The sequence below is a fragment of the Lycorma delicatula genome, chromosome 13 (genome assembly GCF_047948215.1).
Source record: "Lycorma delicatula isolate Av1 chromosome 13, ASM4794821v1, whole genome shotgun sequence".
In the NCBI taxonomy this organism is placed as follows: domain Eukaryota; kingdom Metazoa; phylum Arthropoda; class Insecta; order Hemiptera; family Fulgoridae; genus Lycorma; species Lycorma delicatula.
Window position 1 is genome coordinate 52,143,661 of NC_134467.1, and position 53,700 is coordinate 52,197,360.

Sequence of the window (53,700 nt, forward strand, 5' to 3'; positions counted from 1 at the left end):
TTTCCTAGCGGACCTAACTCTTGTACGCAGCATGCTAAGGTCAGAGGACCATCACCTTTTCCCAGGATTCTGCCTGTGTTTAACAGACAACTCCCTGGAACCAGCGGTCATGACAGCTCCAGGTACTCCCCGATCAGTGGACTGGCCATTACCTAAGGGTCCGGCCGTGGCCACTGTAGGACCCTATCGCAGCCAGTCTTGATGGCCAACCCAGAAACATACAATGTTTTTTGATGAAACACCATTGTACTTTTTTACTTCAAACAGAAAAAGATAAAACAACTCCATTATGGGAAAAATAATAGTGGCACTTTTCTTAGATATACACAGCATCATTTTGACTAATTTCTTTGAACTGTTGCTACTTACAAAGCATTCTTCAGTGTTCACAGAGTGCAGGTGCTGAAGAAGCTTAACAAAGCTATAAAAAATAATACAAGTCCAATTGAGCATTCTGCTGTGCCATGAAAATGCCCAATCCCATCTTGACATTGACTAATGCCAAAATAGGGAGTGAACTGTGGTACCTCAACACCCTTACAGTCCTGATTTAAATTCCTCAGATTTTCTCCTTTTTGCCCCTTTGAAAATATCCTTGATTAGGAACATTTTGAAGAAGTAAAAGATGTTAAATCAGCTACCATTTCAGTAACAGATTCAAAAATGGCGTAAAAGGATATATTGCTGGACAATACTGGGTTTTGGATTAATCATTGCACTTCAAAGCTTAATTTCCAAAATACCCAAATAAAATATTTTTTCTTTAAAAAAATCATCCTTTATTGAAAAATATAAAATTATGAAAAAGAAAAGTATCTTACCGGTACAAGTGTAGAAATAAATATAAGATGATATATGAAAAATATATAATTTTACTTAAAAGATCACATTATTGATTATCACCAACAATACTGTTTTTCTAACAGTAAATTATTCATAGTTTGTCTTGTAATAAACCTTCAAACAAAAACCAAATGTAAATAATCACACATTAAAAATATAAATTAAATAATCAAATGTAAAACCATGTATGTTATATATTTATTAAAATTTTTACAAAGAGACTTCCCAATAAAATAGGAAAATCTAAAAGTGGAAAAATATTCTAAGGCACGATCAATTTATAATGCACAAAACATTTAATAATCTGGTAACCGTTGTAACACAGATGCAGAAAGCAGTTTCACTTGTGTACATCATTTTATAAAGCAGAAATAAAGATAAATATTTTATAGTAAAATTACAAAGGAAAATATATTTTATATCTACCGCAGATAACTATTTCCAAGCTTTGCTGAACACAATTTAACAATTCATTATATTTTTTCTAGTAATGTAGAATTCTAAAATAAATTTAATTTTATATAAAATGGCTATTCTTGACATTTAATCTGATACAGGAATCCTGCCCTGAAAGAATACAAAGAGGTGGAATTCTTTGCAAATAGGTAAAACTCATCATAAATTATACTACAGCTGTTAAAAAATGTTTGTCTTTTAACGTAAGTTTGTGTTGCTATATTCTACTGTAACTTGAGTACAAAAGAGGAGATTCTTGTTGCTCTACAGAGAGCAACAAGAATCAACTGGCAAAACATAAGTTCAGACATGTTTTGCCAGCAAAGCCTAAATATTTAAGATAAAAGAGAATTCTTTTAAATTTAACTCTCAATTGTACTTTGTTATAAATTAATGTAAAAACAATAAAATGTGTTATACGATGGCGAGGAGAGTGGGGATGCGATGAGAAATTTTTTACAGCAGTCTGTAGAGTAAAATACTACCTATTCCTCTCCGGGGAGAGAGCAGTAGGGAAAGGTGAGACCCAGTAACCTGGAGAAAATATGCGTTCATGTTTCAACAACAATTATAACTATAAATGGCACATAAAATACAAAGATTAAAATTCCTGAACGACATGTAATTAACCTTTTCCCATCACAATGATCTGCGGTTGATTAGCGCTCCGCGAAAATATGTTGGTATCTGATTGCCTCCCTTCATAGTCTTATGCTACCCTCTTGTGAAAAAAATTTCAACAAATTACAGTATATAAAGAGATTTAACAGATTCTGAAAAAAAAACCGTTACGATTGGATATTTTTTAACAATAAAAAAATTGAAACAGTAAAAAAATTATGATAATTTAATTGCAGAATTTTTTTTTAGGCATTTCTACCGCGTTTTTTATTAGCAAAATTTTTTTTTTGTTGTGTTTATGAAACATAGTTTGCTGATTTAAAAAAGAATACTTTCAAGCAAATCGGTTGAAAATTGGGCAAAATATGATGAAAACCCATGTCATAAATCACAGATTAGTAACATATGTTAGTATAAGTGAAAGTAGATTCAGAAAACTACGTTTTATAAAAAATTCCCACCACTCAAAACGCTATTCAGATTGAAAAAAACATTTTTACTATATTCTGTTATTCATTACGAATTGATATGTGTTACATGTTTACCGATATCATTTGTCAGAAAAGATATTTATACACCTCAAGTCATAGTGACGTATTTATGACCACAAATTCCTTTTTTTTTTGTGTGCCGTATATCATAATTTATTATGTGTTTCAATACATCAATACGTTGCTATTAAGATAAGCAATTTTTGTAAATAATAAATAAATCTGTAATCCTCATAGCAATTATAATACACAAGTCACACACACAAAAGCACATTTCTGAGAAAAAATGGTCACATTCTTTCTAGTCTAAATAAAACATTTTACATCATATAATAAACGTCGTTCAAATTGTGTAATAAAACTGATTCCTTTATGAATATTAAAAAAAAATAAGTGACTTAGATGCCACATAAAATGATTTTGTAACAGCGTTTTAAAACTGATGCCGTAGATAACCAGTTCCAAGGCTACATGATCTGAAAAGGTTAACAAACATACTAACTTTAACAAAAACAAGACTGAAATAAACAAAAAAAGAACTGACCTGATATACTGTTCAACATACAAAAGAGTTTACCTAAATACAAGCCCCTCCCCATTTACAACAGGACCACTGAAAACTACATGAAAGAAGCAGCCATACAATTAGTTCTGAAATGATCTTTTGGTATCACAATTTAAAAGATAATTGTTAAAAAATTAATTTTGTTATTTAATACACAACTATAATGAATTTACCTCATCGTATGAGTTGGAATCGATGATGAATATAAAACACATATTAAATTATCTTTAACATTTAAAGCATGCAGTTTATGATACTCAGAGCACCAGTATATCTCCAATCCTTTGATACAACCATCTGTAAAAATATTATAACAAATAATCAAATAAAATAAAATATACATTGATAATGGCTTGAATTTTAAAATCGTTCACTCGAATAATCAATAACTACATCACGGACAAAAAATTTTTTTCTGCCCCCCCCCCAGACAAGCACTAAGATCCCTACTGTTATGCATTATTCAAAAGACCTAAGCGAGAAGCCAGAGCCATATTTTTTACAAATAAAGAGAACTTTGTGAAAACATTCATTTTTTGTCACTAACATATTCAATGTATTACTTTTTATTAAAAAAAAAATCCATTGGTAACAATCAAAATTCTTCTTATATGTAGCTAACTTATTTCGAAGTTCCACATTTTTAAGTCAAAGTACTTCTAAAGCAGCAAGGATTTGAAAATAAAAAAATTATATAAATCAATTATTCCTTCAACAAAACAAGTTTTCCTTATAAAATTTTAAGCAATGAAGCAATATTGTTTTTTAAAAAAATAACTTGTTTTTTATTCTATAAGGATTTTATTTCAGTTCATATTCATTGCCTTTTATTTCTTTTTTGTATAGAAAAAAATAATTTGCGAAGAAAAAAAGAAGTTTTGAAAAGAAAACTTCAGAAAAATTGGATGAAAATTTTACAAAATATAACACCAGGGACTTTTACCAAACCTTTAAAAATAAAATAGAAAGATACCAACCTCAAACCTACACTTTAAAACAAAAATTGTTTAAATAACATGAATACTGTGAAATTCTAGCAAACTACTTTGAAAAATTTTTAAATTGTGAAAAACCAAAACAAAGATTAAAATTTAACTCTAAGAAGAAAAAATATCAAATTCTAATCAGACTTTTAAATGAGAAATTAGGCCAATCATAAAAACCTTAAATATAATGAAGCATTTGGAGAAGATTCCATAACGGCAGAATTTTTAAAAATAGGTAAAAAGACTTAATAAACAACCTATATAATATTTTCCACAATATTTGGCAAATGGAAAAAATTATGAAAAATTTGATTAATTCTCAAGAAAGCAAGTAAAACAAATACGAATAACCACTGAGGAATCTCAATCGGTAAAAATCAGGTCTTTTACCATGGTATAGATACCTATAGTATCCAAAGCTTTAAGCTTTACAGAGGAAAAAAATGTAAAATGACAACTTACGAGAATAACAGTGATTTCAGAAAATGAAGTTAATGTTCCAAACAAATTTTTAACTTAAAAACATATTTAAACATAGAAATGTACTCATATATGCCAAAATATATGTTTAAATTTTTAAGACTTCAAAAGGCACATGAATCTATAGATAGGAAAATCCTATTAAATAATTTACAGGAATTCAAAATAGATCATAAAACAAGAAAAACAATTAAAGAAGCTCAGTCTAAAATGAAATTTATGTGAAAAATCTCAGAACTGTTCCTATTAAGTAGAGGTTCTACCAAGGAGATGACCTCTCACAGAAACAATTCGATTGTATATTTGAAAAAACAACAGGAGGATATAAAAAAGAGACAATAAATATAATTTTAAGAAATCCATTTTATAAAAATAAATGTTAGAAATAGAATGCTTAGTTTATGTGAAGATTTACCTTCCCTAGCAGAAGATCTAGAATAAAAGCAAAAACAAATAGAAATCTTAAATAAAATGGATACCAAAACAGGTCGATACAAATTTCCAGCAAAATCAAATTATATGTGGCACATTAAAACTGCAACAAAACTGTTAAAAAGTAACAGAAAAAAAGTCAATCGATTCGATTCAAGTACCTTTTGGTGAATTAACAGAAAAAAACTAGAAAACAAACGTCAAGAAGAAAAATAATAAAACTAAACAAAACCTATTTATTAACTAAACATTTTTATAACAATAAATCCTCGCAAGAAATGCAAAATTAAAACACTATAACACATAGTTATAACAAGAAGTTTTTTGTGTTTCTGAATTCTTATCTCTCTATAATAAAGATTTAATAGAAAAGTAAGAAAGAAGAATTTTGCGGAAAACCTTCCTACTTATAAAAACTGAACAAGGCTGAAAAATAAAACCTGATGGAAAAAACTAAAATATTCTCTAACGCAATTAAAAGAAAAAGACTTCAGTTTTATAACCATCTTTATAGAATAAATAAGCAATACAAATATTTACTTTCTAAATAAAGAAGTAGAGATAAAATGGTATGCAGAAACTTCTAAATATTTAAAAGAAAAAAAATATCTGCAGAAGATATTAAAACAATAGAGAAAATTGATCAAAAACATGTTAAGGATTCAGCAACAAACTGCCTCTCAAAAAAGTTGGAGCAAAATGGACACAAGAAAGAAAAAAAGATTCAGAAAGAATGAAAAAAAAAGAAAGTGAAATTAAAGTTGGTATGCAATCCTGCAAACATGTTTTTATTATTTCTATAAATTACTTCTAATTATTTATAATTTTACAATTAATTATAGACTATTTCAAAGTTGTAATCGTTAAAAACAAACAACTGAAGCTGTGTTATGAAATCAGAAACCAAATGTTAACATAAGAAAATCCAATGTAAATGTAAAATTTTATAGATATATAACAAATGACATTAATAGGATGCATAAAGTAGAACAAAAGATGTTCTGAAGTAGAGAGAGATATGGCTATTGAAAGGTGGATGAAGCACAAACAAAAATAATTAAAGACTTTGGAGAAATAAGCCAAAATATTTCAGTCAGAGGTGCAATAAAAAACTGTTAGAGAAAAAAAGAAGTTTAACAGAGACAAGAGAAAAATATCCGGTGGAATGTGGAAGAATACGTAAAAAGAGAAGTTATCCAACAAATTACCATGAGGAGAAGAAAAGAGATTTTAAGGGAGACTTTATTTATAACACAATCTGAGTTTGACAGAACTGTAAATTTTAACATGAATAAAACTGATATGTATGAGGCCAGTTAGTTCTCTGCCTGGCACAAGATTTTTTAATAAATATTTATTTTTCAACTGTCACCTTGCAATTTGATACATTTGGACCAATGACTTTCCAACTTTTTATTACCCTCAGTATAATGTGCTTAGTCCAACACTGCAAAATAAATGGTTGAATCAGCTTCGACCTCATCATTAGAAGTGAATCTTCATCCAGCAAGCCATTTCTTCAGGTATAGGAAAAAGAAGTAATCGTCAGGAGTCAAATCTGGGGAATGTGGATGTACTTCAAAGCATAGATCATCGAATTTTGAAGCAAATACCTGAGAAATTTGTGCAGGTACACTATCATGGAGAAAGAGAACTTTCTGTTTGACAATAAGGACATTTAACCTGAATCTGTGGACATTTAGCACCCTTCAATGGATCCAGTAATAAAGCATCATCACTCCCCCAGTGATGATGCTGCTTTTTTACAGGTAATCTGAGGACCACATCACAAGAATCCCAAAACTGTAGCCATGACCTTTCCTGCACATAGAACCATTTTTGTTTCCTTTGGTGCACTTTCACCTGCTTCCACCTGGTGGTTGGACTCTTGTTGTCGAGCTCTGGTGTAACGGTCAGTCCATGTTTCATCTGCTATTATAAAACATCAAAGAAACTCAGCAGAATCACATTTAAATAGATCTACACACCCTTGAGAAGTGCGATTTTGTACATGATCTGTAAAAAATGTAAAAGTAGGTATAAGACTAGAATATGAACAAAGGCATGCTCTGATTCAGAAAGTAGTGAGACAAAGATAATGAAGGATGAGAAAAAGTTACATCCAGTTATGAGAATATTCAAAGATATGCTACAATTCTAATATTCATCTATTCCTGTTTTCTTCGGTATGATTGTTATAATAGTAAAACTTTATCATTTTGTTAGTGACAAAACTACATCAATATCTAGCCACGAGATATAGCAGAAATGTAATGGATTCTGGGACAATAAAACGTAACAGGAGAACAAAATGTTGCATAAATACAACAGGTTTTTTGTTACTATTATCCCGAAACTCACTGATTCTGCCCTTTCATTTTCTTGTCAGTCACTATAATTATGGAATCAGGTATACCAGCTATGTCAATGTGTAAAAAAACATATAGCAATTGAATTTTTAACACTGGAAAAAGTACAGTGCTAGTGACATTCATCATCTAAAATCAATTTAGACTTCCGATAACATCCGACTTCATCACACCAAGATGAACAGGGTTATGTTATACAATTATTATTGTTTTAATACATTATTCTGCAAAATATAAATTTTAATCTAAGTCGTGGCATGTAAATCAACTTTCTTGTTAATTATATTTTAAACATCAAAAATGTTTAATTTAAAATGACAATGTTTATGGTTTTCCCCAAGGATTGGTGGCAGGATGGGAAAGGAAGACAGAATGTAGAGAGGGCCTTTAGATAAGTTTCAATCTCCATCCCTTCTATAGCTAATTGTACTTTGTCATTGCACACAACCGATTTCCTTAAATTTGATCCTTTTTTCCACTTTTTGGATTCAGCGCATGTTGGCCGAAAAATGCAGATTTGTCCATTGAATTTGTCCATGCTGAGAATGCAGACATCCTGCCATGTACATCCTTCCTGTAATCTTTTGTTGAGAGTTCTGTCATCAAAACATATTTCTGGTTAATCGGTTGGCAATAAGCACCATAACTCAAGCGTCTAACAAGTAAAGCCAGACTTCTAATAAACTACAAAATAGAATACTGTATCGATAAGGTTAGTAAAAACAAAAAATTCACAGCAAGGTAAATTATACCGCTGAATCTTTACTGCTTTTCAAGAAAAAAATGGCAAATAATTTTATTAAACAAACTGCAAATCAGAGGCGAATGGAGACTTCAAATTTCTACGTTAAAACATAAACGTTTTTAGTGACAAAACTAAGAAAAAATAAAAAAGTATATAAAACTTTTTATCCCACAATATTTTCTTCCTTTTTGAAGAAGAACAATAACTAATCGATATCAAAATGTAAAGATATGTTTACCTTTTTTCAATATACTTGGTGCAGTCTGATAATAAAAAGTTCTCAGAACATCACCAGCTTCTTTTTTATTACCAAACAAATTTCTACTCAATAAATATTTACCATAAAGAAAATTCACCAACAGCAACCTGTAACAAAAAAAAAAAACTGAATAGCCAAATTTTTTTTATAAAGTACATGTGTAATACATATATATATATATATATATACACTATAATATATACATATATATATATATATGGTTTTTGTTTGTTTGAGATATACAAAAAAACTACTCTATCAATTGCAGCCACATTTTTACCCATGCATCTTGACATAACTGAGAAGGTTTTTAGATACATTTCATCTTGAAAAATATTGAAAAAAAAAATTATGTAGCAATGGAGATTTGCCGGTTGAAGCATAAAATTAATGAACTGAACTGTGAGTTTATATCACAGTGTGAGCTGGGTTGGAACTGAATGAATCAAATCAATCGAATGAATAATATTACAAAAGTAATAGAATTAATTTTACGTTAAATAAAATCTGTATCTATACTATTACATAAAGAAGAAGAGGGATTTGTTTGTTCAGAATAAACAAAAAAAAAACTACTGAATCCAAAACAAAAGATTTTTACATATATTTCATATCGAAGAACCAACTGATCTATTGCTTTCACATTTTCAGGATATTCATAATACCATGGAAGGTTTTAAGCCTCAGACCAAGGCCCTAGCTCCCTTAAAGGTAAAAATATTCATTATTTCTTCACCTCCAAGGATGGTGAAGTTGTAAATGAAAGGTATTCAATGAAGAAAAAAAAGATTAATCCTTTTACATCATTATTATATTTCAGCCTCAACGGCAAAGAAATAAATTATGAATTTTTCATCGTCAAAGGAGTATGTACTTTAGTTACCACAGCTACTATTATTCTTTATTTGTAATTTAGTTTCTTTTTCAGATTTCTATAAAGCCTGAATACTTCGTTATTTATCAATATTATTCTCACAATAATAAGGATAACAAACAGTGCAGGGGTCCATGGAGCAGAGCCCTCTGGGTAAACAGGAATGGAAACCGAAGCAAGCTTTGCGGGTATCCAAGGCACTGTTCTCCTGAAACATAGGAATGGCAAGTAAAGCAACTTCTGCAGCCCTGGGATAAGTCCCATGGCACCAGGAGGCCCCAAGGAGCCCCTGAGTTGGCTCTGGGGTTCAGCTGGGCCCCCTTAGGGTCCAGGTTCTAGCTAGATGGGCCAGCTAGTATATAAATATAAAATGCTGACACTCATTCACAGAATATATATTATTAATAACAGAGCCCACATAAATACCTTCTAATATTTATCTTTTTTCAATGATGTTCTTTACAGAACTTGAATAAGATTTCAAACCCTAAACTTATTAAAATAATCATTCATTTATTAGAATTTTTTCCCAAAAAGGGCTGCTTTAACACTGAAAATCTTAAAAAATTTATTACTCACGATTTAAATAAAATCATTAAGGCTATGGCTCTAAATACAATATTTTATTAGATTATTCTGCAAAAAAAAAAGCATTAAAAATATACCATAAATGACACATCCACGTGCTATGTAAATCGCACTCAAAAACGCAACAATGGCTTCATGATCAACATTTTGAACTGTTCAGTTCTACAGACAGTTAGTTGTCCTTTGACGTACACACTTTAATGACAAAAGTAGTATAATTGGTTTTCTTGGCATTTCGCTCACCACCACTATATTCAGTCACCCTAAAGCATATGACCGAATGTCTGTGCCACAAACGGCTACTGAGCCTCGAAACAGTTTAGCAACCAATACTGTAAATAGCTCCTAGAGCTAACCTAACAGTAAGAGAGAACTAAGTGCGGTGCCATAAACCAATGGCTTACGTGTCCCAACCGTTCACTTCATATATTTACTAAAATGGGTAGAAGCACCCCATCAACTACTAAAAATATATATGACATCCATAAATTGAAATTTACTTTGTCTAAACAGCAATTCGCTGCCACGCCTAAATCGCTGAATGCCAGAAAGTACCTGTCCACCATATTAATGCGCTTGGAGCCTTAACTGGCTGGTGGTCAGCTGTATGTCTCTACGTTAGCTTCCCACAGCAGTGTAGTAGGAGTCTTTCCCTTAAGTAAACTACTGATGTCGGTTGAAAAAAGCAACCGCATCAAGGAACTCCCACACAGTCAGACAATGTGACTCTCGCCACATTGACTTGCCACTTGTGAGTTGGCCAATTTTCCCCTTGACCTCTAAGGTCCAGGGTGGCCCGGTCTCTGTCCCCACAAGAGCAGCGCAATCAAACATCAGGTGTTCAATTGATTGGGCCTCCCACAGACACACAGCTCATCAGCTGTCAGGCAGAACTGAAACAGATATTGGTTCAAATTAACATGGTTGGTGAGCACCTGGGCACCCGTTGCACTTAAAAACAAACTCAAGGCATACCAACCCCCCAGATCCCGTATATACTTGACAGGTATCTTCCCTTAGTCGTAGTGTCCCATTCCAGCTGCCATGCTTCCATTGCAAGGCTCTGCAGCTTCTTCCACAGGCAGGAAATGGGCAGCTGAACAAAATTTAGATCCAGGGCATTGTGATCACAGTTCCGTTCCGGTACTGGCCCAGCCCGAAATCGCATCCCAAATACCTTGGCCCTCCAGGCTCATCACAATCTCCACATGGATGCTCGAACTTTCACCACTAAATCGACTGGGAGAGCCTTTCCTAATACAGTGGTAGCCGCATAGGAGGTTGTTTTAAAAACACGACTGCATACAATTAAGGGTCTGCGCTGGAAACTCCTTAAATTTTGAAGAAGTGCTCTATTCATATCCAACCTATGCGCCAAAACAGGTGTGGTGTAAGAGGTCATGCTTTTGAAGACACCTCGGTACACCATGTACATTTGATGGCCTGACAACCCATAGTCCTTCCAAGCAATCCTTCTAAGTTTGTGCATCACTGAAACGGTGTCTGCTGCAACTTACCTAATGTAGTTGCTAAACAGCAATTTTTCATCAAACAAAACACATAGGTACTTAAGAACTCTCACTCGGCTGATTACACAACCTTTCTACTTAATGGGGGGGGGGTTTCAACTGTACAATTTGTCTGCACCCATCAGAAGCATAAACTTCGTCTTGGGCACAGAAATCTTTTTTAATTTTGAATGTTCATTCAGCTCTCCATGGTTGACAAGGTTGCCTGTGCTTGATCTTCCAGACGCGGTTGCGAATTACCACAAACTAACAGCAGACAGTCATCAGCGAAAGCCTGGGTCGAGACCCCTTCTGGGAATCTCAATCCCAGAAACCCGTCAATTACCAGATTCCACAGCAAGGGACCAAGTATGTAACCCTGCAGGCTTCCCCTGGTGACTGATTTTTCCACAGCTAGGTGCGTATCTTTAAACAGAGCCTGTCTTTAAGAACAGCCTGTCAAGCGGTTCTCTTATGGCAGGTTGCAAATGGAATAATATATCCGGGAGAAGTTGGTCAATTGCTGGTGCCTTTTTCAGTGCCATTCAAGAAACCACTCCGTCTATAACTACAGGATCCACGTCCATACGCCAAGTAAAGGCATAGCCCTCGCCATAACATCGACCTCTGCTTCACCCTCCAGAGCATCTGGAAACAGTGTATCCAGGAACGTCTGGTAAGTCGCCACAGATATTAAAGTGTGGACACGGCCACCAAACCTGCATCGAACACTGGACAGCACGTGCAATGGCTTTGGCCGGTAATATGATTTTACGAGCTGCCAGGGGCTGCGCTGCAACTCGCACATGGAGTTTTGCCATAATTTGGGTCTGGCTACCTTGATGGCATGAACATACTCATTACGGGTGCGCCGGTGGATCCACAGACGCTCTGCGTGCACATCATCAACAATAATCCTGATTAGGGGGCGACGCTGGTATCTTCTAGCAGACCTAACCCTTGTGCGCAGCATACAAAGGTCAGAGGAACACCACTTTTTACCGAGTTTCCGGCTGTGTTTAACAGACGGCTCCCCGGAAGCAGCAGTCATGACGGCTCCAGGCACACCCTGATCAGTGGACTGGCCACTACCTAAGGGCTGATCCCACCCTACTGTGAATACCTCTGAAAACGAACGAATTTAAAGTTAAATCAGTGCTATACCCATACCAATCAAAATTATATTTTACGCAACAGAAATTCTGACCTATACCCAAATAAGTTGACCAATTTAGGTCACCTAACAAGGAGAACGTAGCCTCATTCCGGACTGCGCAGGAACAGGGACAAACCCCGTACCTTCACCCGGTCCCATCATGGTGTCTCGTGTGGCATTACCAAGTCATGATAAGGGACCGCCACTGGCGGAGGAAAGCTACAGCCCTGGTCGCACAGGTTACCATCCCCCGGCGGATCGGCCACCCCCACCACCGGGAGCCCCAAATTGAATCACAAACAATACCAATATAACCATGGCACGATGCCAGTGCACCTACCTCCAACCATTGCAATGCCTAAGCCAGAACCCTAACCACCCTGGATCCTACCACGATCGAGTACCTCGATTAAACTTCCTCTGCAGACCTATACATCGCAAGGGCGCGAAGAAAACCAGCCACTATAGTCCATACCTCGCAGATCATCCAGTTACTACAGAGATCCAGAAAGGAATGTATTCTCTCAAGTTTCCTAACAGTTCATGAACTTTCAACCTCGTATCAGAGAAAGAAGTAGAGGACGTGGTCCACTGTATCATCAGTCCTGCAATCCAGGCATTGACTCGAATCCACCAAACAAAACCTAGCCAAACTCGCCCGAAAGGCACCATGGCCGGAAACTATATGATACAGTGATTGGGGGAGACTGATCCAATCGCACCTAAATTAGACACTATAGGAAATATACCATGCATGTAGCAACATGTGGGGGATTCGTCCCGCCTGACCTGCCAAGATGCAAGGGCCTGTTCTTCAATCTCCTGCTTTCGTTCTGACGTCAATGTAGTGTTCCTTACGCTCGTTAGCCAAGATATCTATTGGTTTGACTCCGGCTATAACACAGACAGCCTCTCGCAAGACAGTTAGGTAACCGCCTATAACAACCAGCAAGAGGAGTCGCTGGGCTCACAGCAAAATGTCCACGCAATACCTAAAAGCCATGCAGTGAGCCCAGACAGGCGCAGCATACAGCATAATAGCTTCGCTGACACCTTTGTAAAGGATACGCATGGTATGGTAATTCAACCCCCAATCAGGATGAATGACTCAACGGATTCCATAAAAAGCATCAGCGGCCTTTTTTGCTACATACTGTAGATGTTCCTTGAACCGAAAATTCTCATCAGGGATAACACCCAGGTATTTTTAGTCTAACGTACCGAATGGGGAGACCAGCCATCTGAACCCGGATTAGTCGGGAAGCAGCCAATCGTCCCTTAAGCAACATCATTGTGGTTTCTCTGGGCTGAAAATCATCTTATGTTGGAGACTCTGCAGTGTCTCACAAGCACACGCAGCACAGAATTCTACCTCGTTACGCGAATCACCTTCAATCAGTAGCAGCACGTTGTCAGCATAAGCGATTGCACGATAGCCATATGGCAACCTTAAACGCAACATCGAATCGAATTCTATGATCCAAAGAAGGGGGCTCATAATAATGCCCTGAGACCATCCTTTAGTTAAGGTCTTATGAACCTCCAAGCCGCCATCATGCAAGGAAACAATCTAATGGCTGAAATAACTTGAGAACACTTCTAGTTATTTTCGTGTACTTACACTTCTAAATCTAAAGAAGGGCAGAGAGCCACCATAAGTTGTTAAATGCCCCAGATATGTTCAGAAAAATCCCTAATACATATTTATATGGACTACAGGAAGCTATATCTATCACCTTTAGTATGGCATCCCCAGTGCTCTTGCCCGGTCAGAAACAATACTGGTTGTACATTAGCAAATGATCAGTGGCCAATCTAACATTAATACGCAAATATAGGACCTTTTCAAAAACCTTGCCAATCACGGGCAAGAGCGTTAGTGAACGGTAAGAAGAACTTACAGTAAGATCTTTGTCACCACCTTTGAACAACAACACCAAGTCTCCATGCTTCCAACACGCCGGAAAGTAGCCGGCGAAGAGCAACCTATTATATATTCTAGTTAGAGAACTAAGGACCACTGAAAGCGCTCAGACAAGGAGCTCCACTATGATACAATCATATCTGGGGACCTTATGCCGTGCTACAGATCACCTGGCGCACTTCCGCCTCAGTGATCTCAGAAGATTGTATGTCGGTCTCGAAAATCGTATGAAACCTCACCCACCACAGTGTCCTACGGGAGCAAATTATTCCACAAAATACTAAAGGACACGGTCCTTATCAATTACCACACCCTTGCAGGTTGACAAAGCTGACAGGGGGATATCTTTCCTGTGCTTATGTCCAAGGACTCTATACACAATGCCCCAAGGGTCTCTATTCCCTTGCTCCTGAATGAAGGAGCGCCAGCAATTAGGCTTGGAGGACCTAATGCTACAAAAGTACCTAGCCCTTGCTCTGCGGTAATCTGCAGTTAGGGCCGCACGCCGATTGGGATCACCCTCTTGTTGCGTAGCCCTTCTGAGTCGGTTCACAGACTGCTTCATTGCTGTCAGATTCCGAGACCACCAACCAGATATACGTCCCCGTCCAGTTCTCTAGGGATGGACTCCAACAAAGAGAATTTTGGCCAGTCTGCCTTCCTATGCAGGAAGCGCCCCCGATGAACAAGAAAGTGTCCCTCATGACCATAACGCAGCTCATCCACTATTTCGAAGGTGTCAACCGATGATCGCTAGAACAGTTGTCAACCACAGACCAGTCAAGGACCCTGCCAGGGATATTCCTACCAATAGTGATGTCAATATTTGTACCTGAAAAGGCCCGTCGTCCATTAACCGTACCAACATAAGTGGCCAACTGGTCTGCAACATTAAAGACCTCAAAATTTTGCTGCGCAATGAAACTGTCAATTAGGCCACCATCATGATCAGAAATCCCATTGTGCTAGAAAAGCAACTTCGCATTAACATCGGCACCAATAAGGATTGGACTATTGCCCACAATACGAAGGATCCTATCCCATCTCACTAAGTGTTCCTCAGTGAGATCCCTGTATTGGAAATATGAACTAACAACTGTAAGGTTCTGTCTGCAAACGGCAAGTCTGACCAGAACATGATGCGAGTCAGAAACCTGCCATATAGACACTATCAAGCAACTTCCTGCACAGAAGAGCAGACATTCAGGTATACCCTATACAAAACTTTTTCCAGCTGTGAAAGCCTGGCAGATCACCCCCCTAATTGCATATGGGTGCTGCAGAAGGACAACGTCGAGCCTCTCTCTACAATCTCACCTAACTCAATCTGGACAACATAAGCACCCTGGGCATTTAGTTGACCGAACCTAACCATCTAAGGAATTAAAGTGCAGCACAATGGCCCTTTAATAGCCACACTCCTTACTAACAGCTGGGTGTTCATGATTTTTGTGCAACCTCTTACAGTTAGCACAGGCTGGAGCCTCGAACCTATGTGAACAATCGTCATGTCTGTGGCCTTCCTTGCCACAATGGGCACACACCAAGGCAAACTTACAAAATTTAGCCCTGTGACCATATCTGCAGCACTTGAAACATCTTTGGATATCCATGTACTCTTTTAGTCGGCAGGACCCTAAATCAATAAATAGTCTGCTGGCGGACGTAAATTTTTTAAAGAGACCAGAACTTACCTCAAAGACTGTTAGCTAAATAGGAAGACAAGCCACCCAGTTCCGCCAAAACATCACAGGCCAATGGAACAGAACTGCCAGGCCTGCTCCCAGCTTGCAAAAACCCTCCAATAAGTGGGTTAATACCCTCCCAGGGGGTCATTCCTATATCTACTTCTGAAGTATTGTTGTCAGAACCAGTGTTCGAGGAGGTCGAAGAAAAAAGCTCCGGCCCCCTCCTCCAGCTAGGCTTCTTACCTACCTGCCCTGACCTAACAGTATACGAACAAAATGCTCGCTGTATTCCTTCTATTACAGATACTGGGCACAAGCCCACAAGCGTGACGATTACCCACAGTGAGCCACGGGCAGCTGGAGACCTTCTGTATTCTCCTGTCACTCTTTACACCTCCTCGTCACTACTAGATCAAATATGTGAAATCAAAGATCAACACACAGTTACAGATTATGGCCCCCGCTCTAAAAGAGCATGAACAGGACTAAGGGTAAAGGCCACTTTGCTTGTAACAGGGACCAGGTGTCATTGCTACTTTTTTCGCCGCGATGAGGTGAATGCTAGAACAAATCCTGCGTGAAAATCTCTAAATCCCCATGAAAAGAGGTACGAATTGTCTACCAATAAAGGTGCAAAACCGTTGTAACAGTTCTCAAACAGCAAGATTGTGAAACTGGGGAAGGTACATACTTGACCACCAGCTCAAAAATAGTACTGAAAAAGACTTTATACAATGCAATCTCTGCTCATGAAAAGGACCACAGATTGGACCTAAGGGCCCATCCATTAACCGAAACTGCCGCAGAACCCTATGAGGGCCCTCAAGATTGGCTAGCCAGTTTTGATGGCCCAAATTGTTCAGCCATCAATTCCACCTCCTCTCTGGGCTCCATGAGCCATTCTAACCCCTGCATGGTAGCAGCGCACTCTCGCCACAGCCTGTGCTGATCCAGTCCCCTTAGATTATAACAACCCAAATCTGGAACTCTTAGACCGCCTCCATAAGTGATCTCATAGGTTATAAGCCTATGATCGCTCACAATGGCCTCGAGCCAGACTGTCCAACTACTTGTACTTCACAGCAAGTCGTCAGTCACCAAAGTGACATTGATGCTACTTTCTCCCAGTTCAGAAGAGAAAGTTGGGAGTTGTTCTGCATCATTAATCAACTACAGGTTCCTTCCTGGCTTCCACCAACTGTTCTAGACCAGCGCCTCTGGAGTCAGTGAGTGGTGATCCCCAGGTGGAAGACTTGGCGTTAGTGTCCACAGCAACCAGCACTCTGATGCCCGGGAGACTGTCCAGAATCCTGCCCAACTTTGCCAGCAAGTTATCGATACTCCATCCAAGCTGGATGTATCCCAACACTAGTACGAGATTGAGCGTACCCCTTGTGATTCGTACAACAGTGAATTGCTCATCCAACAATTGGGGCATCCTAAAGACACGCAATGAATTTGAGCCAACCACGACCGCGGAGAGCAACTGTCCCCCATGAGAATGAATAACATCTATCCCATGGAAGCCGACCACCCTGCCACCGACCGCGTATGACTTCTGAACCAAGCGGACCTCGAGGTTGTACTTTTCAAGGTGCCTCATGGATTCACTGGTGGCCGCACGGGCATGATACAACTGCCCCAGGCGCAAGCGTTCAACATGGTGGAGTTTGTCCACAAAGGCTTCTCCCAATTCAGGCGTCACCATAAGCTGTGTTTTTTTACAGCTGTTTACCGGCTTGAAGCCCCTGACTCGCTGCACAACCTGGTCCACCTTGCTAGATAGTTGTGAAATGACCAAGTCCAAGGCAAGGTTGGCATCTTGGAGTCCTTCAGAATTTAATGCCACATCCGAGACCAACAACGCATATTGATCTTCTTTGACTTGTTTGAACCATTCGGTAGTCAACTTTCTGTTGTTTCCACGGTCAAAGATTTCCTTGTTAGTCTCTGTTTTTGTCCATTCTCAACAAGTATCTCTAGATAGCAAGTCTACACTTTCTAATCATGTCCGACAACGTTCAAAGATTTTCACAGTTTCTGTCATATTCTGTTTTTACTTCTTTTTCTTTTTGCATTATATAAAGTAGATATTTCTGAAACAGTATTAAATTCCCCTTATAATAATTGTACAACAAGACAAAGCCTAAGAATGAGAATAGCACTGACCAGCTGTTGAAAATGTTTACAAAAAACATAATTAGAAACCTGTTAATTAACATTATTATTAAAAGATTATTATAAAGAGAAAAAAATTATATTTAAAAACAGAAAATCAATTCTACTCACCCTATAACACCATTATGTAATGTAACATTTTGAGGTAAACTACGTGGTGTCTGCTGTGGAGAACACGCTGTACTCGACTGTACAATTCTTAATAACTCAGCAGCAGGTCTCCAACATTTGCCAACTTGTTGCTCAACAACTACTAAAGGTGGCGATGGACCGCACAAAGCTGCCACTTTAACACCATTAACTACACATACTGATACCAATCTAAAAGGCACCTTAAAAATAGATAATGCAAATTAATATGGAGTTTAATTTTAAAAAAAAAACAACTATAGGGAAAACAATACCAAGCATCTTGCACAATTTTCATGTTCAAAATTCATCTTAAAACATTGATCATTATAAATAAATAATATTATGTCACTTTTGTACTATACAAGGTCTGTAAATAAAGTAATGAGACTAGTTTTTTTGGCAACATTGTAAATCGAAGTTGCAACACTATAAATTTACTACTAAACGAACATATGGTTATATGAACAGCCGATTTATATTAGGTATATTTTAGTGTACTGTTGCCACATGAGACGAAAACAAACTTTTTGTAAAATGAGTTTTTGTTGTGCGTTATAAAAATGAGTAACACTTATTATGAGCAACCAATTTGTGCAATCAAGTATTGTGTTAAACTCTGTGAGAATGCTACTGAAACTTTTTAAAAATTGAAAAGGACATATGAAAATGACACTCCATCACGAGCCTAAGTTTTTAGGTGGTTTAAAGTATTTTCAGATAGCCAGGCATCAGTTGTGGACGATCCACGCTCTGGAAGACCGTTAACATCAAAAAGTGATGACAATGTTGAGTGAATCAGAGACTTGATACGGTACGACCGGCGATTACCTGTCAGAATGATTGCAGAACAATTGAATTTGAACCATACCACAGTCAAATTGGACATGAAAAGAGTTTGTGCAAAATTGGTCCCAAAAAACCTTACTGTTGAACAGAAACACAACAGGGTGGAAGTGTGCCACGATCTTCTAGGGTGAATTGAAACCGATCCTGATTTTCTAAAAAATGTTATTTCTGGTGATGAATTTTGGATACTTGAGTACGACCCATAAACAAAACGCCAGAGCAAGGAGTGGCACACTTCAAACTCACCACGACCCAAAAAAGCAAAAATGAGAAAAGCAAAAATCAAAACCATACCGATTTGTTTCTTTGAGAGTAATGACATTGTCCATAAGGAATTTTTCCTGCAGGACAAACTGTAAATCAATATATTTACAATGAAATTCTTGAAAGACTGCAGATAAGAGTTGTTTGTATGAAACCAGCCATCAAAGAGAACTGGATGCTGCATCATGACAATGCATTTTGTCACACTGCACTCTCAATTAATGAGTTTTTAGCAAAGAAAAACATTCCTGTAGTTCATCAACCACCTTATTCACCTGACTTGTGTTCCTGCGACTTTTTCCTGCTTCCAACTTTAAAAAAACACCTCAAAGGACACCATTTTGGAACAGTAGAAAACATTAAAAAAATGTAACTGACCATCTGAAGGATATTCTGGTTTCTGAGTTTCAACATTGTTATGAAGAGTGCAAAAACCATTTGAAGCATTGCGTGGCTTCCCAAGGGAACTGTATCGAAACACATATGGCTAAAACACATACAGCCTCAATATCATCCTGTTGGTTTTTTTTTCACAGCCGATCCAGTGTCTTCAGTTTTTAATCTATGTTTTTATTGTGCGTTTTGATGGAAAACACCCTAAACTATAATGCTGTCAGAACTCCCTCCGTGCATTTTCACAACTATTGTCGATTCTGTAAAACATTTTTATGACAAAAGCAGGCTGTTGACTGTTCCACTATGAAATGAGTGGCAAGGTTGCCTCAGCGTAATTTTTGCAGTGCCGTCAACTGTACCATGACTACGCACTATGCATTTCATAAGTTCCAGTTTTTTCGTGTCAGCTGGTATTAGAATCAATAAATCTTGAAAAACGTAAATAAAAGACAGCCGGAAAAAATTTGATATGAAAGAACCAAAAGGAACACCTCGGTAAGTAAATTATTGACAAAATTTATCATCATTAGAAAAATACAGATTTTTATTCGTACATTTATCTCCTTTCAAACAGGGAAACAGACAGGTCTTTTACTTTTAAGAAGTTCTGAGTACAATATTTTTCCAAAATTCTCATTTTAAGTAAATTTAAAAAGAATTCTTATTAATGAATATTCAAAAGGATTTTGGAAATAATAAATTATTAATATTCGGTATAATTACAATTAATATTACTATCACTGCAATATCTGCCGTTATAATGATAGGAAATTGAATATTTAATTATGTCAATTTGATTTTTTTTAAATCTCTATTATTCTCTATTACTAGTATGTTCATTGCAATCTGTTCAACTTTTGAACAATAAGCAATCCCATGGACTAATGAGATGACCATTTAAGAAGTTGCTTTGGACAGATTCAGGCCAACCATCCTTAAATGTGTAGATGTGTGATTAATTGAACCCCGACCACCAAAGTATACCGGTATCCACTACTTAGTATTCAAATCTGTATAAAAATAGCTTACCTTCATTAGATTTGAACCTCAGAACCTCTGACTTCGATAATCAGCTAATTTGCAAAACCAATTTTGCCACTAGACCAAACAGGTAGTTTCTTTTTTAATTTTAACTCTGCACGTTTTTAATGTAAGTGTGTAACATACAATAATTGTATACTGATGATCACACTTTTTTTATAAGTCCAATGTCAAAGTAAGTGTTATTCTGTTATATTATAATGTATCTGGTGTTTTGTATTTTTAATATACTATATTAGTATTTCAATACATGAGTACAATTACGTTTGAAAAATATATATATGTATACTATTTATTATATATGTACTTTTTTTTATGTTCATTATATTATTGTTTGATATTATTTTCACGACTGAAACTTGATGAATATTTTATCTTTGATTAATATTTTCATTATTACCACTTTATCATACAATAATTAAATATTACAATAAAATAAAAAAATTTAAAATCGTTTTTAAATTATAGACTTATAAATACTCTTAATCTAATTTCAATTAAAATTTTATTTTTTAAATCTATTAAGATTAATTGAAAGTTTAATATTTAATTACAATCTGGTTAAGCGATAATGACCAAAAACATGCTTATGGTCATAAATCACACTGTTTCATACACAAAACAACCTGTTTTGTGATAACACAAAGCAACCTTTTTTACTAACATGAAGTTGTGCATCACGATTTTGTACCGCAGGATGAGATTATTTTACAAATAGTATTTCAAAAAGTTTTTCATCGTCTTCATAAAATAGTTCGGTTCAACAACATACCAGAGTTAACAAATCATAACACTGGAGTCAGATCACAAAAATCTTTCTGCGCATTTTTCACCTCTACCCTAGGATGTCTTGGCCGACATGAAATTTCCAAGTTCACCAAACTAATTGCACTTCAGATATGGCTCCTTGTGATTTGTAATTATTTCCTGGGTCGAAGAACCCATTGAAAGTCAAAATAACATAAAGAAGGATACAGGAAAAAATTGATAGCTGTACTTCAAGAAAACTTTCAGAGATGTTTCCAGCAACGTAAGAACTGTTGGGTTAAGTATATGTAATTACAAGCAGACTATTTTAAAGCAGATTACAATCGGAGGCTATGATCTGATGCTGTCTGAACAGACCTCTTGTATGTGACCAAACATTAACGCTACAATAAATTAATGGATGAAACTTACCGATGGGCTTTTACAGGGCAAAAACACTGGCATATCGGTCGAAGTACAATTATCAAAACACTCGATTAACAAGGTTAACAATTTACGTTCTTCAATAGTTAACTCCCACCAACCAGCAGTGGCAACTGCAATACAATTTCCCAAGAAGAAACAAGCAAACAATGACTCAATGCATTCAGAAAAAGCATCTAAACAACTCTGTAACAAAAAAATAAAATAAAATTATACAATGACAATAAATTGTAATTATAATTATTTATAAATTGACACTAGTAAATACATACCGACATTAGATTGTAATGATAGAAGAAATTTTTTTTTTTTTGTCTTCAGTCATTTGACTGGTTTGATGCAGCTCTCCAAGATTCCCTATCTAGTGCAAGTTGTTTCATTTCAGTATACCCTCTACATCCTACATCCCTAACAATTTGTTTTACATATTCCAAACGTGGCCTGCCTGCACAATATTTTCCTTCTACCTGTCCTTCCAATATTAAAGCGACTATTCCAGGATCCCTTAGTATGTGGCCTATAAGTCTGTCTCTTCTTTTAACTATATTTTTCCAAATGCTTCTTTCTTCATCTATTTGCCGCAATACCTCTTCATTTGTCACTTTATCCACCCATCTGATTTTTAACATTCTCCTATAGCACCGCATTTCAAAAGCTTCTAATCTTTTCTTCTCAGATACTCCGATTGTCCAAGTTTCACTTCCATATACAGCGACACTCCAAACATACACTTTCAAAATCTTTTCCTGACATTTAAATTAATTTTTGATGTAAACAAATTATATTTCTTACTGAAGGCTCGTTTAGCTTGTGCTATTCGGTATTTTATATCGCTCCTGCTTCATCCATCTTTAGTAATTCTACTTCCCAAATAACAAAATTCTTCTACCTCCATAATCTTTTCTCCTCCTATTTTCACATTCAGTGGTCCATCTTTGTTATTTCTACTACATTTCATTACTTTTGTTTTGTTCTTGTTTATTTTCATGCGATAGTTCTTGCGTAAGACTTCATCTATGCCGTTCATTGTTTCTTCTAAATCCTCTTTACTCTCGGCTAGAATTACTATATCATCAGCAAATCGTAGCATCTTTATCTTTTCACCTTGTACTGTTACTCCGAATCTAAATTGTTCTTTAACATCATTAACTGCTAGTTCCATGTAAAGATTAAAAAGTAACGGAGATAGGGAACATCCTTGTCGGACTCCCTTTCTTATTACGGCTTCTATCTTATGTTCTTCAATTGTTACTGTTGCTGTTTGGTTCCTGTACATGTTAGCAATTGTTCTTCTATCTCTGTATTTGAACCTTAATTTTTTTTTAATGCTGAACATCTTATTCCAGTCTACGTTATCGAATGCCTTTCTAGGTCTATAAACGCCAAGTATGTTGGTTTGTTTTTCTTTAATCTTCCTTCTACTATTAATCTGAGGCCTAAAATTGCTTCCCTTGTCCCTATACTTTTCCTGAAACCAAATTGGTCTTCTCCTCACTTCTTCCACTCTCCTCTCAATTCTTCTGTATAGAATTCTAGTTAAGATTTTTGATGCATGACTAGTTAAACTAATTGTTCTGTATTCTTCACATTTATCTGCCCCTGCTTTCTTTGGTATCATGACTATAACACTTTTTTTGAAGTCTGACGGAAATTCCCCTTTTTCATAAATATTACACACCAGTTTGTATAATCTCTCAATCGCTTCCTCACCTGCACTGCACAGTAATTCTACAGGTATTCCGTCTATTCCAGGAGCCTTTCTGCCATTTAAATCTTTTAATGCTCTCTTAAATTCAGATCTCGGTATTGTTTCTCCCATTTCATCCTCCTCAAGAAAGATAGAAGAAATATTTTACCTGAATCATAAATGAGAAATGAAGGTGACACACAATCTCAGTGATTTGGCTGAAGAAGAGGAGTAAAGAAAGGGAGTCACTAAATCCTAATGTTTTTAATGTATGGGTTTATGATATGAAAAAATGCTCTAGAAGAAGAACAAGGAATCATGTATGTAGGAGAACATACGATAGATGATTCCAAAATTGAAAGATATTATGACAGAATATTTAATGTAAATAAATACTATGAAAACAAAAGTAATGCGGATAGGAAACAGTAAGCAAATGAATGTGTACATAAAAGAAGGAAGAATTTAATGAGTAAAACAAAACAGATAATTACATATTATAAAACTGAAAAAAAAAACAAAAAATAGCAGTGCCTAAGGAAGCACTTACAAAAACAGCTATTACATAAATCTACACAAAATGTTCCAGGACTAAAGCTATTAAAACAGAACTAGCAGTGTACTCTCTCGTAGGTTGTAACTTGTCGAGAGAAGCCTTGTGAACAATATAATCAAAACTCATTCAATTTGGGTTAGCGGTTTTTTTATATCTGTTTTGTGAAGGTATTTTTTGCCGACTGTCAAATTTTAAAAAAATGGAACAATGTGCCAATGTAGAATTTTGTTTTTTGCGTGGAAAAGCGCCACAGAAATATTTCAACTGATAAACAAGTACTTGGTGATGAATCTATGTCTTGTTTATGTGCGTTTGCGGTTTGCTTGTTTTCTTGATGGTTGGATGTCATTAAAAGACAATGAGAGAAGGGGAGTCCAGTAACATAGTAGTGATGAAAATGTCAAATGGTCCATGAATTACTGAATGCTTTTTTGAATGTTTCATGATTTTTCTTTTTAAATGTTTTATGTTTTTTTTTTAATGTTACTGAATGTTTTCAATGCAACGTCGAAGCAATATTTTTGTTTGTTGAATAAATAGTATAAGTGTTTGTTATTTATTTTTCATTCTGTTTACCGGGTATATTTCCATTTTATTACTTATTTATAAATTTTGTTGCTTGGGTAGCCAATAGGCCATATTTTTAGCGGGTAGTTTATTTATTTAAACTGATCACCTGGGTTGGTAATTTATCAGGACTGCCTTCCTGGTTCTGGTTGTATTGTTTTCAAACAAATAATAATAGAATAATTAATTTAATTATTCTAATTTCTTTAGATTTATTTAGTTTATGTTTGTAACAGCTATTTGTTTAAAACAACTGTTGATTTGCAGATATTTTATTTGTTTATCTTTATAAAGGTCTGCTACTGGTCGGATCTTGTTAGTACAACATCTTGTAAACAAACATCATTTTGTTTACTGTGTTTGTTTCTTCTGCTTTAGTGTTTTTGTGTTAATATCATGTCCAAGCAGGAAGGCAAATGACAGGGTAGGCCCAGGCAAGATAAACCCAGTGAGGTCATTGCTGAGGTGCGGTTTGACGATTTGAATTGGAGGAGGAGATTTTGAAAAATGAGAAGTCGTAGATAACATCCCAGATGGGTTAGTTGTGGTGGCTCCCTTAACAGGAAGCTTAGTAGATGGCTTACTGCCAACTGTGGAAAAGTAGACAAAAAAAAGGTTGTATTTATTTAATAAACCATTTTTGCTGTACACCTATTTGTCTGTTTAATTACTGAATGATCCTCATACATTGAACAGGATGCACATTTATGAGCTTTAACTCATCTAACCTGAAGATCCAACTTTATACTTTCCTGTCTAGATAGCATTATAGCAGAGTTACAGCTATAGAAGGGAAAGTATTGTAATAGTTGCGATTTGGGCATATGTGGTTTTCACCAGATCTTGATGTTTTGACACCTAAAGAATCCAAAAAACCGGATGGAAATTTTTTGGATGTTAATGGTATGTGCACCCACGTGTGTGTTCAGAGTTGGTTTCTATATCACCTTATTTAAGAACTACTGGACCGATTTTGACCAAATGCACTCAGATTACTTCTACGTATGGAGCATTAATACAGTTAAATTTTCAAATTAAAAGGTCAAGGGGATGAGGCTGTACAGCAAGATCACCCTTAATATCTCAAGATTTTGTCTAACTAAGGTCTTATTTTTCTTAGGCACATTTGTTAACAATTAAAATATATTAATATTACTAACAAAAAAATTTTCTTAAATCACCTCGACCCCAAAAAAATTTTCAAAAATGCTCTAAATAAACAAGTGGCTAAGCGGGAAGTACCTCCTCTCACTACAAGGAATGCTAGGGTAGCATTGACGTACAACTTCTGTAGTTGTCTTTCCTTCTTTTCCTGTTTAGCCTCTGTGCCAGAGCAGTAATGTAACACCACTGATGAGAGGTAAAATTAAGTAAATGGATAATATTTCAAGTGTAAAAAAATATTTAAAATAGCTGCTAGTACTGCCACACCCACACAAATGATATACAGTGTGCGCTTGCGCTTTAGTTAGAATCATTGAATTAAATAAACAAAAAATATTATATTTAAATAAAATGATAAATATTTTTAATTAGTTTTTGTGTGTAAGCCGTGCATCACAAAAAAAATCCCTTTCAGCAAACCATTAGGCGGTAGATTTCACCGGTGCTTAGGAGATAAAAAAGATTTCCACCTTAAAGTTAAAAAAAACATCAAATTTACCCAATATGACAATGGTTGCATGTAAAAAAAAGTTTGATATGTTTAGCATACAACAAACTCAATCATCTTACAATTCCAACAACATTTTGGTCATCCCTTGCTGTAAGGGTTGGTCATATCAAAGATTGTTTCAGACAATAGTTTTAGGTAATGTTTAGAAGACTATTGATCACTTTAAACCGATTCGATACTGTACCTATAAAGGGAGGTATGATTTTTTTTTGTCTTTGAAACCCATTTTTTCACCCCCTGGGCCAATGGTTGGTGATATCAAAAAACTTAACTTAGATAAGTTTTAGGCCCTCATCCAAACAATACTAGGAATTTTAAACGAATTCGATATTTTACTTAATAAGAAAGTTATAGTGATATTTTTTTTCTAAAAACCCCCCCTTTTCCACCTCATGGTCTGATTTTACCCATTAATGTACTTGACCAAGATTTTGAGTCTTTATATTTTATGTATCAATTTGAAAGTGACTGGTGCAAAATTACAGCAATTATAATGTCCACAGGAGAGTGAAATTATATATATATATATATATATATATATATACACGCACAGTGCTCAGCAAGTGTGTGTCCTATCAATGCAAATAAATAGTAGATGAATGGAGCTAAAAGTCTGTTGAGGTGATGGTACATTATCATGATGCAAAATAACTTTGAGTTGCCTTTTTTGATATTCAGGTCGTTTGTCACGCAATGCTTGATTCAAATCGATCATTTGTTGTCGGTAGTGTTCAGTATTAATGATTTTGCCAGGTTTTAGCAGCTCATAATAGATCACACCCTTCTGATCCCACCAAACACAGAGCATTGTCTTCTTTCCAAAGCGATCTGGCCTTGAAATCAATGTCGATGGTTTGCCTGGAGTTACCCATGATCTTTTACACTTAGGATTCTTGAATATATCCACTTTTCATCATCGGCCATAATTTGATGGAGAAATTACTTTCTTTTGTACCTGGCGAGCAGCATTTCACATGTGGTTTTTCGATTTTCTCGCTGTCTTACAATCAGTTAAGGTGGAACCCATTTTCCCATCTTCTGGAATTTTTCCATGGCTTTCAAACATATGGAGACGGTTTCTCATGTTGCATTTAATTGATCTGTGAGTTGTTGTTGCGTTTGAGCATCATCCTCATCTAACAATGCTTGCAATTCACTGTCTTCAAACTTTTTCAGTGGTCTTCCACTTTCTTTGTTTCTCATGTCAAAATCGCCTTTTGAATTTTTTTTTAAACCACTCAAAGCACTGTGATTTACCAAGAGCATGCTCATCATACGCTTCGACAAGCATTTGATGCGATTCTGCAGCAGTTTTCTTTAAACGGTAACAGAAAATCAATGCCGTCTGCAAATCGTAATTTGTAGGTACAAAACTCGACAAGTTCAGCGCTAATTAAAACTGTGCTGTTGTGAGTTGAAAATCTTTGTCAGCTGTCGTCAACAAAAGAAAATGGCGCCAATGGTACGGTTTGACAGTAACTACATTGACAGATAGGGCCATCTACGGGCAAATTCTGGTTTCATATTTACATACCTGGTATGTGTGTATATATATATATATAAACTTTTGAACTGACTGTGTTTTTGGAGTCTGGGGGATGTGAAACACGAAGATGTTGAAATTTTCCAGAAGTTGAATCATGGTACCCATTACAATATGTAGCTTTCTTATGAAATCTACCTAAAAGCCACATGGCGAGAAACTCCTGCAACTGTGTTGTCAATTTTTTTCATATTATTGTAGGATAATGTCTTTTTATCAAAGTAATAATGCGTTTTACAAAGTAGTACGCACAGCTGATGACTTCGTATTGTGTGAACCATCACTTAATTTATAGATTTTGGTTTTTAGTCATTTGTGTACATATCAGACATTTAAGATATTTACATTATTATTTTTAAACTGTATTATTTAGTCTTTTTTTTTTTTTTATGATCTAACTGGATTTGAATTTATTTATAAATTTAATTTTACTTTATAAATTTTATTTATAGGAAATTCAGTGTTGTAAGGTTATTTGTTTATAGTGGAGATTTCTATAAAATATTGGCCTAATACTTAATCATTAGTCAACGGTAATAATTTAATTCGGTTTAGTTTATCATTATGATTTATAACTCATGATTTTTTTTTTAATTCTTCAGTCAGCGTAGAAAATAAATAAAAAGAAAACTAGTTTCATATGTTAATAAGGGATACATAAAATTAAACATTAATAAGATACATGAGCTCGTAAAATAAAGTAAATTAAGAATATTTTTTTTAAATTTTGACATAATATTTTTAAGAGTAAAGTCAATCAATCACTCATTTGAACAAAACAGATGGGTTTTACAGAAATATTTTCATCACTTCCCTTTATAGGCGGTAGCCATACCGCCTATAAAGGGAAGTATCCACATCGGCCCAAAATTTTGAAGTCGAGTTTTTTGCAAAAAATGACGTTTCATGACCCCGAGTTCAAAAAAAATTATAAAAATTTCTGAAAGATATGCGTACTTATATACATACCTTGTACGTGTGTTGGCCTGAGATTGACTCGACATAAATTCTTTGAAAATGGCTCAAAAAGTTCTACATATATATGGGGTATTGGCGGCATTACATTTTGGAAAAGATTACAAAAGGGGAGGGAAAAGTTTTGCCATTTTGAATTTTTTATAGTAGTAGTAGAAAATTCAGCTTAGTATGATGAAAATACTTGAGGTATTTAAAGTTACAAAATTTTAAATCAATCAAAATTAGGGGTGGGAGGATGTTCCAGTTCTCACCTAGTAAAAACACCCTGAAAACATGTTGGTTAAAACAATATATCCCAGTTTCGGCCTCATTTTCAATCTTGATTAGATAAGGGCATCATCACTCAACACATATATTTTTTCCCCAAACTTGATGTCCCTGGACACCTCCAAGGACATCTTAAGGGACTGATCCACAAAATAAAATTAAAACAAAAAAGTTCATGTAGACAATTTGCTTATATTGCTTCATTTTCCCTCGGTTCTGTTGATTTTTTTTCAAAATTATTGACCGTTTTTTCCTGGCGATAGCTCTAAGGGATACCCTAGAAGATATCGGTCAGACTTAAGGAACCGATTAGGGTATCAATACAAACAAAAAACTTTATGTTGATAAATGTCCGTACCTTACCCTATTTTCCCTTTGTTCACTAGTATTTTTTCAATAAAAATTTATTTTTTAGTGATATTCAAGGGACCTACAACATAATCTTTCGTTTTAATTTTTTCTAAATTTATTTAATTTAAAAAAAATATGGGTAAACGTTTGCATTTGATTACATAAAAATAAAACTGCAATTTTTTTTTTTGACAATATCACCACATAAGCTTGAAGCTTGTGCATTTGTGCGTGGGATATGGAAATGGAATTTTTTAGCGTGTAAAAAATGCCATGCTTGATCAGGATTTGAACCCAGGACCTCTGGATGAAAGGTCAAGACCACTTTGCCAGCAGGAATGGCCAATTAGCTGAACAGTATTTAAAAAAAGGAACAGTTATTTAAAAATGTTACAAAAATACTAAAATTCTATCTTTTAATGGCTATAAAGAAAATTTCAGGATTAAAACTGAATAATTATCAACAAAGAAAATACATAATACTTAGAGAGTACAGTAAATACAATATTTAAAGACAAAAATTTAAACACTTTTAGACTAAAACTATTCTCAATCATCAAAAACTTACATTATAATACATAAATTTATTCTTAACATAATAATAGTAAGTTTAATTTTGTACAGGAATTTTTTCCAAATTTTTATGATCTTTTGTAATGAAACAAGAGAGTTAGAAGATAAAAGAGTAAAACTTCCATATGGCCACTAATTTAGCTGCTATGGCTAAATTGTTCATCATGGAATTTCTTTTGTCCTAAACAGTTAACACTAAAATACCGATCATTATAATGATAATAATAATAATAATAATAATAAGTAATACAAGAGCACGTAAAATTTTAAAAAATTATAAGGTGGCAGAATGTAAAATAGATTCAATGAGCAAAAAATGCGATAGGTTAGAATATGTAACAGCACTGGTTTGTAACAAGATGGAGACCGAAAAGCTGATTTTATTTTAATACTGGTGAAAAAAAATCAAACAAAAACAAACCTTCAATTGCAGAGCTTCATTACATAAAACAGTTTCAACAAATCCCAATAAATCAGTATGGTTAAGCAATCCACAACTACTGGTAGTCCTATCACCTAATAAATCAACGGTTTCTAACAGCCTATCGATTAGAGGGTAGCATACCTAAACAAGAAAAACAAATCATAAGAAAACAATAATAAAAATAAATAGAATCGTCGCAAAAGAATGCAGCAATTTAAAAAAATCATAACTCAGAAACCACTAGAGATAATCAAACGAGAATATTTTTTAAAAATTCACCAACTCAAAAAGCTTTTTTACATACCTTAGAATGTTTCAATACAAGCTCCATTAGTTGTTCTGCAAACACCCAGCCGATAAGCAACTTCTACCCAATCTTTATATGTAAATATAAAAATATTCACATATTTTTACAAAAGATGTTCCAAAGTCACCCCCCCCCCACACCGCCATTGTAATGCACTTTTATGCTCGAGTAATCGTATAGAGTCATCCGATGCAAAACACTGTTGACAATGCCATCGATTTTTTTTTAATGTTCGTCTTCAGTTCATCAGTAGTGTACAACATATAAACTTTATCCTTCAAAAAGCCCAGAAGGAATAAATCAGAACTAGGCAAATCTGGGAAATGCAGAGGCCACAGTTTGTTCTTCAGTAAAAATCGAATGAATGCGGACTAATGAATTAATTGCTGTCTATCTCTATTTGATTTGGTCTCTATCTTGTTGGAAGAAGCCATGCTCTTTTATTATTCATGATCTATTAACCGAGCATAGAATCCTTTGAAAACTGTACAATACCAACAGTCAAAAAATATGGCAGATAATGTTTTTGAGGTGCCGGCTGCAATAATTAAGACGTTTTGGATTGTCTGGTCCCTTAAGTTGTTGCCCAGTTGTTACATGATGCACTTACAGTCATTACATGAAGAATGTTACAGCAAAATGAATGTGTTTTACACCATTTTGTTGTGATAATTTACATTTAGATTTTTTCAGACCAACAGAAATTCTTCTATGAATATTGGCTGTGGCCTCTGGAATCATACTGGAAGGTTGCCTGTTTAGTTTTATGCTTGAAACAGACCCCATTGTACACCAATTTTTAATCAAATTGTGTATGCTACTCTTTGCTGAAGTACTGGCATTCAGAAATCTTTTTGCAAATATTTTATGCGTTTCTTAAAAGGATCCAAGAACACACATAACCTTTCACTATAGCAATCCTTTCCTTGAACAGATAGGGCATTTTGATTCTTGCACAACCGCAATAATTTATGTTCGTCAGTTTTTCTGATCCCTAAAGTTTTTGAAAATTTGTTACATAACACGCTTATAAATTTATATCATGAAGAATCTTGCGGTATTATGGGTGTTTTACACTATTTTGTTTTGACAGCTTACATTTACTTTTTTCAGACTGGCAGAAATTCTTTGAACAAAATTGAAAGCGACACTATTAACAACAGCATTAAAAGGTAACACTTAAATAACTGCAGTTTGTTACCTTCCCCCATTCCTTTTGAAAACTGAAAAATTCATTAAAATAGCTTAGCATTCATAAAATCATATTTTTCATGACGATAATAACAATTAAATCACAATAAAAATGCCAAATATAACAGGTCATTTTTGACACAATATAAATAACTTCCCGAAAATTTATTCGATAAAGTAAAATCAATATAGATTGTAATACATATTTAAAGAATCTAAGGAGCATATTTTTTTTGCGATATTACTACTATCAAAAAGTACAAAGATAAGAAAAGCATTTACCTTTCAGATATAACACCTCCTACCACCCTCTTCCACCTCAGCACAACTGGTGGATTTAAAAAAAAAATTAGCAGATTCAATCCCCGTGGATACCTAAGTTATTCTACCAAATCTCAAGATTCTACATCAACTCGTTCTTACAATTTTAATCAAAATAGAGGCCACATCACATATTTCTTCAATTTGCTGGATCTTTTCATAGTCCCCTAAGTACGAAAACATATTCTGAAAATGCTACAATTAACAAAAAAATTAAAATTTTTTTTTTTATTTCAAGTGGCATTGGCTACTACAGTTAAAGCCAATAAAAAACTGTAACAACATACAGTAGTAAACTGCACCCAGTGTTCTTAAATTTAGTGAGGAAACTTTTCACCGAGTATAAAAATTTGGACATTGGCATTTTACTTACCTCATATCCCAAAATTTCCAGCATCCTACTCCTGAGATGTTCCAAATATTATGGAATCATCAGTTTGAAGTTTGGAAAGCTCAAAAATTAATCAATTTTTTGTTTTACTGACAAGAGAGTTTACAGGCCAAGTCTCTTTCATTTTCATATGATGATACATTAAAAAAAGGATGCAATTAGATGAGGGCTTAAAAAAATTTAAGATAATAATACATTTTACTTACCCGAAGATCTCGTTTAAAGCGTTCAATATTTTTAGTACGCGCATTTTTAACTTCATCCAGTCCAACTGTCAGTACAATAGTATTAAATATTGATACAAGAAGTTCATCCAATATAGAATCATCAGTAGTTGAAGCTGTCACAATAAGTGTAACACTACATAACAAAAATAAGAATTCATTGTACATTTTTTTTAACAAAAACAAATCACTACTTAAATAACTATACTTAAAAAATATATATATATCTATAGTGTTAACCATGGGGACCCTTAAATTACTTTTTGATCATTAATCTAGAATAACGAAATTTTGATATGAGGCTAATTACTTGGGGTATGCTGTAAGCCGCTACTGAAATTGCTGTGAAAAACATTAAACAACCACTATGGTTAAGATTTCATAATCTGTAGTTTTTTGGGTCAAATTTTTGTTTTTCAATGCCCTTTAAAATTATATATCACGATTTTACTCTTTCCATTTACGGGGGGAGTGTGGTGATCTCATACTGCAACATACTTGTACATTGTTTCAAGAAAACAAACAAATATAAAGTTACATAAAAATATGCTTTAGTCGATTGTTTTTTGTTACGGTAAATTCAAGAAAACTTATCTGTTCATAGTAAGCTGTAATCATATTGAGGTGTTAAATTTAATTTGTGGTGTTTTTTGTTTTACGAAGTTAATAATTCTTGAAGATTTTACGCGTTGATTTGGTAAAATCAAATACATCAGCTTTATTGCTAAATTTGTGCCGAGCATGTTGTTGCAAAGAATCTCTGTTTCTTCCATGTACAGTAGAAAGATTTCAGCTAGGTTGCTGGATGCTAGGTTATAAGATGCTACAGGATGCTGGAAATGTTACTTTCTACAACTGATATAAAATATTCATTTTACTATGTTGACAAATAAAGATAAAAAAAAATAATAAGAAACAAATAAAAATATGTAGGAGATAAAATTTTTTAGACAGAGGTGTGAATCACTCCTACAAATATTTTAGACTTTTATTTTTTATTACCTCTTAAAATTTGAATAATCTGTCATAAGATTACAAATAAAACGTACGTTAACATCTACACTAGTTCTTTTTAAAGCAATTTAAAAAAAAAAAATTAAGCACAAAACATAAATGTATGCATATAATCTATCACTATTGCTACAGATATCGGTATAAATTATGGTATATATATTATATATAATTTTTCCCCTCGGCAATTACCAATTAACATTATGTACAGAGTGGCACAGGGAAACGGGAAATTATGAAAGTAGTAGTGGCAGCCCTGAGGAGCTGGTAGAAAGGTGGGAGTGTCATACTTCCGTGCACAACTACCTCACATTAAGTAATGGTGGACCGGCAGGTAGGTACACATGTATTTGCTGTGAATGCATTTTACAACAGCGGTAACAGTGTGACTGCTACTTAATGGAAATTCCAACGTCATTACAATTTAGGACGTCATGGTTGCATTCCATCTTGCCGTGCCATCAAGACACGGTTGAGAATTTTAAGATGAGTTCAGCTCTAAAAAAGAAACCACAGGAAGGTCAACGAACTCAACCGACCCTGGAAAACATTGAAGCAGCTCGGGACTCAACTGGAAGAAGCCTGAGACGATCTGCAAGGAAACATGCAACAACATTGAACCCAAACTGAACAACTGTCCGCCGGGTACTCCACAATTATTTGAAGGTTCACCCTTACAAAATTCAAGCTGTACAGGAAATGAAACCATCAAACTATGGCAACGTGATGCAACAACAATGCTGTGATAAAATAACTGAAAAGATTAACGGCGACCCCAATTTTGTCGACAACCTTTTCACGTCAGATGAGGCTCATTTTCACATCAACAGACATGTAAATAAACAGAATTGCATAATGAGCAGCTGAAAACCCTTGTTGATTGTACAAACAACCATTACACAGTCAAACAGTTACTGTTTGATGCACTGTATCAACGCAAGGTGTAATCAGGCCTTATTCTTTGAAGATACGAGAGGGAATGCAGCAACAGTGACGTCTGAACAATATGTTGATATGCTCGAAACTTTCATTGCGAAATGACTTCAAACCTTTTTGAAAAACCTGATCTTCATAATCCTTGGTTTCAACAAGATGAAGAAGTCATAGCCCATACTGCCAGAGCGTCAATGGCAGCTGTTCGCCAGATCTTTATTAACCACATAATTTCACAGTTTGGCGACATTCACTGGCCCCCAAGATCACCGGCTTTATCGATGCATGATTTTGTCTTGTAAGGTCACATTAAAAGTAACGTGTACACCGCTCATCCGATGATAATCGCCAAGTTGAAAACGAGGATGCGAAAAGAAATCACTGCAATTCCCGTGGAAGTGTCACACAAAATCTCAGCAGTCACTTCCAGGAATATATACATTGGAATGTCCATCATCTTATGGACATTGTTTTTAGAAATTAAATATTTTGTGTTGGGACACTTAATGGCATGTAATTTACTTTTTGTTTTCAACAATGAAAGTTGTAAATTCATTTTTTTTACTTTTGTGAGAGTTACTTCAAAATTTCCCATTTCCTTGTGCCACACTACATTAAAAACTAAAAACTGTATTACTCAAATACAAGATGGTCCCAAAAAAATAAAAAACCAGGAAAAATGAAAATCTAAAAAATTCTTTAAATATCTGATTTAAGAGCAAAATATCCACTTTATGAACAATTTTATAACAGTTACAACTTAAAAATGATATCCTTCCTATATTCTCCTTTTGCATTTTTGAAACCTCTCAGAGGTTTTCAACAAACTTGTACAAAATGTTTAACTAATGTTTACGATCTCTTAACTAATGTTCCTTTTATGTTCACCTTGTAGATCCGCTTTTCAAAAAACTCTAAAAAATGTATTCACAAATAATTCAATCCAGAGATCATGCTAGGCACGGAATGTTTCCATTTCTTTAGACGACATGATTCCCAAACAATTGTTACAATGCGGCAACAGATATCACAACAGTGTGTGTTGTGAAACCAACATGACCTAACAAATTTTCTAAACTGATTAAAATAACCGTTTTGATCATATTGACATACCAAAATGCGCAACAGTTTTTGCACGACCATTTTCAAAATAGTACAGTTCAATAATTCCGAGACATGTAGCACTCATGAAATCACTTTGCACTTAATAATGCGTAGTTTCAGAAATGTTATTTATTTAAAAAACCGTTTAAACAAAGACTGCTTTATCTAAAATCTCTACAATGGAAAGAAAATTTTCATAAAACGTTTTTTATCTTACGTCCAGACAAGTTTTAATTCTTAGAAAGATTACAATTTATATTGATGAGAATATAAATCTTTGGAAATTACTCATCATAAATTTGTACACAAAATGTTAAGCGATCTTGAAAGACTTCAAGTCTGGTTCAAACCAGACTCCACAAACAGCAATTCTTAATGGCTTCAACATTTGCAAGTATGCAAACTGACTAGCAGATTTTTTCTTTTATGCTAATGTTTTTTTGAAATCCCTAACCCAAATATATTTCTTCGCATAAGCACATGGGCAGGATCATAAGAATGAAGATTAAAATGTTAGTGAAACTCCCTACAGACTGCTTGAGCACACCACAACGCTGAACATACTAAAATAGTTAGGGAACTTGGGAGAATCAATTCTCTATTGGATTGGCGAGTAAATTGGAAGACCCAATGAGAATGGAGTACAGTTTCATCCTTTCTTAGGTTTCTGGATCTGTAGAGGTGGCTGAAAGGGTTTGATACTATAATGCTTAAGAGTAGCACCCAGTGGCCTGCTTGGGCACTTACTTCACCAAGATAGGCGTTTTGGCATTGAGCCCCAGTTAGTTTAGATGCTCATTTCATTTCTCTGTGATGGAGCTGTATGTGAAATAATTAAGGCATTGACCTCTTTTCTGAAAGCAGACCAGATTGGAGGTAGAATTTTTAGGAGCTCTGCAATAGAGCTGCAATGTGAGAAGGTGACGGCATTGACCGCACTCCTGAAAGAGGACAAAAAAGGAGAAAAGTTAATGCTTTTTGTAAAATTGTTTGCAGTGAATTAAGAAATGTATATGGGGCATTTATAGGGCCAAATTTTCAATCCAAGAGGTATGAGAATAGAATAGCAGATATTTACTGACTCAAACTAATTTATATATTTGTTAACACAGTCTTGTATTAAAGTTTATTTGATGAATGATCAAGTTTGTGTTCAATATTAGAGCGAGAAACAGAGATTGTACTTCTGCAGCACAGTTAAGTAGTTGAGAGAGCTGCAAATTAAACTAGACGAGCAAAAATATGTTGAAAGAAGCCTATACAACAAAGGTGACAGCAAAGCTGAACAAAAACACTGATGGAAATGTCTACCAAGATATTTGCATCAGTGGCAAACCGAAAACTATAATATATAATCAGAGTTAAGAGACTGTAATATAACATATAGGACAACCTCTTGTAAAGCCAACCAGAACTATGAATGGAGGGGATGGTGTAGCAACCAAGATCATCACAAGGTCTTTCCCTGGGAGTCAGGATTTTTGTAACATAATTTTAAAGCGAATGCACACAGTACATTCACTCCAACACTCCACATCAAATAATGGCAATAATACAGCTGTGCAGTATTATATGTATAGACATAAATGCATAAACCACAATCATACCCGCATTACAAAGAAAACTTTCCATTTCTTTTGCTCACCTGCATATAACAAATTTTTTTTTAGCATATCACGACATTGAAATTTCACAGATATTTTTTGAGAAAACATTCATAAATAAACACATATATTTTTTAAATTTTCAGGGGATAAAATTTGCATATACGGTGGAAAAACAATAACACTGAAACTGCAAATTATACCTTAAGATGTCACAGCATTATACTGCTCGCATTAAAAGGGTTAAGTACAAATAAACGATAAACTACACAATTTAAATACACAAGGTCTGTTTAGGAAATAACCGAATATTATTTTTTTAATCCTTATTATTATTCGTCCTTGTTCCCGTTCAAAATTATTCCCCACCCTATTCACACACTTTTCCCAGCGGTGTTTCCACTTCGCGAAGCAGTCCTAGATAGCTTCATTTGAAATGGCCTTTAAGATCCGTGACGAATTTGCTTTAATGTCATTAATAATCTCAAAATTACGTCCTTTCATTAATTTCGTAAATAAGAAAAAATCGCGAGTAGCCAGGTCTAGCGAGTAGGGAGGCTGAGGGAGGACAGTCATCTGATGTTTGGCGCAAAACTGACAAAGCTGAATATGCGGGCGTCATGATGCAAGGAACCATGAGTTGTCTCTCTACAACTCTGGTCTCTTTTTGCAGATTTTTTTACGTAAGCGTTGTAAAACGCCTTGATAATACGCGCACGGTTCACGGTTTCACCTCTAGACAAGAATTCAAAAGCGCAATTGAATTAAAATCGGAAAAAAAACCGAGGATTGACATCGGATCATGACTGACGTGCTTTCTTGGGGCGTCGAGATCCTTCGCCGATCCAACGTGATGACTGAACTCTTATCTCGATGTAAACGTAAACCCGGCTTTCGTCTCCCGTTATGATCATTTGGGTGAATGTTTCATCGTCATCGGCTTGTTCAAGAAGTTTCCGACAAACGTCCACCTGACGTTCTTTCTGCCGTTCGGTCATCAAACGAGGAACAAACTTTGCTGCGACTCAATACACGTTCAACTTTTCAATCGAAACGCTAACCTCTTCTGCAAGTTCTCTGACGGTCGATCGGCAATTTGCCTGCACCAGACCGTTGATTTTCTGAACGCGGTTGTCATCAGTTAAAAGTCGAAGGCCTTCCCGATCGAGGGTCATCTTCGTTCGACTGATAACAACTTTTAAATCGTAAAAACCATTCGTAACATCGGGTTCGATCCACAGCATCATCTCTAAACTTGTTTCAAAAGTCGAAACGTTTTTGTGAAAGTTTTCCCCGGTTTCACGCAAAATTTTAAGTTATACCGTTACTCCCGAAAATCGCACGTTACAAAAATCGCTACTAACACTTAAACACGTCGCACTCAAATAACGATAACACGAAAACTAAACGAGATAGCAACAATCCAAGAACGTTTGGCTACTGAGGAGGTTATGCGGAACACAATGCTGCCAACCTCACGTCACTAAATATCTCCGTTGGCGCGTAATTAAAAATGTTCGCTTATTTTCTGAACAGACCTCGTACTTACAGTTCAAATAAACAGCTACGCTAAACGGTTAACAAAATTAATCGTAAAACAAGATTATCTTAAAAACTCATTTACAAAAATTCTCTTTAAAGTGTAACATTAAATTCCCATTTCCACAGTTAAATAATCGCCAATAGTAGACACCGAGGTAAATATACATGTAGGAAAATAAGATAGCAAATAAACGAATAAAAAGAAAATAATAAAAATCATAAAATGACAAATAAACATACTCATTAAAAAAGACACTAAAAAAATGAATATTTTTAGCATAGCGTTTAGAATAGCAATAAAAAAGATGCAAACAACAATTGTCATTTTAGGCATACATTATAAGAGGGCCCCGGATGACCGATCGGCATGAAAATATACAACAATATTTTGTTGCTGCCATCGCTGTAGATATTTTTGATAATTAAAAAACCTACTTTGAAAAAAAAATGTTTGCCTGTACATTGAAATCGTATGTATATATCCAGTATTGTATGAGGAATAAGAAAAGTTCTAATCTCCTTTATAATAAGGCTTAAAATCTCGTCAAAACAAACACAAAATGTCTTTCATCCTTTTTTTTTTTTGCTACGGGATCGATGTATGAAATTCTCCTTATTCTTCTTTGTATTTAATATCACGGAGACATTTACATTTATTCTTTACAAAAAAAAAAAAAAAAAAATACAGATATATTTCACAAATATGACGAAACTGACAATTTGGTGCGAATAAACTTGTGGATATTGTTGCTGCGGCACCGAAAATTTTCACTGCCGCTATACTTGCAAATATTTTGCACAGGTCTGTGAGAGGCGACCGTCATAGCGGGCGATCTGAGGTTGAAATTTCAGTGTTCGGATGATTTCGGGCTAAATTTAAACTTCTTTCCCATAAAATAGGATGTTGCATGGGTTTGTTTCTTTGTTGTATGCGCTCACTTTTTTTTTAGCTACTATTGGCGCAGAGCAAATCGATGGTGGTCCGCTAATATAACGAATGAACAGTAATATAGCTAATTACCGAATGAACGGTAAGTGCACAGCTGTGCGTTCATTCGTTCAAACGATTTAAGATTTTTGATACCGACGATTTATCTAAAATTATATTTGTATTTTTAAAATAAAAAAGGAAAACATCGCGGTTACAGCCGGGTTAAAAAAATAACAACTCGAGAAACGGCTAAAAATGTTCAGGATTTTGAAGCTTTCGTCGTAAAAGTTTTTGTTGTCGTTAGTACATTAAAATCATGAACGTTATTTAGTTAAGTTTGGCAAAAACATTACAAAATCATGTGTAATGAAACATAAATCACGTAACAATTTCGCTGCGGGCCGTAGGCCCGCCTTTTACCTTTTTCTTTTCTCTTTCCTGTTTAGCCTACGGTAACTACCGTTTAGATAATTCTTCAGAGGATGATATGTATAAGTGTAAATGAAGTGTAGTCTTGTACATTCTCAGTTCGACCGTTCCTGAGATGTGTGGTTAATTGAAATCCAACCACCAAAGAACACAGGTATCCACGATCTAGTATTCAAATCCGTGTAAAAATATCTGGCTTTACTAGGACTTGAACGCTGTAACTCTCGACTTCCAAATAAGCTGATTTGGGAAGACGCGTTAACCACTAGACCGACCCGGTGGGTTCCTAATACCTAATTTCTATTAAGATAACCGAAACAAGAAGAGTTTTTGTATTGTTTATTCTTATTCTAAAAACACTATTAAAAATACTCATTTTGGTACATTTCTTCAGTACTGTTTGTTCGTAAATTAGCGTTTAGTAAATAATTAACTGATAAATAATTAATAATACTTCATTCGTATATTTAATCTAATTACTTATTTTCTTACACGTACTTTTCATTAGCACCTACTGATGTCGAACAATGAAACGTTCTGTACACGGTTTTTGAGCATAATCTTATTTTCCGGTTTAAAAACTTACCTGTCTTCGAAATCTTTCCAAACAACAGTAAAGTCTTTACTTTGCGTATACTTCATTAAAACTTGATGCGACTTACAAAACATATGTACACCGTTCAGTGACGCGACCAGTGAAAACGGAAGCTAAAACAAAATGAGAGGGGAAAAATAAAACACTCGAATCAAATTACTTAATTACTCGTAAGATTTTTTTTAATAAATAACATTTTTATCCATCAACATAACACAAATATATTAAAAATTTAGGAGCCGGGTGGAAGAAGGACGATATGACAAAATTACTCTTTTCAGCAAGCGTTTAAACGAAAGATATAACTGCACTCTGCCGGAGAAAAAAAAATTATTTCAAAATCTCTTTCCGTTCCAAAATTATACTTCTTTGTAATGTAGTATTCCTTCTTTCACAGAAGAGTACAATGCGACTTAATGAATGTACATAACCGGCCGAATCTAAAAAGTTTTATTTTCACGATCCTGACTCGGATGTAAACTTATTCAAAGAATATAATTATGAAATATTCAACTTATTACAAACATTTTGTACGCATTCCTTGTATAGTTTTTACAAAACCGTAAAATAATTAGCGTATCAGATACTTTTACAGAACGATAAAAATATATACGATTACGGTGCGGATCGACAGAGGTTTTCGAAGTATAAGGATAGAAAAATAATATTTTAAAATTACAGTAAACGTTTTGGAGTTTGATTTTGCGCAGACCACTTCCAAATATTAAAGTAAACTGCCGGTTTTCCAAGCGCCCCTTTTGGCAATATATTTTTAACTTCCGCTGACATAAGTAGTACCGGGAGCAGAAGACGATAAGAATTCTGACGCTAACTGTGATCATCTCCAAAATACGGATGAAGTAAAGAAGATTTATTTTCAGATCCCGCCGGTAATAAGAATAAAAATACAATGTCACGTATTTTTTATCTCGGCTGTCAAAGCGGTTTTCTTTGCAAACAACATGCGTATATTCTGTATGAACTCGCTCCTATCGTATTTGTGGCCGTAACTTTGAATTACGTTCTCAAACAACGAAATAAAAAAACGATTATAAAAATTAAAAAATCTGATGTGGACATCACATGACTTCCTTGTACGCATATTATATCGCATACACGCATACTCTTTAAATGAAAATTACATAAAATATTATTTCACCAATGACATTTTTCAAGACGATGCCGCCACAAAATGATTAAAAGGCTATCTGTAGTCAGTCGTTAGATAACGCCAAAAGTACCAAAATAAATTTTTTTTATTTTCTTATTTCAATAAAGCCTTTCAGCGGCGCCATCTACAACTAACTAACTACAATAGCAGTATAGAAACCCCGGGTTCAAATACAGGCCAACCGGTCCTGAGCACCGAGCCGAGCCACTGTGCTTGAACCTGAGGTTTTTTTTACGAGAGTGACCCCCTCTTTCTAGTTAAATTTTCACCGTGTATGAGTTTAGCGAGCGCAATTCTGTTTCTTTTATAAAACAATACTCATTAACTACAGAAGAATAAAAATAACTGACGTCAATTGAGAATCCCCAATCTTTTACATGTCTATATATATATGGAGTGAATGTTAACATCAATAACATATGATTATTAAAATTATTTAAATTTTAAGAAGAATGCAAAAAACCATGACATTGGAACGAATTGATATCGCTAGTAAAATAGTATTTTGTTATAAAAATCTGTCTGACAAGTACGATTTAATTACATTTTTAGATAATATAAACGATGAGATTGAACAATTACATAAAAAATACACTTGTAATCCATTTACTATACGATTAATTTGTGAATATAATAAAGATTTATTTATTTCTTATGGAAAAACTCTTTATAAATCAAACAAATTGGAAAAAATAAAACTTTTCGTGGAAAATAAATTGTCTATTGATAGGGCTTTTGGTGATTTAAGTGAACATTATTTTGAATCGAAACACAAACTAAATAAAAAAATATTTGTTTGTGAATTGATGTTACATATTCAAATACCAGATACAAAACAAGCATTAGGTGGTTCTTTAATGTTAGCGATACAAATTTTGTAGATATTTATGAATTTTTAATGGATATGAAAGATAGGGTATTAACGCTATAAGATTACAAGTTGAAAAATATAAAGGAGACAAAATTAAATATTATATCGTCGTTGTTGTCGGGTTACAAAAATGTGATTTTTGTGAAGTTAACTTACACAACAGCGCTCGATTTGCCATAGATGTATGTGAAAATCCAAGCGTCTTGAATAAACAGTATTTACAAGCCGATGAAAAAATTAACCAATCTTTTGAATAAAATATTAAGATTGGATCTTTCAATATCAGAATTCGATCCACCTCCAACACCAAAAGCTTAAATAAATATATATCAATACATATTTTTAATATTATTGGAATAATTTAAACTATTCAATTTACTGAAAATATTAGACGTTTCTACAATTCTATATAATAAATAAAAATATTAATCTACATTATATCTTTATACCACTCCTCGAGTTGGAGTACTCATAGGGGGTAGACCTATTGTTGTTCCGGTCTGCGATTTTTGCTATTTAGATCGGTTTTTTGGTGTTTTTTGTTTGGTTTGTTGATTACTGAATTGTGAACGTGCCTGTGAATTTTCCAAGAATTTTGGACGTGGATTAATACCGCTTTTTTTTTCTTCGGGTTTGTATTTGCCATAAGAAATACATTGAAGTTGGTTCTACATAACCTATTACTTGGTGAATACTATTCCAAGAAAATTTTCCTGAGCCGGTGAGTACAGAATTATTTCAAGTCCCACAGCATTACTGATTTTTCTTATAACTCCATATCCGTACCCCCAACCCTAAATCCTTCCTAGTAGTGAAACATTAATCGAGGAGATAAAGGGACTTCAGAACCTGTGTAAAACTCATCCCACGACTAAGAAGACTATTACTTTGTCTGTAAACAGAATCCTTAACCTTGCCGAGGATGTTAAAAAAGTCATTGAGGATTTGGAGATCAAGAAAAATACGTCTGACAAATATACGCAAACGGTGAGAACCGATCTGGATACACTGCCGAGCATGTTAAAGTCCGGGACCGTTGAGGAGTTTAAACAAGCGCTTACTGGGAGATGACCTAATCAGGCCTATGAAAGGGTGTCGGAGGAGAAGGGGCTACCTGACGAGGATCCTCAACCCAAGGTATACATCCTGTACCTTACCGGATATAAACGGACACCCTTCGCGACTCATGTTTGTGGGGTCTGCCCTGGGGCGAGGCTGAAGCTCAACAAGAGCGCTTTAGCCCCTGTTTCTGTCATTCGCAGAGCGGGTTCTGTAGAGATACTAGGTGAAGAACTCGCTTCGGTTGACGATACCTTTGTTTTGGCGGCGGGCGGTGAAGGAGAAGACATCGTCGACAGTCTTCTGCCAGGTCTTAATAAGATTTTTGCTGTGGAGAATCGCCCGTTGATTTTCTCTACAACTAAAGGGAAACTAGGGGCGATCGTTAAGAAGACATTAGAGTATTGGGAACCGGATAAGTCTGCTAGACGTGATCGACCTAGAGGTACCGCTTTGGTTGTAAGACAGGAAGGAACGACTTATGCCGATTTATTATGCAAGTTTAAAACTTCTGTCGGGGATGCTACGGCTAAGAGTATACTCTCAGTACGCCAAGGACAGGGTGAAGATATTGAAGTCCAGCTGGTTGAAGGACACAAGGCGACTGCCAGCCTTAAGGAAAAGATTGCTGCTCAGACTCCTGACGTCAAGTTCATTGATAAAGGACTCTCAACCAGGAGGGCGATAGTGCACGTAAAAAATTTAGACGCTGAGGCGACCGAAGAGGAAGTACTGTTGGCCGTGAATAAGAAATTGGGTGGTGACTCTACTGCGAGGGTTGCCTCATTGAAACCCGCCTTTGGCAGGACCCAGCATGCGACAGTGATATTGTCGTCTGCTGAGGCAGCCAAACTGACTGCCGGTTCCCGTATCCTGGTGAGCTGGCAGTCCTGCCGAGTTGATTTACGGAGGTCTTTTACCCATTGCTACCGATGCTGGGAGGGTGGCCACATCGCCTCCCAGTGCAAAGGGCCTGACAGAAGTAATAAATGGTATAATTGCGGTGGTCAGGGTCATCAAAAAGCGATATGCTCTGCGCCCTCCAGATGTGTTGCTTGTGGTGCGGTCGGTCACTGGATTGGGAGTAGGGACTGCCGGCACTCTCGCAAATAAAAATAATGCAGATCAACGCCAACAGGAGTACCATAGCTCACAATCTCATTTGGAGGTCATCGTTAGACCAAGATGTTGATTTCCTTACGGTAGCTCAACCCAATGTGGCTGCGCTATCGTGGATCAGATGTGGCGATTCTCAATATGTCGGGTAGATATGCGACATCTCTTATTACTAGATGTAATGGTTTTGTGATGGTAGAACTTGCAGACTTTAGCCTAGTCTCAGGCTACATCTTCCTGAAATAAGAGGTTTCAGCAATTTATTGATGACTTAGAGGCCTGTATACGGCGTTCTAAAAAACCTGTGGTACTTACTGAAGATTATAACTTTGAATGTTGAGAGTTAGGTGGTATGGGATCTACTCCAAGAGGCCACATACTTACTTACTGCTATGTTTAATGCGGCTGGCCTTGTGACGCATAATTCTGGTCCTCGCCCACCTTCATTGGCAGGGGGCGAGGCTCGGTCTCAAATGTTTGATGACGACCAACACTATTCCAAATGTTGAAGAGAACAACCGTTCATATGCGAACATATTCGAACAAATGCGTTCGACCAGGATGTCAAAAAAGATGAAAATAATAATGTATTTATAAAGAAAAATTGCATAACAATACCGACGAGTGATTATGAAATTGAAGATATTGGTGAATATATACAAAACGAAATAAAAAAAATTAGAAAATCCATTACCTAAAGATTCTAGTTTCTAGTTTAGATTAAATATTTTAGTACCGGTAGTCCCTTGGGTTACGGGTCAAGAATTCTCAAACCAAATCTAACACATTCAGATCATTCAGATCGAATAATAAATATCGCTCCTGTTGGTTTGCAAAATCTCTCCGTTAGATATTTGATATCTATCCGTTGGTTTGCTTTGATGAATGAAATCATCACCTTGAGGATACCAAGATAATCCGAGTGTCTTGATATTTTCATCTTTGTCTAATTTAATAAAGGAATCAGAATCATCAAACATACCGGCCACATTTGAATTACATTTATGCAACAAAAGTCTGTATTTGTTAAGCAATAACAAAATATCATTGAATAATTCTTTTAACTGATCAATGCTGTCACAACCAGTGAACAAATCATCGACATAAAAATCCTGCTTGATTGATTGGCAAGCTTCAGGAAAGGAGGCTTCATTTTGATTAGTAATTTCGATCAAACATCTCATAGCTAGAAAACTATATATATAAATATATATTAAGAGCAAAAAATGGAATACTAAACAGATGGTTTATTACTCTACAGATAACAAAATATGAGCTTCCCAAGCATTTGTCTAGAAGAATGAAGAAAAACCATAAGGGCAGCATTATAAAAAAATAAATAATTAATGAATAAAAAATAAAAGTAGTTATAGTCCATATTATTCAAAAATAATAGTGCTGAATCCATATGAACACAAATAAGATTCATAAACAATAAAATAATTTTACAGCAGTTAATTGCTAAATATTTGAGTATGAATTTAATTACACAAGTATGAAGAAAATTCAGCTTTATGTAAAACTCATCTACAGAGCAATATTAATGCAGAAAGAGATCTTTAAATTTAATTGTTCAGAGAATTTCCTAAGTCATTAGGCATGCTGTGTAATTTGTTTTTTTTTTTTTTTTTTTTTTGCTCAATGAATTAATTTACAACATAAGCTCGAAGCTTGTGTGTAGGAATATGAAATATAATTTTTGTAGCGTATGAAAATTACCATGCCTGACCAGGATTCGAATCCGGGATTTTATTTTTGGCAAGGATTTCACATTCGTAAATATAAAGATGCAGGAATATCTTAATTTTTAATTTATCACAATCGGTTTTAATAAATCCTATTCGTTAATAACAAACAACGATAAGTCAGCACAGTTTTGTACACCAAAAAATTGTTTTAATTTTCGATGCAACCCCTTGATATGATAAAATATTATATTTTTAAAAAATGTACTATCTTCAGTCAACACATACGAAAATAGTTTCCATAAAGCTACTGTAAGTAGTTATACAAGCTTACAATCATGATTTAACTGCTGGTAAGCCAACAGTTACTGGGATGGTAACAGTTATTTCTTTTCGCTTCAATAAAAAAAATATATAGGCAGAAACTGACTGAAGCATTATGAAAAAAAGTACGAAATTATTGTACCAGCAAAACGTGCCATTATCAAAACACCGATTTCCGTGGCAGGGTAGCGTCTTAGCCTTTCCTCCGGAGGTCCTGAGTTCGAATCCCGATCACATATGGCACGTTTCATAGCTACAAAATTTCAATTTCATATCCCTATGCACAAGCTTCAAAAGTTTAACTTATACGGTGAATTAATCATAAAAAAAAACAATGGAATAATGAAAGTGATATTCCCACATGAAGCATGATAACTTGTATTCTAATACTTACAGACTGAGACGTTCCCTTTTGTCTCGCAAACAGAGGTAATCCTCCTGCAGTAGTGAAACTCATCACATGAAGGCCCATTTTTTTTCAATAAAGGTTAAAACACATACAACGAATAACGTATAATTTCATAAACTGGGTTTCACTGGATTTTAACTACGATAACATTTTAGTGCATTAAGATTTAATTAACTACAAATAAAATTCAGCTGTTAAATGAAACATCAGTATCTTTCCAGTTTTCTTAAAACTTTTGACATAATGTAAACAAAACTGTTATTATAGTAATAAACTTTGTCATATCGATATTCTTTTCGATGTCTGAACACGTAGTTCTATCGAAATATTTTTTCGATATACTGCTGCTTGGCAATTGTTTTTGTTTAGTATAATTATTTTAAAGTTACCGTTCAAAACAATATTATTATCCACTTGTTTTCAAATTTCTCCCTGTGGTTAGGAAAAAATATAGATTAAATAGCGTTTATTTTTTTCTATGGTGGTATTTCTACTCTCGGTCGGCATAGAATTTCTCTCTGAAATACATAACCCACTCTTCCAACAAACATGTTATAACTATAAATATAAAAGTCACAATATTAATTTTACTGATTGCATCAACTGTTAAAAATAAGGTAAATAACATTACTCAGAAAAAAGAGCTTTCCCAGTATTGGCCAGACATGTCTGAAGGAAATCTTTCTCCAAAAACTAATTCATTCAGGGTTAAAATATTTTATTCAAATTCATAACTAAGAAAAACTTAATTTCATTCAAAATTGCTGGAAAAAAATTTTCTTTATTTTCTACAGAACATGCAGAATCCTAGGGTATATTACATGATCATAGGGTATATTACAGATATGAATGTTTTAGTTAATCAAAAAAGACAATCCAGATGATGCTAAATAAAATATTCGTATAAAAGTAAATATAGCAAAATAATGTATATACTATTAAATTCAGTATTTTATTACGGTTTTATTTCTTATGGTGACATTAAATTTTCTGCTGATATATTTCATTCTAGATTACATAATTCTTTAGGGATTTGAAATTAATTTATTGAATTGAGGCCATTAGATTTCTGATAAATATTTTTAAAAAAATCATGTAGGTTGGTCTTTTTTACCAGTAAATTTACAAACAAGATAAATACACTTGTGATCATAATTAAAAATATTATAAATTATTAACAACTACGTGTATGGTGTTAATCATTAAATAACTTTTTCACCGGTTAAACATAGAAAAATGAAATTTTTATAAATGCTGCAACCTCTAAATGATCTACTTTTTTTAGTTAGATACCCCACTAGATAGCAAGCCCTCTGCAGAGGTTACTTAAAAATTTTTTAAATGGAAAATGTAGGTTTGGCAAATCTTTTTAAAGGATATTAAAAAACAGAAATTTGACAATTAAAAACTTCAGACTATGCAACAACAGTAACCAAAACAGCGGCCATTAATGTTTTTCCCAGTTAATTTCAAAAGTGATCTAAAATATCTGTCAAATAACTGCTCAACAGTGCAAAAATAAAATTTAGCAAATGCTCCAAACTTAAAATTGATATATTTTTTGGTATAAGACTACTGCATTTACTGTAGGCTATTAATGAAACTTAGCTATAAAAAATACCAAATGTTCCACTCTTGTTAGAGTTCTATAATATGATGTTTTATTCCTCAAAGTTTTGTTGTTTTTTAACGCCCTTGAGATGATTTAACACAACCTTAACCTATCCATTTAAAATTCTTGAGCTGCCCCTGTGGGAGCTTAGAATGTGAGTCTCATACTGAAAAATATATTGTTTCAACATAACATCATAAGATTTATATATCTGAAAAAAGAACATGAATGTTAATCATTTCATAACAAAAGAAATTAAGGCAATATTTTCATCAAACCGCACAATCATTTACAGTTAAACATACATATCACAAAATAGGAAGAAAAAAAATAGAAAAATTAGTAAAACAAAAATGAAATGTTTTATTGAATTTTATTTCTACTTAAAATTACATTAGTAGCATTTTATTTTACTTTAGTTATCTGATTTTTGCCCCTTAATACTCCTTTGAATTTGAAATCTATACTTTCAAATTTTTTTTTCTTTTTGAAACTGATTTTTTTTTTCTACCAGAAAGAAAACCTAATCACCATTATTTACCTTTGTTTAATAAATATATCACTATTCACCATTTTATTATTTTTACTTTGCTTAGGTCAACCAAAATTATTGGAAAATAAATTAAAAAATACATAATAAACTCTCGTTTATAATGGAAATTGTTTATTAAAGTATAGATGAAAGCATTTTGGTATTAAATAAAAAAATTCTGTGATTTTTTTTCTCTGAACCTCAGTTAGATCTTAAACCATCAGCTCTTTAATTATTCAAGAACTGAGAGATCCAAAGATTTGTTTTGTGAATCTTTATTCATTCTGGAGAGATGATTGAAGAAGCAAATTCTTCTTTTTCTCATTTTGTCTGAAATTATCTCTATTTTATTATACATATCTTATTGGGAATTAATTTAAATTTGTATTTTTGGAATTTTGGACCTAACATTTTCCTAATGATTTTATCCTTCCTTCTTTTTAGATTATCCATCATTATTGCTTTATTATAACATCGCTAATGTTTCTGCATTGTACAAGGTTTCTGGTTGTTATGGTTAATTTTATCATTCCAAGAGGGTGTTTTTTTGTTACATGTATATGTAATCGATCAAATGCGAATTCCATCTTTGTTCACCTACATAAAAAATATATAAAATGTTTAAGTTTTTCAACATTCTCCAACTTATAGATTTTTCACTATGTTCTTAATGTCAGTCATGATTTTAGAATTTTTGAGGGAGATTTCAAGTTCCATTTTTCTAGCTTCTTATTTCTTTAGTTTTTTAATTTATGTTTCAGCCTCTTACTATTCTTTACTAAAAGGTTCATCTCATCTATGAATCCAAGTCAATTAATTACACCTCATCCTTTGTCCCTATTTTTATTCCAGAATTTTTGTTTAAGTTCCTGTTCCATCTCCTGATGACCTACTTGAGAGCACAGCCGGAACAGAGGTGAGAGTCCCTCCAATCTACCTGCCTCCAGTTTTAATAAGAAAAGCTCTGATAATTCTCCTTTGAATTTCATTTTTGAGAAAGAAAATTTTCATTTTTTTCATTAGAGTGGCTTTTATGATGGTTATAGTTTTGTTATCTAAACTGAATTCTTCTAAAATTAAATAAGGAAAATCTGTTTACAGAGCCATACACTATTTGGAAATCGATAAAAGTTATTACAATGAAAATCATTTACTTAAACAGAAATGATTGAAAACAGGATTTAATTTATACAAGGCGTGTTTTTAAAGCAAGGTCAGTTTTTAAATGAAAAAAAAAAAAACTGAAATATATGAACAAAGTTTATTATTTACACTTAAAGATCTCTTTTATTAACTGTTTTCTACACAGCTGCCTTCCAACTTAAAACACATTTTTCACAGTGCTTCACTAACTTCTTCATTCCTTCTTTAAGAAATTCCGCTACCAGTGACTTAAACCACGCAGTAACACCTTTTTTCAGTTCGTCGATATCGACGTTAAAACCTTTTATCACAAGCTACTGTTTAAGGTGAAGAAAAAGAAAATAATCGCTTGACGGGATTATCATGCGAAAACAAAGTCCTGTGGGTCTTTATTATTTACAGCTCGTTGTTTGTTATTTATAGCTCTTCTAAGATTGTTTTAACGTTTCACAATACGTATCGCCATTCATGGCAGTTCTGTGATCACTAAATTCAACAAGCAAGACACCCTTTTCTCCCCCTTCCCCAAACAAAAACAATATCAAAAATGGCTTCTTTATCGTATCTTTTGTTGTTGGAACTTCTTCGGTCTAGGAAATAATGAATAACACCATCGCATCGAATAAGAAATTCACGTTTCATTTCCGTTAATGCGATCAAATAATTATTTTTTTTCGGAACGCCTCAAAAATTCATGCGCTACAGCAAGACGTTTTCCTTCCGATTGTAGTTTAACATCTTTGATATCAATCCGCACACAATTTTTTAATAAAAAATTCAAAAATCGTGAAACATCAAAGACAATTGTCACACGGTGAAACTCCGGTTTTCCCGAATTTTTCAATCACATCATCCGTTAACACAAACAGCCGGTTTCTACTTTTTTCAACAAGAACACTCGTTCGTCGTTTAAAAAATGCACCGTTTTCTTACTTTAGCATCACTCATAATATTCGGCCCGTAAAAATCACAGATTTGCCTGACTATGTATTTCAGCCTAAAAGCTGTTCTTTGCCATTAAAAATCGGATTACTTCTCGTACATCACACACGAATTGTAGCACTCATTACAAACGGCAGATTAATAAATATGTGTATTAGGTAGCATAACTAAAAGAAACAAGATAAGAGACATTCTTATTTATAACGGTTTGTCATTTTATTTTTTACCGAGCCAAGCGTACTGTCGGTCATCGGCAAGACAAATACAGATGATATTTCGCCCTTCAACCGTCACGGTAAGTCTTCGTGGTAGCGATTTGCTAAATAGTAAACACTATTCTCAGAGAAAGTAACTTTGACAGATTTTCTTGTATTCCAGGCTAACCAGGAAAAGAAAGGTGTTTTATATTCATTACAAATATAAATACAATAGGGATAGATAGCGGTAAAGAAACACATTCATTTTTTTTAATAATAAAATGTAACACTGCAACTCGATAAGGAATATATAATATTTACGCTAAAAAACAGAAACTAGTTAAAAGGTTATTTACAAAAAAAAATATGATAAAACCAGAAGTATTTCGTAGTGAAATAAATCCAACAGAATACAGAGATAACTTGTATAGAGTTGAAAGATAAAAATCTAAGCGAGACGTCGAGAACCGGTTATAAGTAGGACACAACCTCAGATCGAAACCAAATATGGTATATACACGTTTATTGTACGTGATTTTTTTTACAATCACTTTCTGTTCCTCCATCCAGTCATTCTACAAAATAGGAATACAACCTATTTTAATAAGAATTAACTTAAAGCGAGCTTTGTACGACTACGTATATAATAAATAATCTAGCAAATCGTATCCTGGTAGTAGAATATAATTATTTATCAAAATTATCATTTGTTCACCGATTTAATTATATTTTTATTTTTTCACAGACGTATGTTTCATCAGTATTATTTGTTACCTCTTAGATAACCCCTCAAGAATGAAACGCTAAAAACAATTTAGCAAATGTTCTACCTCAACGTAATCTCTTTTCGGTAGTGTGTACTGTTGTATCCTATTTTCGAAGCTAATGGCGAAAAATGTTACCCAGGCTCCGTTTTGGTTAAGGCGATACAGCCTGATACTTTTTATGTCAAAACGTTTGTTTTTCAACACGCAATTTTAAAACTGTAATCAAAATCCTATCCTTTCCTTTTAAGATTTTTTAGGTGTCCTTCTACCGCGAGTGCTCGGGGATGTGGAGATCTCGTACTGAAAATATAAATCGTTTTTAGGCACTAACATTTACTAAATTTCATTTTTTTTTTTTGTTTAAAAATTGAAAAATTATTTAAACGTCCACGTATTTTGTTAACATCGGTATAATAAAATTACGGTAGAAAAAAAACAATCGTTCCGACATCCACTACAGGTTATAACGGCAAATTTTAATTTTTTTTATTTTATTTTCCTAATCTGTACATGGTAAACCTTGCGAACAATAAGCGACCTCCACAGCCCGATGAGATGAGGACTACGTGTAAAAGAGGTGCAGTCATGCGCAGACTCGGTCCGACCGTTAATTGAATCGACTCGGATAACCGAGT

The 53,700-nt window shown here is 34.5% G+C and overlaps 1 protein-coding gene across 1 annotated transcript; it reads right to left on the bottom strand.

Annotated features, from left to right (window-relative positions):
- Positions 1 to 771: 771 nt before the first annotated feature.
- On the bottom strand, positions 772 to 48,129 carry fy (fuzzy planar cell polarity protein-like protein). Its single transcript, XM_075381164.1, has 9 exons — positions 47,858 to 48,129; positions 41,229 to 41,350; positions 33,071 to 33,224; positions 30,652 to 30,795; positions 22,022 to 22,219; positions 18,275 to 18,495; positions 8,227 to 8,354; positions 3,150 to 3,273; positions 772 to 957 (listed from the first exon to the last, which is right to left on the bottom strand). Exons 1-9 carry the CDS (start codon positions 47,933 to 47,935, stop codon positions 900 to 902), a joined length of 1,227 nt encoding a protein of 408 aa, XP_075237279.1. The 5' UTR covers positions 47,936 to 48,129; the 3' UTR covers positions 772 to 899.
- Between the last annotated feature and the right edge of the window lie 5,571 nt (positions 48,130 to 53,700).

Coding starts and splice junctions, on each gene's coding strand:
- fy (XM_075381164.1), bottom strand. CDS start 47,935: ATGGGCCTTCATGTGATGAGTTTCACTACTGCAGGAGGATTACCTCTG. Junction 41,351..47,857: donor AAAAGGGAACGTCTCAGTCT/GTAAGTATTAGA, acceptor ATTTTGTTTTAG/CTTCCGTTTTCACTGGTCGC. Junction 18,496..22,021: donor TGCCCTGTAAAAGCCCATCG/GTAAGTTTCATC, acceptor TCTATTTTTAAG/GTGCCTTTTAGATTGGTATC.